The sequence below is a fragment of the Oreochromis niloticus genome, linkage group LG19, assembly GCF_001858045.2.
Source record: "Oreochromis niloticus isolate F11D_XX linkage group LG19, O_niloticus_UMD_NMBU, whole genome shotgun sequence".
In the NCBI taxonomy this organism is placed as follows: Eukaryota; Metazoa; Chordata; class Actinopteri; order Cichliformes; family Cichlidae; genus Oreochromis; species Oreochromis niloticus.
In genome coordinates, this window is record NC_031983.2 from 386,645 (window position 1) to 438,015 (window position 51,371).

The 51,371-nt window shown below is 39.6% G+C and overlaps 2 long non-coding RNA genes across 3 annotated transcripts; both read right to left on the bottom strand.

Moving 5' to 3' along the window:
• Window positions 1-10,297: 10,297 nt before the first annotated feature.
• On the bottom strand, window positions 10,298-13,921 carry LOC109195776 (uncharacterized). Of its 2 annotated transcripts, XR_003215382.1 has the most exons (4): window positions 13,070-13,921; window positions 11,684-11,800; window positions 11,464-11,567; window positions 10,298-11,367 (listed from the first exon to the last, which is right to left on the bottom strand). It is a non-coding gene; the product is annotated as an uncharacterized LOC109195776 (long non-coding RNA). The 2 variants fall into 2 exon arrangements; XR_003215381.1 differs by lacking the exon at window positions 13,070-13,921 and having other exon boundaries at window positions 10,299-11,367; window positions 11,684-12,490.
• A 6,950-nt stretch (window positions 13,922-20,871) lies between these two features.
• LOC109195915 (uncharacterized) lies at window positions 20,872-23,098 on the bottom strand. Its single transcript, XR_002057359.2, has 3 exons — window positions 22,682-23,098; window positions 21,769-21,797; window positions 20,872-21,373 (listed from the first exon to the last, which is right to left on the bottom strand). It is a non-coding gene; the product is annotated as an uncharacterized LOC109195915 (long non-coding RNA).
• Window positions 23,099-51,371: the final 28,273 nt, after the last annotated feature.

Genomic DNA, 51,371 nt, shown 5'->3' on the forward strand with positions numbered 1-51,371 from the left:
AGTAGTTCAGTGCCGAAAAACGTACGGAAGCAACTTGAAGATGAAGAAAAGATAAAGAATAAAGAGAAACAGGAACTCAATAGTGTGGAAGCCCTTGAGGGCATCCACACAAATAGAAGAACTAGAAAGTGCATTTTCTGAAGAAACTGCAGTGTGAATGCTTGAATCTGAATATATGCACTGAAAAGAATTAATTGCTGAATTTTAAGTTAAAAATGTTGAATGAGATGAAAAATACAGAAATTTTCACCTGAAAACAAAAGTGCTGAACTGCTAAAAGCTGACAAGCACAGAGAAGAAGTTGGAAAATAGCTGAAAATGTTTTAAATGTAAATTAGAAAAACCTGAGTAATGAGAAAAGACTATTTAGAGTCAGAAAACATCTGAATGAATATTAAAAGTTCATATTCTTTGAATCACTGAATGACTAAAATATGATCCCTCCATTTGGATCCACACAGTTTTAAAGGTTTACATCTCTGAGCTTTGAAAGACACGCTGTTGGAAAGAGAACAACGATGGCTTCGTTTTGAGGGTAAAATGATGGCTGTAGAGCAAACACTGTGGACACAGCAGCTGTTGAAAGAGAAGTGTTTAAGATGAATCTTGGCACAGTGAGAGACAGAGCTCGTTAGGCAGGCAGGTGTGAGCCTGGTTGCTATAGTGACTGAGCCAGGGGCTCCATACACACGCACAGAGACATGCACCTCACTTTTGCTGCTTAAAATGAACAGAAACGTCAGCCCCAAACAAATCCTTCCCAAATGAAAAGTACAGGTCCTATTGACGAAATTCTTTCACCGTGAGCGGCAGCAATGTCTAGTCTACCTAATTCTCAGTTTTCATGCCTGTGGAGTTTATTATATGGACGTGGTGACAGTATAAAAACACCATGCTCTTCTGATTTTCAAACGAACCTTCTGAGCCATTTTAACATTAGAGTCTATGGAGGAGTTGGAGGGAGGAGGCTGTGCTTTGGTGACATTTATGAAAGAACCATAACACCTAGGACAATAGTAAACACATTGGATGAAAGAGGACAGCGATGGCTACGTTTTGAGGGTAAAATCAGACCGGTAGAGCAAACGCTGCGGACACAGCAGCAGTTTTAAAAAATATTTTAAGATTAATTTTTTCGCTCCTCTCACTCTAGCAGTTGAAGCTCTCACTCTAACCTCCAACATTCCGTCCCATATACACCCATTATAAACTCTGAAATGGCTGAAAAAACATCATGAAACTTAAACTGGAACTGAAGAAAAAGTATAACAGATATTGAAAAGATAAATACAAGTTGAATAGTTGAATGTCTTGTCTTCGTTTTAAAGTTTGAATGGTGGATCTATGTCAACGTATGTGGAAGTAGTAGGAGTTTAAAAATGAGTAAGTTGAATGAGGATTTGAAGGGTCTCCCCATTGAAATACATGGGAAATTTTTGTTGAAAAAAGTTGAATAAAATTAAAAATATAAATGTTAAAAATGAGAAAAATAGAAGCAGTCATGTCCAAAAGAAGAGGAATCTAACGGTGTTTGAATGGTTTTTCTAAGTTGAACGGTTTTGAAGTAGTAGGACTACAAAAAACGTACGGAATAGATAATAATAATAATAACTAGAAAGTGCATTTTCTGAAGAAACTGCAGTGTGAATGCTTGAATCTGAATATATGCGCTGAAATGAATTAATTGCTGAATTTTAAGTTAAAAATGTTGAATGAGATGAAAAATACAGAAATTTGCACCTGAAAACAAAAAAGCTGAACTGCTAAAAGCTGACATCCACAGAGAAGAAGTTAGAAAACAGCTGAAAATGTTTTAAATGTAAATTAGAAAAACCTAAAAAATGAGAAAAGACTATTTAGAGTCAGAAAACATCTGAATGAATATTAAAAGTTCATATTCTTTGAATCACTGAATGACTGAAATGTGATCCCTCCACTTGGATCCACACAGTTTAAAAAGTTTACATCTCTGAGCTTTGAAAGACATGCTGTTGGAAAGAGAAGAACGATGGCGACGTTTTGAGGGTAAAATGATGGCTGTAGGGCAAACACTGTGGACACAGCAGCAGTTGAAAGAGAAGTGTTTAAGATGAATCTTGGCAGAGTGAGGGACAGAGCTCGTTAGGCAGGCAGGTGTGAGCCTGGTTGCTATAGTGACTGCACCCAATGGCCCCATACACACGCAGACATGCACCTCACTTTTGCTGCTTAAAATGAACAGAAAAGTCAGGCCGAAACAAATCGCTCCCAAATGAAAAGTATAAGTCGTATTGACAAAATTCTTTCACCGTGAGCGGCAGCAATGTCCAGTCTACCTAATTCTCAGTTTTCATGCCTGTGGAGTTTATTATATGGACGTGGTGACAGTGTAAAGACAGCCTGCTCTTCTGATTTTCAAACGAACTTTCTGAGCCATTTTAACATTGGAGTCTATGGAGGAGCTGGAGGGAGGAGGCTGTGCTTTGGTGACATTTATGAAAGAACCATAACACCTAGCACAATAGTAAACACATTGGATGAAAGAGGACAGCGATGGCTACGTTTTGAGGGTAAAATCATACCTGTAGACGAAACGCTGCGGACACAGCAGCAGTTTTAAAAAAGATTTTAAGATTAATTTTTTCGCTCCTCTCACTCTAGCAGTTCAGCTGTCTCACTCTAGCCCCAACATTCCGTCCCATACACACCCATTATAAACGCTGAAACGGCTGAAAAAACATCATGAAACTTAAACTGGAACTGAAGAAAAAGTATAACAGATATTGAAAAGATAAATACAAGTTGAATAGTTGAATGTCTTGTCTTCGTTTTAAAGTTTGAATGGTGGCTCTATGTCAACGTATGTTGAAGTAGATACAGTTTGAAAATGAGTAAGTTGAATGAGGATTTGAAGGGTCTCCCCATTGAAATACATGGGAAATTTTTGTTGAAAAAAGTTGAATAAAATTAAAAATATAAATGTTAAAAATGAGAAAAGTAGAAGCAGTCATGTCCAAAAGAAGAGGAATCTAACGGTGTTTGAATGGTTTTTCTAAGTTGAACGGTTTTGAAGGAGATAGAGTACAAAAAACGTACGGAATCTATAATAAAATATAACTAGAAAGTGCATTTTCTGAAGAAACTGCAGTGTGAATGCTTGAATCTGAATATATGCACTGAAAAGAATTAATTGCTGAATTTTAAGTTAAAAATGTTGAATGAGATGAAAAATACAGAAATTTTCACCTGAAAACAAAAGTGCTGAACTGCTAAAAGCTGACAAGCACAGAGAAGAAGTTGGAAAATAGCTAAAAATGTTTTAAATGTAAATTAGAAAAACCTAAAAAATGAGAAGACTATTTAGAGTCAGAAAACATCTGAATGAATATTAAAAGTTCATATTCTTTGAATCACTGAATGACTAAAATATGATCACTCCACTTGGATCCACACAGTTTTAAAGATTTACATCTCTGAGCTTTGAAAGACACGCTGTTGGAAAGAGAAGAACGATGGCTTCATTTTGAGGGTAAAATGATGGCTGTAGGGCAAATACTGTGGACACAGCAGCTGTTGAAAGAGAAGTGTTCAAGATGAATCTTGGCAGAGTGAGAGAGAGCTCGTTAGGCAGGCAGGTGTGAGCCTGGTTGCTATAGTGACTGAGCCAGGGGCTCCATACACACGCACACAGACATGCACCTCACTTTTGCTGCTTAAAATGAACTGAAAAGTTAGGCCGAAACAAATCGTTCCCAAATGAAAAGTACAGGTCCTATTGACGAAATTCCTTCACCGTGAGCAGCAGCAATGTCCAGTCTACCTAATTCTCAGTTTTCATGCCTGTGGAGTTTATTATATGGACGTGGTGACAGTGTCAAAACACCATGCTCTTCTGATTTTCAAACGAACCTTCTGAGCCATTTTAACATTAGAGTCTATGGAGGAGTTGGAGGGAGGAGGCTGTGCTTTGGTGACATTTATGACAGAACCATAACACCTAGTACAATAGTAAACACATTGGATGAAAGAGGACAGCGATGGCTACGTTTTGAGGGTAAAATCATACCTGTAGACCAAACACCGTGGACACAGCAGCAGTTTTAAAAAATATTTTCAGATTAATTTTTTTGCTCCTCTCACTCTAGCAGTTCAGCTGTCTCACTCTAGCCCCAACATTCCGTCCCATACACACCCATTATAAACTCTGAAACGGCTGAAAAAACATCATGAAACTTAAACTGGAACTGAAGAAAAAGTATAACAGATATTGAAAAGATAAATACAAGTTGAATAGTTGAATGTCTTGTCTTCGTTTTAAAGTTTGAATGGTGGCTCTATGTCAACCTATGTTGAAGTAGATACAGTTTGAAAATGAGTAAGTTGAATGAGGATTTGAAGGGTCTCCCCACTGAAATACATGGGAAATTTTTGTTGAAAAAAGTTGAATAATTTTAAAAATATAAATGTTAAAAATGAGAAAAATAGAAGCAGTCATGTCCTAATGAAGAGGAATCTAACGGTGTTTGAATGGTTTTCTAAGTTGAACGGTTTTGAAGGAGATAGAATACAAAAAACGTACAGAATCTATAATAAAATATAATAATAAAGATTAGAAGAACAATACTGTGAATGCTTTTACAAGCATTCACACTAATAAAGACTAGAAAGTGCATTTTCTGAAGAAACTGCAGTGTGAATGCTTGAATCTGAATGTATGCACTGAAATGAATTAATTGCTGAATTTAAGTTAAAAATGTTGAATGAGAGAAAAAAAAACTGAATTTTTAACCTGAAAACAAAAGTGCTAAACTGCTAAAAGCTGAAGTGCACAAAGAAGAAGTTGGAAAATAGCTGAAAATCTTTTAAATGTAAATTAGAAAAACCTAAGTAATGAGAAAAGAAAATTTAGCGTCAGAAAACATCTGAATAAATATAAAAAGTTCATATTCTTTGATTAACTGAATGACTAAAATGTGATCCCTCCACTTGGATCCACAGAGTTTAAAAAGTTTAAATGTCTGAGCTTTGAAAGACACGGTGCTGGAAAGAGAACAACGATGGCGACGTTTTGAGGGTAAAATGATGGCTGTAGAGCAAACACTGTGGACACAGCAGCAGTTGAAAGAGAAGTGTTTAAGATGAATCTTGGCACAGTGAGAGACAGAGCTCGTTAGGCAGGCAGGTGTGAGCCTGGTTGCTATAGTGACTGCACCCAATGGCTCCATACACACGGACACAGACATGCACCTCACTTTTGCTGCTTAAAATGAACAGAAAAGTCAAGCCGAAACAAATCGCTCCCAAATGAAAAGTATAAGTCGTATTGACAAAATTCTTTCACCGTGAGCGGCAGCAATGTCTAGTCTACCTAATTCTCAGTTTTCATGCCTGTGGAGTTTATTATATGGACGTGGTGACAGTGTAAAGACACCATGCTCTTCTGATTTTCAAACGAACCTTCTGAGCCATTTTAACATTAGAGTCTATGGAAGAGTTGGAGGGAGTAGGCTGTGCTTTGGTGACATTTATGAAAGAACCATAACACCTAGTACAATAGTAAACACATTGGATGAAAGAGGACAGCGATGGCTACGTTTTGAGGGTAAAATCATACCTGTAGACGAAACGCTGCGGACACAGCAGCAGTTTTAAGAAAATATTTTAAGATTAATTCCCCCCCTGCTCTCACTCTAGCAGTTGAGCTGTCTCACTCTAGCCCCAACATTCCGTCCCATACACACCCATTATAAACTCTGAAACGGGTGAAAAAAACATCATGAAACTTAAACTGGAACTGAAGAAAAAGTATAATACATATTGAAAAGATAAATACAAGTTGAATAGTTGAATGTCTTGTCTTCGTTTTAAAGTTTGAATGGTGGCTTTATGTCAACGTATGTGGAAGTAGATACAGTTTGAAAATGAGTAAGTTGAATGAGGATTTGAAGGGTCTCCCCATTGAAATACATGGGAAATGTTTGTTGAAAAAAGTTGAATAATTTTAAAAATATAAATGTTATAAATGAGAAAAGTAGAAGCAGTCATGTCCAAAAGAAGAGGAATCTAACGGTGTTTGAATGGTTTTTCTAAGTTGAACGGTTTTGAAGGAGAAAGATGCCAAAAAACGTACGGAATATATAATAATAATAAAGATTAGAAGAACAATACTGTGAATGCTTTTACAAGCATTCACACTAATAACAACTAGAAAGTGCATTTTCTGAAGAAACTGCAGTGTGAATGCTTGAATCTGAATGTATGCACTGAAATTAATTAATTGCTGAATATTAAGTTAAAAATGTTGAATGAGCTGGAAAATATAGAGATTTTAACCTGAAAACAAAAGTGCAGAACTTTTGAAAGCTGATGTTCACACAGAAGAAGTTGGGAAATAGCTGAAAAGTTTTTAAATTAAAATAAAAAAAACCCTAAGAAACGAGAAAAGAAAATTTAGAGCCAAAAAACATCTGAATGAATATTAAAAGTTCATATTCTTTGAATCACTGAATGACTAAAATGTGATCCCTCCACTTGGATGCACACAGATTAAAACATTTGTATCTATGAGCTTTGAAAGACACGCTGTTGTAAAGAGAACAACGATGGCTTCGTTTTGAGGGTAAAATGATGGCTGTAGAGCAAACACTGTGGACACAGCAGCAGTTGAAAGAGAAGTGTTTAAGATGAATCTTGGCACAGTGAGACAGAGAGAGCTCGTTAGGCAGGCAGGTGTGAGCCTGGTTGCTATAGTGACTGCACCCAATGGCTCCATACACACGCACAGACATGCACCTCACTTTAGCTGCTTAAAATGAACAGAAAAGTCAGGCCGAAACAAATCGCTCCCAAATGAAAAGTACAGGTCCTATTGACGAAATTCTTTCACCGTGAGTGGCAGCAATGTCCAGTCTACCTAATTCTCAGTTTTCATGCCTGTGGAGTTTATTATATGGACGTGGTGACAGTGTAAAAACACCATGCTCTTCTGATTTTCAAACGAACCTTCTGAGCCATTTTAACATTGGAGTCTATGGAGGAGTTGGAGGGAGGAGGCTGTGCTTTGGTGACATTTATGAAAGAACCATAACACCTAGTACAATAGTAAACACATTGGATGAAAGAGGACAGCGATGGCTACGTTTTGAGGGTAAAATCATACCTGTAGATCAAACACCGTGGACACAGCAGCAGTTTTAAAAAATATTTTAAGATTAATTTTTTTGCTCCTCTCACTCTAGCAGTTGAGCTGTCTCACTCTAGCCCCAACATTCCGTCCCATACACACCCATTATAAACTCTGAAACGGCTGAAAAAACATCATGAAACTTAAACTGGAACTGAAGAAAAAGTATAATAGATATTGAAAAGATAAATACAAGTTGAATAGTTGAATGTCTTGTCTTCGTTTTAAAGTTTGAATGGTGGCTCTATGTCAACGTATGTGGAAGTAGATACAGCTTAAAAATGAGTAAGTTGAATGAGGATTTGAAGGGTCTCTCCATTGAAATACATGGGAAATTTTTGTTGAAAAAAGTTGAATAAAATTAAAAATATAAATGTTAAAAATGAGAAAAGTAGAAGCAGTCATGTCCAAAAGAAGAGGAATCTAACGGTGTTTGAATGGTTTTTCTAAGTTGAACGGTTTTGAAGGAGATAGATGCCAAAAAACGTACGGAATATGATATAATAATAAAGATTAGAAGAACAATACTGTGAATGCTTTTACAAGCATTCACACTAACTAGAAAGTGCATTTTCTGAAGAAACTGCAGTGTGAATGCTTCAGTCTGAATGTATGCACTGAAATGAATTAATTGCTGAATTTTAAGTTAAAAATGTTGAATGAGATGAAAAATACAGAAATTTGCACCTGAAAACAAAAGTGCTGAACTGCTAAAAGCTGACAACCACAGAGAAGAAGTTGGAAAATAGCTGAAAATGTTTTAATTGTAAATTAGAAAAACCTAAGAAATGAGAAAAGAAAATTTAGAGTCAGAAAACATCTGAATGAATATTAAAAGTTCATAATCTTTGAATCACCGAATGACTAAAATGTGATCGCCTCCACTTGGATCCAAACAGTTTTAAAGGTTTACATCTCTGAGCTTTGAAAGACACGCTGTTGGAAAGAGAAGAACGATGGCGACGTTTTGAGGGTAAAATGATGGCTGTAGAGCAAACACTGTGGACACAGCACCAGTTGAAAGAGAAGTGTTTAAGATGAATCTTGGCAGAGTGAGACAGAGCTCGTTAGGCAGGCAGGTGTGAGCCTGGTTGCTATAGTGACTGCACCCAATGGCTCCATACACACGCTCACAGACATGCACCTCACTTTTGCTGCTTAAAATGAACAGAAAAGTCAGGCCGAAACAAATCGCTCCCAAATGAAAAGTACAGGTCGTATTGACGAAATTCTTTCACCGTGAGTGGCAGCAATGTCCAGTCTACCTAATTCTCAGTTTTCATGCCTGTGGAGTTTATTATATGGACGTGGTGACAGTGTAAAAACACCATGCTCTTCTGATTTTCAAACGAACCTTCTGAGCCATTTTAACATTAGAGTCTATGGAGGAGTTGGAGGGAGGAGGCTGTGCTTTGGTGACATTTATGAAAGAACCATAACACCTAGCACAATAGTAAACACATTGGATGAAAGAGGACAGCGATGGCTACGTTTTGAGGGTAAAATCAGACCTGTAGAGCAAACGCTGCGGACACAGCAGCAGTTTTAAAAAATATTTTAAGATTAATTTTTTTGCTCCTCTCACTCTAGCAGTTGAGCTGTCTCACTCTAGCCCCAACATTCCGTCCCATACACACCCATTATAAACTCTGAAACGGCTGAAAAATCATCATGAAACTTAAACTGGAACTGAAGAAAAAGTATAATAGATATTGAAAAGATAAATACAAGTTGAATAGTTGAATGTCTTGTCTTCGTTTTAAAGTTTGAATGGTGGCTCTATGTCAACGTATGTGGAAGTAGTAGGAGTTTAAAAATGAGTAAGTTGAATGAGGATCTGAAGGGTGTCTCCATTGAAATACATGGGAAATTTTTGTTGAAAAAAGTTGAATAATTTTAAAAATATAAATGTTAAAAATGAGAAAAATACAAGCAGTCGTGTCCAAAAGAAGAGGAATCTAACGGTGTTTGAATGGTTTTTCTAAGTTGAACAGTTTTGAAGTAGTAGGAGTACAAGAAACATACGGAATAGATAATAATAATAAAAAAGAATAATAAAGATTACAACAACTATACTGTGAATGCTTTTACAAGCATTCACACTAATAAAGATTACAACAACAATACTGTGAATGCTTTTACAAGCATTCACACTAATAAAGATTAGAAGAACAATACTGTGAATGCTTTTACAAGCATTCACACTAATAATAAAATAGAATAAAGATTACAACAACAATACTGTGAATGCTTTTATAAGCATTCACACTAACTAGAAAGTGCATTTTCTGAAGAAACTGCAGTGTGAATGCTTGAATCTGAATGTATGCACTGAAATGAAATCATTACTTAATATTAAGCTAAAAATGCTGAATTAGCTAGAAAATACAGAATTTTTAACCTGAAAACAAAAGTGCAGAACTTTTGAAAGCTGATTTTCACACAGAAGAAGTTGGAAAATAGCTGAACATGTTTAAAATATAAATTAGAAAAAGATGAGTAATGACAAAAGAAAATTTAGTCAGAAAACCTCTGAATGAATAACAAAAGTTCATATTCTTCTAATCACTTAAAGAGTGGAATTATGTATTATAAATCTCTAATTCATAAAAAAATAATAAAAATAAATGTAAAAACAAATTTGTTGAATTGAACTGAAAAGATGAACAAACATGCTGGAGAAAATACAAGCTTTAATATACAGCATAATGTTTTTCAGACACATACATATGTGTATATCATGTTTAATGGTATTCCATACATCAATTTGTTTTGTATATCATAGAAAATAACATAAAAATCTTAAGTCATATTGTACAGCTTCTTTCTGAAAAGGACTTAAATTAATTCAACAAATGTTTTTTTTTTCGAAATAGAATAAAAATAAAAATCATTTTAAAAAGAGACGCAATGTTTTAAGGTGTTAATAATCTGATCCTGTCATGTGTCTGTTCAACTTTAGTTTTTGGCACAGACTCGATTCTTAAAGAACAAATTACCAAATAATAAACAAATAAAATTGAAATTAAAGTAGCTTTTTTTGCTAAACACTTCACAGGAGAATAAATAAAAATAACTAAATTAAATAACCAAATAAAAATAATAAGCAACATATGAAATACATGAAAATTCAACTTTTAAAATCACAATCCTGAACCTTTAAATTGTGTTTGTTTCGTAGAACATGGCTGAACAGCTGTTAATATTGGTCTACTGAATCCACTGATCTGTCTACACATCTTTTTATTACTCATTCTTTTTTATGTTTTATTGTAAACAGTGTCCACACAGTGGTAAAAGAGAACTGTATAGAGATTTTTGAGTGAACTCAAACGAAAGCCTAAGGTGGTGACACAGTTTAACACATACAAATAATCAAATGAACACATTAGTCCTTTTTGTGAACATGGATAAATAAGTATCATTAGTTTACAGCATTGTTCAGCCATGCCACTAAATGCTTTTTAACACTGTGTTTTAACCTGGGCTCAGACACGAAGTCCCAAATTTAGTTAGTCCCTGACTTTGAGTTGTGGTTATGACTAATTATTATACACAAGGCTTTATCTATCTGAACTCTAAGGACACAAATATGAAAAAACCTATACTTACCAGCTGATACCCCACACTACACACTAGGTGTGCCATGTGACCTGAAACTTTGGTACAAACTCATCATAATTATTCTGTTAACACTGTTTCTTTAACACTGTTTGTGTTGCTGTTCAGCAGTTTAAAATGTTTTAGATTGGATTACATGGAACGAATTTGAGTTCTCTTGGGGTTTTTTGTGTGTGTTATGTTCTTAGCAGATTCTTTCTTTACATACTGTTGAATTCCAGTTACCACATTTCTGGTCATATGACATCCCGAGTGCCCACTTAAAAAAATCCCCACAGTTAATTCAACATTAAAACAAAATAAAAATATGTTAAATAAATAAAGGTTTGCTCTGTGATGAAATATTAAATAAGCATACACTGTACAGAGCACTAACAATGAAAACAATCCTTTAGCCTGTCAGATCAGAGAGAGGCAGTCATTATGTCCATTTAAAACCTGTAATCAAAGAGCACAACATTTCTGTGAAACTATAAAGTCCCATATGATCCTCATCATGTCCAGTGACTTCAGAGTGGATCCTCCCTGTCATCCGGCCAGTGTTTGATGTGTGGCAAGCAGCACAGAAGCAGGATAGCTGAGGACTTTAAAAGAAGAGCAGAAAACAGGAACATATGTAGTTGTAAATGTAAATATCAGTGATACTTGTCTTGTCATAGGGAATAAAATAATGAACTTACACACTCATTTAGGGAGGATCTTGACACTGCACAGAGGAGGCACAGTCAGTCTGACAATGATGGTGATCTGCAGGGATGTTTTCCTGCAGCAACATTCCTGCCGACTGGCCATATGATCCAGAGTAGTTGGTTTGTAATGAACAGAAAGGTGTATATGTTAGGTAGTGTGCACTTAGAGCTGGTCCTAAGAAACAAACACATCCTGTAATAAACTGAATACCTTTAGTAGTGCTGCTGCAAATATAAAGCCCTTCTATCATGTGTGGTTTCAAAGAAGATGTTTTGGAGGCTCAGTCACAGAAACTGTGCAGTCTGTTCAGTCCTGAGTGTCTCAGCTCTGAAGGGGATGGATCACAGAGGGAAACACCTGAGTACAGATATTAAAATACACTCAAAATAACACTCCTAAGGTCAAGTGAAAACACAATTTAAACACTTTACAAAGAATTAATACATGTTTTCATGAAAATAATGTCATTAACCCTTTTTGTTGTGAGTAAATCTCACCGACTGCTTGTGGGACAAGCTAGAAGGAGGACTTATCACAGAATCTCTCCTGTGCTCCAGATGTGAAGTCTCATGCTCTGATCGTACGGCGAAGATGGTGATGATGAAGCCTCTCTGATCTGTGGCATTACAGTTTCTGGCTGCTATGTGCTTCACACTGTTGGATTTACCATGTGAAGCTTGGAGAAGACACAGGAGGACTGTGTCTCTCTTAACAAAAAAAAAAAAAAAAAAAAAGAAACCTAACAACCTCCCACCGTACCCCCCCACATTCAACTCCCACCTACCCACTCCACTCAACTCCCCAGCCTCACACCACCCAATGTCTATACAAATGTAGGGTATCAACTGGTAACAAAAAGCAAGTTTAACATATGTAGTGCATATGTAACACTGCTGAAACATTTCTGGCCAGAAATGTGCAGTTATCAGCCAGTGCATTTATCATCCCAGACCCAGACCCACCCTGATAAATGCACTGGCTGAAACATGATAAAAGCTCATAAAAATGTATGTTTCATTGAAAGATTTGTCCAAAAATATAATAATATACTTTTGAAAAAGTTTAAAGATTATAACAAACTGAAATCAATAACATTTTTGTAAATATTATTTCAAAATAGAGGCACAGATAAACTGGCTTAACTGTCATTATTGCTGTAATTAGATTTTTATTTTTTTTATTTTTTTTAAAAGCAACCTTTAGTCTGTGTTGTTCTCTCAGAAACAATGAAGAAGCTGTTGAACATTTATTTGTTGTGTGGGCAATCCTCTGGTCCACCCTCCCTCCCTCCCAGCCACAGTGAGACTGGGGCAGCCTGGCAGGATTTTGAAGCCTGGCTGCAGAGAGGATATGCCTACACTGTTTGTTTTAAACTGCTATATTTGATTTTTCTGACATTCATAGATTTCTGATTTTTAGATTTTCTGTAATACATAAAATTGTCATCTTTTACTGATATCATTACTTAATTCATTTAATTGTATTTTATGTAGACAATTGAAACATTATATTGCAATGCAGGGCGCTTTTTCTTAAGTCAACTTTTAAATATCGCTCTACTTTCTTAAGTCATTCAAAAATATAGAAATTACTTACTGTAGTCAAAGATCTAGATCATGAATCATCACAGGACAATACACAGTATACAGGGTCATGGTAACTATAGTAGGTCTTCATGACTCCAGAATGGAGACATCGCTCTGGCTGAGAAATGAAAATTAGGTCAAGCAGTGTGTTCTTCTCTGTGGTAGGGGCAGTGATGACCTGTGCGTATCCCCTAGACTCAAACAGCTCCAGGATTGGTTTGTTTGCAATGGATAAAACATTCTCATTAAAATCACCACACACTATGATGGGATGACAGTCCATGATCTCTAATGAGTCTAATAGGCTTACCAGGTTTTTCAGGAATGGCCTCAGAGTGTAGTCTGGAGGTCTGTATACAACTGCAATCAGAGCACTGACTGGTGCTTCAACCTTTAAAGCCAGAAATTCAAGGTCAGTTACATTATGGATGTACTGTTTTTCATGCACTTGAATGTCACTTTTCACATAAACAGCAACTCCACCACCACTTCTGTTTGTCATCTGGGGAAAGTTTGTGTAGGACAGGTGTCTGTTGCGTTTGAACAAATTGTAATTTTCCAAGTGGAGACTCTCTGCGACAAAAGAGCCCCGCAGGTGTGTTTCTGTTAGGCACAAAACATCTGCTAGACACAATTCATGGTGACTCTTGATGTCATTAATGTGAGCTGGCAGTCCCTCTGTATTATGATGAACAATGGTGAAAAGCTCTGACCTGCTCAGTGTTTGTCTCACATGTAGAAGAGGCATCATGTCATCAAGGTTGGCTTGTCTCATGTTCTCAAGTGCTGCAGTGATTTCTGGATTGGTGAATATTTTTTTCTCCTCCATATCAAGAAGATAGAGTCCATTGAGAGACGTCACTCTACTGCAGGGGTGGGCAATTCCAGGCCCCGAGGGCCGGTGTCCCTGCAGGTTTTAGATCTCACCTTGGGTCAACACACCTGAATCAAATGATTAGTTCGTTACCAGGCCTCTGGAGAACATCAGGACATGTTGAGGAGATAATTTAGCCATTTAAATCAGCTGTGTTGGTTCAAGGACACATGTAAAACCTGCAGGGACACCGGCCCTCGGTGCCCACCCCTGCTCTACTGACAGCTACGTAGGCCATGCCGGGCTCAAAAATGCTCTTAAGAGAGACAACAGCTGATGTGGTTGTCATACCCTGTACCTTATGTATTGTACATGCAAAGGCCAGCTTCACTGGGAACTGTCTTCGTACCACTCCTTTCTGCTTCAGATTCTCCTCTGCTCTCTCAATGTACACCATGTCGTCTGCTGGTGTTCGGTTATTCTTTCCAGATGTCTCATTATCCATTTTAAGTCCAAGCTTGATGATGTGTTGGTCATTTTCAGAGTAAACTACTCTAAGTAGTTTTCCAAAAGCTCCATTAACCAAACCATTTTGTATGTCAATGTTTCTGGTGAGCATGACACGAGCTCCTTCTGCAACTTTCAGTGTGTCTGGTAACTCGTTTTTACCTCCTTTGAATGGTCTGTCTTGTAGTGCCATTCTGCCAGTTCTAGGATCCTTTCTATAATCATCTGCATGGATGTCAATGATATGAGTATGGAGCAGACCCAGTGTTGCAGAGTTGTGTGCATCCACTTCTTTGTTAGTTGCAAAAATGTGCAACGCATCAGTCGGACAATGGGCTGGTTCAGTTATGGCCTGTGACAACAAATTTCTATCTGCTTCACAAAGCACATCCAACTTTCCTTTCACACGGATTCTGTTCAGCATCTCAGCAAAGACAACATCATCTTTCTGACGCATAATCTCAGTCAGAGTGATGATCTGAAAATGCTCCCGCCACAGGTCGATCTCGGACGAGTCGTGCACACAGAGAGGTTTTGACTGTCGCACTGGGGGTAGCTGATAGAAGTCTCCAACAGCAATGACTGACATGCCTCCAAAGGGTCTCCGAGTCCCTTTGATCTGTTTGAGTCTTGCATCTACATATGCAAAGAAATGTCTTGACACCATAGACACTTCGTCAATGACGATTATTTCAGCATTCAAAAGTTCTGATCTGACTTCATCCAGCTGATTGCCAAGTCCCTGAATGGGAGGTTTTAAGCTTCTAGGGAGCTTGAGTAGAGAATGCAGTGTTGTTCCAGAAATGTTAAATGCTGCAGTCCCAGTGAAAGCAGTTAACAGGACAGTGGGTTTTGATATGTCAACGTCGTCTGCATATCTGGGCACTTTGCTCAGTATCTTAGATGCTTCTGAGTAGATGCATTTGATAAGATGTGATTTTCCTGTTCCAGCACCACCATTAATATAAAAGAAAAACTGCTCTGGATTTAGAGAACAGACCCTTTTAATGCACCAGTCTCTAACTGCATAAAATATGCAGGCTTGCTTCTTATTCAGATTCTGAAACATCTGACGTAACAATGTGGGATCAATAGCAGGGGGTTCCCTGATGGCTCTAAATTCTGTAGAAGCATCAGCCTGACGGCTGTAGTCGGGCACATCTTCCTGTTCATTTTCATTGTCTCGCTCTCTTTCTTGTTCAACAAGTGGCAACCTTACAAGATCTGATTCAGGTGCCAGATTACACCATTCGTCAGTCACACCTCTGTTCTGCTCATATTCCTCAACAGCGCTCTCGATCTCCTCACTGTTTTTCTCATATTTTTCTCTGTTTCTTTTGACAATGTGTTGCACGTACTCAAGACGGTCAGTACCTGGTAGCTGTACACAGCCAGCACCATAGAAAGCCTGATAGGTTGGCAACGATGGCGTTTTCAGTTCGTTGTCTGAACGATGAGGAAGGTACAGTTTAAGCAGTCTTCCATAATATTGCTCTGGATTTTTTTCTTGTGAGCATCGGTGAAATCTGATGATAGCAGGCTTATCGTTTTTGCGCCTTTGCACAAATCCCATCTCATTGAGAAGGGGCAAAACCTCTTTACCTTTTTTCTTTTGGCCATAGACAATCCTGCAAGTAGCAGCAAAGTCTGCCATGCACATCTCCTCATACTCTGGTGTTTCAGGTCTGGCTTTGTATTTGTCATTCAAAGATGTCATCCAAACATTGGAAGACTCAGGTGTTGTGTTGTCCAGAACTGACAGGGGACGACTCATTTTCACAGGATTATCATCAGTTGGAATGAATATTACAGCACGTGAACATTGCTTCATGTGAAGACCACATGCACGAGCAACACACTCCTGTGCACTGATCTCTCGCTTCTTTGAATATGCCTGCATGACGGCTCTCATTTCATCACACTCATTTACACTGTCTTTATGGGAGTTCTCAATGACAGTTTTCAGGTACTCAGAAAGCCCGCCCTCTTTTTTTGATATATATTTCATTAAATAATTTGCAGCGCCGAAAGCATCTAAAACAAAGCTTATGTCGATATTACTGTTCCAGGCTTCAAGCAGATGCGGATTATAGCCGTTTATCCAAGAGTCTTTTGGATCACACTTTAGTATGATTGTACTCCTTGTGTTCATTTTATTCAGGTATCTCTCATATTCTGCATGCGTCAACTTGCATCTTGCCAAGAGCTGCTCTAAACTCATGGAAGCAGTTTCAGGCTCATTCAGTAGCTGGTTCAGTGGTCTGAGCTTGTTCTTTGCTGTTTCTACCGCCAGTTCATCATCCTCACTTGGTCTTGTGATCATTGTCTCATTGCAGGGAGGTTTGGGAAATCCAAAACGGCACCCGGAGCTTAAACTCCTAAAGCACGTCTTTGTGTGGTTCTTACTATGTTTTTGCACTTCTGTTACTTTCTTGTACAGTTCAGGTTGTTTATGTGGATCAGGCAGCTGAGCTGTGATGTATTTGTTTATAAAATCCACAACAGTTTGCTCATCATCCTCCTCAAACACAGGAGCACCTTCTACCCACAGGAGACAGTGTATGTGTGGGCTTCCTCTGTGCTGAAACTCGACTCTGTAAAAGTAGTCAATAACTTTGCCAAGTGGCTCTGCAGGAGATAAGAGTAAATCTCTGAATAATGCTTCAACTCTCTTGTCAAACATGTGCATTGTTGTGACAGGATTGCTTCTCAGGATGTTACACTTTGCTGACCAGTCGAGTCCTTCAAAATTGACTTGTTCACCTTGCTGCCTTGTTATTGCCTCAATAACTTCAGGCCAGCGCATTTCAGCTGCTGAGAATGTGCAAAAGAACCTGGGAGTTCCCAACTGTCTGATCATGGCAAAAAGATCTCTTGTGGTTTTCTCCCAATAGGCTGGGGTTCCTCTCAGAGGCTGCATGAATCTCACTGCATCTTTATTTCGCACCAGTTTCTCCACCTCATGTTTATCTTGTAACATGCCTGAGGTTATTTTTCTCCCATCTCTGGTCAAAGGCTTTGCCTTCCTTAACTGGATTGTCATGCTGGAAGTAGCCAAATGTATTTCAGTCACAAACTGTGCAAAGAACAAATAGTTTGTGTCTTTGGCAAAACGATCATCAATGCAGAAAAGTCTTGATTTGAAATACCCACTGGGGGATACTTTGATCAGCCTTTTTTCATCAAGTGTGTTTTGACCTGTAGGAAACTGCACAGGGAAGGCCATGGCCTCCAGTTTAGGTGTTTTGAAAAACTTATTGGATTGTTTCTCTCTGCAGGAGCAACAGAGTAGATTCCTTCACTGAAACATAATATCTCCTCAGCCACATCAGGGGGCTGCAAACAGGACTCGAGTGCAAAACCACCATTAGTCAGTCCATCTTCTTGCTCTGACTCATCGCTGATCTGTTCACATGGTTGTTCACCATCACAGGGTAACATGTCGATATTCTGTTCATTTTTATTTTGTGCTTCACTCAGTGCATTTTTCTCACAGCTGTCAATTTCCATTAAATCAGCCTCATCGTAATCGTCCTCATTCATGTTTTCATCATCATCATCCTCATCTTCATCAGGAAGTGTTGGATCACACAGCTCAGCATCATCTCTGATGCTCACATCCTTATACTGTGGATGAATCTGCTTGAGTTTATGCAGTGCTTGCACAAGTTTAGACCAGCTTACAGTCTGAAACAGCTGATGACCTTTGTAAGACAAGCGTCTCTTCAGTTTAACTCTCATCACCTGAGAATTAATTCTCAATCGAGGCAATGCTTCAACAGTTTCCTGTACCTCTGATGGGACACAGACCACATTTCCTCTAATTGCTCTCTGTCTGCCTTTGGGAAGAGGAATAATCTTGGCAAATGGTATGCACTTGGCTATGAGATGTCTCTCCAGTATGTTGAGATCAGACAGTTCAGGTGGAATATCAGCAAGCTCCAGTTTATTGGCAACAGCAAGCGCTGGCATGGATCCATTTTTAAGATGATCGTGGCAGGTGTGACAAATCCACTCTCTCTTTCTCTCATCAGGCACATTGCACTGCTCATTTCTGCAGTTTTCATCACAAAGATGACATACTTTGACCTTGTGCAGGGTCGCACTTGGTTTGGAAATGAAGCCTTGAAACAGACAGTACATGGGTATGATGGTCCAACTTTGATTTGTGATTTGAACACAGATATGGCCTCATTGATCACACTGTTGTCACTCTCTTGGGTTTGTCTGTTCACCCATCTGTATTTCCTTTTTATTTTCATGGCACATCTCATGTTGTGGATAATCCTGAATGCAAGATTACTTTGATACCTGTCTTGCATTAGTTGTTTCATCAGTTCTTTGTGTCTTGCTCTGAATGTGTTGTCATGTGCATAACGCTGAGTCACTCGAGATCTCTGTCTCTCTCTGAATTCTGGGCTTTCTCGATACCTTTTAGTGATATAGCTTTTTTTCTCCTCTCTGAAATCAGTATTCTCATAGTAACGTCTTTTAATATATTGTTTTTGTTTCTGTCTAACTTTAGCATTCTCACAGTAACGTCTTTTAACATACTGTTGTTGTTTCTGTCTGAATTCTGCATTCTCACAGTAACGTCTTTTAACATACTGTTGTTGTTTCTGTCTGAATTCTGCATTCTCACAGTAACGTCTTTTAACATACTGTTGTTGTTTCTGTCTGAATTCTCCATTCTCACAGTAACGTTTTTTAACATACTGTTGTTGTTTTTGTCTAACTTCAGGATTGTTTTTATATGCCTCGCTTGTGCAAGATTTTTTCTTTTCTTTGTAATCTTTATTTGAAGCATATTTTTGTCGTTCTTTCCTTTTTTGGTTTTCTTTTCTCTGATTTCTGGGTTTCTCTGATGCCATTAATCTTCTTTTCATTTTGTGCCTTTGTTGTTTATTAACTTTTTTCAGTTTTTGTAAAACTATATCAGAAAGATCACAGGGAGCAACATTTGTTATTGCAGCATTTGATTGACATGAAAAAGCATCATTTGATGGAAGGAAACTTAATTCACTGCATAGTTCTTCAGTTGGTATATTAGGAGGTTCATTCTGATCTTCATATGATGTGAACTGAGTCATGTGGACTTCTTTTTGTTTCACCAGTGGTGCACAAACAGACATTTTAGAGATCTCAGTAAGATCAGTGGTTGTGTTTCTCCTTGGAGTAGAGGGGTTTGCTTCATCAATAGTTGTATCAGAGTGAGTAGGTGCCACAGCAGTGGCAGCTGTTGGTCTGCAGACTGTGTCTGTGATAGTATCACTCAGGTTGACTGTGCTCATACTGTAAAACTGCACAGGCTTCAGCTCATAGTTACAAGAAGGTGATATCTCCATCATTTCATAAGAATCTTGTAGCCTCTTAATCATGTCACTGAGGAGTGTAAAATTCAGCATCACAGCTGTACCACGATTACGTGACTGTAGTAGTAGAGAAAGACCACTGGGTGTTCTGGAGTGTGGATCAAAGAAACCATATTTGCCTGATGTGGATCTGAACACTGCGATACACAATCCACTCATAATCAGTAAGGCATACTGCACATCTGACAACAGGCAGCTCAGTCCTGCTTCTAAGCTGAGAAAGGTATCTACTGCTTCCTCTGGAGGTTCTTCAAATGTCCCATACCGGGAAGGCTGTGTCATGTCAACATGATACATAGACCTGCGAGCATCAACTTTGTCTGGCAGCTCATCGGTTGCCAAATGAATACTCTTGGGGAATCTTTTCTTGGCATCTTTGTACATCACATCACCTTTATCCAAGACCAGATTAAGGTCAGCTGTAGTCATGTTTTCATTCTCATGAAGGAATGCAAGAAATGTGAGTGAGTTACATGTGCACTGCTTGTTTCTGGAGTCTCCATATTTGGGATGTGCCTGGCTGTGAGATGCACAGACATGTGTTACAGAGGGCTGGTTTTCAAGGTTCACTCTTTCTGCATGAGATGGTCTTGCCACATCACTGTGATGGCCTCTTTTCACAATATCAGCATAACCCACCTGTGGGGCACTTGACACCTCAGGTTGGTCTCTATGGTTTACCTGATGTTCATTAAATTCATGCTGCAATCCAGTCTTTACAGCATCAGCATAGGATACCTGTTGTACATGTGCAGGAACATGTTGACCTGTCTGTTTGACACCATCAGCATTGGTCTTTGCAGACACACTGTCTTCTGCAGAGCCCTTAGGAAAATCACACTCAGCTTGTTCACATGTTGGCCCACTGTGAAACTCATGGAACTTCTTCCAGCGTTGTTTTGCAGCTTGTGACTTTTTCTGCTTTCTTGGCATTTTTACACAAGTGTTTCTTAGTCTTTAGAAAATATGTTCATAAAATAAGAGTGGCACACAGCAGGAGATGTTTTCTTTGTCTTTATATTTCAGTTTTTATTTCTCAGAAACAGATGTCTTTGTTTATTTGACAGTTTGTCAGTTGAGAGAATAATATGCACTCTCTTTATTGGCTTGGCACAACTTAGCAGCAAGCCCAGAATGAAAAACAGGTAGAGAGAAAATTTAGAAGAGAGAATAGACAGAGCAGGAGAGACACGGCTGGGAAATCACAATCAAACCGTGAATTAGAGTTTTCTTTATTTGTTCAGTTTGTTCTCAGGTAGAGGCAATATGCACTCTTTATTGCTTTAATGGCTTGGCATTATTCAGCAGCAAGCCAGGAGTGAAAAACAGGTAGAGAGAAAATTTAGCAGAGAGAACAGACAGAGCAGGAAAGACACGGCTGGGAAATCCCAATTAAACCGTGAATTAGAGTTCCTTCGAACTCTAAAATTAGAGACGCGGCTTTGAAATCAAACCGCAATAAGATTCTTGGTTTGGCAAAATTTCTCACAAACCACAGGGTGAAATACAGATGGAAAGAAGGCAGAAACAACAGGTGGAGTAGGACAGAGGATAGAGGGGTTGGGGGGTTGGGATGTGAGAGAGAAGACTGGAGATCTGGTCCTTGTTCTTCTTCTGCACACTGTGAACAAAAAACAAGAAAAAAATAATAATTTTAATAAAACCATATCACATGGTAATTGTATGAACTAATTGAGACTACTGAAAAAGGACAAAACAAATATTCAAGCTAAACTGTTGTCGGCTGCCATGTGCAAAACGTTGCATAACTTGGCACTTTTTAAAAGAATAAATATTTAATAAAATTCAGCAATAATATTTTTAAACACAAATCTGACTACATAAATGTACGAAAAAATATTTTAGCCCAATTGTTAAGCTGCACTTATGTGTATTTATTATAAAATTGTGTTTAAAAGGTCTAGCACAAAGTTTGAACCCATCACTTTATAGCTTATATTAGTCAGATTATTTTTTTATTTTGGTCTACTTCTCTTACAGTATGTGCACACCTACCAGGCAAAGCACAGATGTGAGTCAAGTTCCTGAAAGTGTAAGACGAGAAATAATATGTTAGTTGTCTGTACAGTGTTATCAGACTAACAGAAATACAAAACCCACACGACATGATACACTGAACTTATAGTCAGCAGGGTAATTATAGAGTAATATACCAGCTGATACAGCAGCCATTTTATAATTCAAACTAATTAACTGAAGTATTTCCACTTATGTAAGGCTACTGTTACTAGCCTTAGCATTGCTGCTAGCGCTAGCATTCCTGCTAACGTTAGCACTTCAGTTAGTGTTAGCACTGCTGCTAGCGCTAACACCCTTATTGTTAAAACTGAGCCACAATGGCAATAATAAAACTCATTTGTTACTTTTGTCTCACTGACTGCCAATAAATATCACAGGAATATCACAGTAATATTCTTATTTTTAGTTAACAACTGCTAAGGCTAGTGTTAGCACTATAGCTAGCGTTAGCATTGTTGCTAGCATTAGCATTGAAGCTAGCGTTAGCACGGCTGCTAACAGCAAAAGTCATAAAGCACTCTTACTGTTAAAACTAAGCCACAATGGCAATAATAAAGCTCATTTGTTACTTTTGTCTCACTGACAGGAATATTCGTTTTGTCAGTTAACAACTGCTAACGCTAGTGTTAGCACTATAGCTAACGTTAGGATTGCTGCTAGCGTTAGCATCGCTGCTAGCATTAGCATTGAAGCTAGCCTTAGCACTGCTGCTAACAGCAAAACGTCATAAACAAAAATAAATGATAGTGAAGGTTATTCTTTATTTTCTTTCTTTATTCTTTGAACTCTTTTAAACTCTGTTGGACTTGATATGTGAGTTTAAATGTCAAACATGTATTTTTACCATCATAAAAATAAAACAGTGCAGTACTGAGTGTACTGTACTTACCACAGCAGAGAGCAAAGCGGAATGACGACAGTTGGTTCAGTGATGGGTTGAAAACAGATGAGGCATTCAGGTGGTGCTTGGAAATTTGACCATCAGTTTGAACATCAATAATGAGTATATACATGTCTGTGTGTTAGTCTCTGTGTGTGAGAGACATAGAGAGATAGAGGGAACAAATACACTAGACTAGTGTACAAATTGGTACTTTTTGTATAAGCGAATGAGTGACATACAGAAAAATATGGCAACTGGTATTACATAAGCAAATAAAAAGTATTTCATCTTGAACTGTTTTGTGGGTTTTATTTTAAGACTACTTTAAGTTTGTTAGTGGGGAGATAAACTATACAGACTATAAACAGAGACATTAAATGAGATTAGATTAGTTAAACATTAGTTAAAATGTGGTAAAATCAACTACAGACAGGTAGATGCTGTAAGCTTTAATTATCCAGTCAGAAATGGATGATTTTAAAGTCATCAACTGTACCTATTATTGTACCTTATTGTACCTATTGAAAAAGTTAATCTTACTACAACTGCTTAGATGCAGCAGACATTTTTAGGTTTAACCTTGGCAGAGTGAGAGAGAGCTCGTTAAGCAGGCAGGTGTGAGCCTGGTTGCTATAGTGACTGCACCCAATGGCTCCATACACACACACACAGACATGCACCTCACTTTTGCTGCTTAAAATGAACAGAAAAGTCAGCCCCAAACAAATCGTTCCCAAATGAAAAGTATACATTGTATTGACAAAATTCTTTCACTGTGAGCGGCAGCAATGTCGAGTCTATCAATTTCTCAGTTTTCATGCCTGTGGAGTTTATTATATGGACGTGGTGACAGTGGAAAGACACCATGCTCTTCTGATTTTGAAACAAACCTTCTGAGCCATTTTAACATTAGAGTCTATGGAAGAGTAGGAGGGAGGAGGCTTTGCTTTGGTGACATTTATGAAAGAACCATAACACCTAGTACAATAGTAAACACACTGGATGAAAGAGGACAGCAATGGCTATGTTTTGAGGGTAAAATCATACCTGTAAAGCAAACGCTGCAGACACAGCAGCAGTTTTAAAAAAGATATTAGGATTAATTTTTTCGCTCCTCTCACTCTACCAGTTGAGGCGTCTCACTCTAGCAGCAACATTCCGTCCCATACACACCCATTATAAACTCTGAAACGGCTGAAAAAACATCATGAAACTTAAACTAGAACTGAAGAAAAAGTATAACAGATATTGAAAAGATAAATACAAGTTGAATAGTTGAATGTCTTGTCTTCGTTTTAAAGATTGAATGGTGGCTCTATGTCAACGTATGTGGAAGTAGTAGGAGTTTAAAAATGAGTAAGTTGAATGAGGATTTGAAGGGTCTCCCAATTGAAATACATGGGAAATTTTTGTTGAAAAGAGTTGAATAAAATTAAAAATATAAATGTTAAAAATGAGAAAAATAGAAGCAGTCATGTCCAAAAGAAGAGGAATCTAACGGTGTTTGAATGGTTTTTCTAAGTTGAACGGTTTTGAAGTAGTGGGACTATAAAAAACGTACGGAATAGATAACAATAATAATAATAAAATAGAATAATAAAGATTAGAAGAACAATACTGTGAATGCTTTTACAAGCATTGACACTAATAATAAAATAGAATAATAAAGATTAGAAGAACAACACTGTGAATGCTTTTACAAGCATTCACACTAGCTAGAAAGTGCATTTTCTGAAGAAACTGCAGTTTGAATGCTTGAATCTGAATGTATGCACTGAAATAAATTAATTGCTGAATTCAAGTTAAAAATGTTGAATAAAATGAAAAATACAGAAATTTTCGCCTGAAAACAAAAGTGCTGAACTGCTAAAAGCTAAAATCCACAGAGAAGAAGTTGGAAAATAGTTGAAAATGTTTTTAATTGTAAATTAGAAAAACCTAAGAAATGAGAAAAGAAAATTTTGACTCAGAAAACATCTGAATGAATATTAAAAGTTCATATTCTTTGAATCACTGAATGACTAAAATGTGATCCCTCTTCTTGGATCCACACAGTTTACAAGGTTTACTCTGAGCTCTGAAAGACACGCTGTTGGAAAGAGAAGAACGATGCCTACGTTTTGAGGGTAAAATGATGGCTGTAGAGCAAACACTGTGGACACAGCAGCAGTTGAAAGAGAAGTGTTTAAGATGAATCTTGGCACAGTGAGAGAGAGAGCTCGTTAGGCAGGCAGGTGTGAGCCTGGTTGCTATAGTGACTGCACCCAATGGCTCCATACACACGCGCACAGACATGCACCTCACTTTTGCTGCTTAAAATGAACTGAAAAGTCAGGCCAAAACAAATCGCTCCCAAATGAAAAGTACAGGTCCTATTGACGAAATTCTTTCACCGTGAGCGACAGCCACATCTAGTCTACTGAATTCTCAGTTTTCATGGCTGTGGAGCTTATTATATGGACGTGGTGACAGTGGAAAGACACCATGCTCTTCTGATTTTCAAACGAACCTTCTGAGCCATTTTAACATTAGAGTCTATGGAAGAGTTGGAGGGAGGAGGCTGTGCTTTGGTGACATTTATGAAAGAACCATAACACCTAGTACAATAGTAAACACATTGGATGAAAGAGGACAGCGATGGCTACGTTTTGAGGGTAAAATCATACCTGTAGAGCAAATGCTGTGGACACAGCAGCAGTTTTAAAAAAGATTTTAGGATTAATTTTCTTGCTCTTCTCACTCTAGCAGTTGAGCTGTCTCACTCTAGCCCCAACATTCCATCCCATACACACCCATTATAAACTCTGAAACGGCTGAAAAAACATCATGAAACTTAAACTGGAACTGAAGAAAAAGTATAATAGATATTGAAAAGATAAATACAAGTTGAATAGTTGAATGTCTTGTCTTCGTTTTAAAGTTTGAATGCAGGCTCTATGTCAACGTATGTGGAAGTAATAAGAGTTTAAAAATGAGTAAGTTGAATGAGTATTTGAAGGGTCTCCCCATTGAAATACATGGGAAATTTTTGTTGAAAAAAGTTGAATAATTTTAAAAATATAAATGTTATAAATGAGAAAAATACAAGCAGTCATGTCCAAAAGAAGAGGAATCTAATGGTGTTTGAATGGTTTTTCTAAGTTGAACGGTTTTGAAGGAATTAGATGCCAAAAAACGTACGGAATATATAATAATAATAAAGATTAGACGAACAATACTGTGAATGCTTTTACAAGCATTCACACTAACTAGAAAGTGCATTTTCTGAAGAAACTGCAGTGTGAATGCTTGAATCTGAATGTATGCATTGAAATAAATTAATTGCTGAATTTTGACTTAAAAATTTTGAATGAGATGAAAAATACAGAAATTTTCGCCTGAAAACAAAAGTGCTGAACTGCTAAAAGCTAAAATCCACAGAGAAGAAGTTGGAAAATAGTTGAAAATGTTTTAATTGTAAATTAGAAAAACCTAAGAAATGAGAAAAGAAAATTTAGAGTCAGGAAACAACTGAATGAATATTAAAAGTTCATATTCTTTGAATCACTGAATGACTAAAATGTGATCCCTCCACTTGGATCCACACAGTTTACAAGGTTTACATCTCTGAGCTCTGAAAGACACACTGTTGGAAAGAGAAGAACGATGGCGACGTTTTGAGGGTAAAATGATGGCTGTAGAGCAAACACTGTGGACACAGCAGCAGTTGAAAGAGAAGTGTTTAAGATTAATCTTGGCACAGTGAGAGACAGAGCTCGTTAGGCAGGCAGGTGTGAGCCTGGTTGCTATAGTGACTGCACCCAATGGCTCCATACACACGCACACAGACATGCACCTCACTTTTGCTGCTTAAAATGAACAGAAAAGTCAGGTCGAAACAAATCGTTCCCAAATGAAAAGTACAGGTCGTATTGACATAATTCTTTCACCGTGAGCGGCAGCAATGTCCAGTCTACCTAATTCTCAGTTTTCATGCCTGTGGAGTTTATTATATGGACGTGGTTACAGTGTAAAGACAGCCTGTACTTCTGGTTTTCAAACGAACCTTCTGAGCCATTTTAACATTAGAGTCTATGGAGGAGTTGGAGGGAGGAGGCTGTGCATTGGTGACATTTATGACAGAACCATAACACCTAGTACAATAGTAAACACACTGGATGAAAGAGGACAGCGATGGCTACGTTTTGAGGGTAAAATCATCCCTGTAGATCAAACGCTGCGGACACAGCAGCAGTTTTAAAAAATATTTTAAGATTAATTTTTTCGCTCCTCTCACTCTGGGAGTTGAGCTGTCTCACTCTAGCCCCAACATTCCGTCCCATACACACCCATTATAAACTCTGAAAGGGCTGAAAAATCATCATGAAACTTAAACTGGAACTGAAGAAAAAGTATAATAGATATTGAAAAGATAAATACAAGTTGAATAGTTGAATGTCTTGTCTTCGTTTTAAAGTTTGAATGGTGGATCTACATCAACGTATGTGGAAGTAGATACAGTTTAAAGAGGAGTAAGTTGAAGGAGAATTTGAAGGGTCTCCCCATTGAAATACATGGGAAATTTTTGTTGAAAAAAGTTGAATAATTTTAAAAATATAAATGTTATAAATGAGAAAAATACAAGCAGTCATGTCCAAAAGAAGAGGAATCTAATGGTGTTTGAATGGTTTTTCTAAGTTGAACGGTTTTGAAGGAGATAGAGTACAAAAAACGTACGGAATATATAAAAATAATAATAAAATAGAAGAATAAAGATTAGAAGAACAATACTGTGAATGCTTTTACAAGCATTCACACTAATAAAGATTACAACAACAATACTGTGAATGCTTTTACAAGCATTCACACTAATAAAGATTAGAAGAACAATACTGTGAATGCTTTTACAAGCATTCACACTAATAATAATAATAAAGATTACAACAACAATACTGTGAATGCTTTTACAAGCATTCACACTAACTAGAAAGTGCATTTTCTGAAGAAACTGCAGTGTGAATGCTTGAATCTGAATGTATGCACTGAAATGAATGAATTGCTGAATTTTAAGTTAAAAATGTTGAATGAGATGAAAACTACAGAAATTTTCACCTGAAAACAAAAGTGCTGAACTGCTAAAAGCTGACAAGCACAGAGAAGAAGTTGGAAAATAGCTGAAAATGTTATAAATGTAAATTAGAAAAAGATGAGTAATGAGAAAAGAAAATTTAGAGTCAGAAAACATCTGAATGAATATTAAAAGTTCAAATTCTTTGAATCACTGAATGACTAAAATGTGATCCCTCCACTTGGATCCAAACAGTTTAAAAACTTTACATCTCTGAGCTTTGAAAGACACGGTGTTGGAAAGAGAAGAACGATGGCGACGTTTTGAGGGTAAAATGATGGCTGTAGAGCAAACACTGTGGACACAGCAGCAGTTGAAAGAGAAGTGTTTAAGATGAATCTTGGCACAGTGAGAGAGAGAGCTCGTTAAGCAGGCAGGTGTGAGCCTGGTTGCTATAGTGACTGCACCCAATGGCTCCATACACACGCACAGACATGCACCTCACTTTAGCTGCTTAAAATGAACAGAAAAGTCAGGTCGAAACAAATCGCTCCCAAATGAAAAGTACAGGTCCCATTGACAAAATTCTTTCACCGTGAGCGACAGCAATGTCCAGTCTACCTAATTCTCAGTTTTCATGCTTGTGGAGTTTATTATATGGACGTGGTGACAGTGTAAAGACAGCCTGTACTTCTGGTTTTCAAACGAACCTTCTGAGCCATTTTAACATTAGAGTCTATGGAGGAGTTGGAGGGAGGAGGCTGTGCATTGGTGACATTTATGAAAGAACCATAACACCTAGTACAATAGTAAACACATTGGATGAAAGAGGACAGCGATGGCTACGTTTTGAGGGTAAAATCAGACCTGTAGAGCAAACGCTGCGGACACAGCAGCAGTTTTAAAAAATATTTTAAGATGAATTTTTTTGCTCCTCTCACTCTAGCAGTTCAGCTGTCTCACTCTAGCCCCAACATTCCGTCCCATACACACCCATTAGTGGCATTTGATTAGAACATTTATTCAACATATTACATGTATGGTTTCAGTTAGGTTATTGCACACATGAAGAGTTGGCCTCTGTCCTTATAGACAGAGTGAATGCTGAGGTCGAGGCACACACGCACACACACAAGCAGTAGTTAAACTCATGTGTAGGGGAGAGTTCAAATATTTAAATAACAATCTGCAAAGCCTTGTAGCTGTTTGATTATGCTTGCAGGAGAGACTGTTTGTTCCAGGGGATAAGCAGAGTTAGAAGATTACTGGGAAGGATCTGGCCTCGGGAAGAAGACGATGTTCTTTTAATGTGTTAAAAGTTGTCAACATTGATTGTATTGTACTTACTTTACGCATGAGGGGGCATTCTAATACCCTGATTTTCATAAAAACTATTGTTGTGTGGTTTTCGGTGAGAGATCTGGTGCTGTTTGTGTACAGTGTCCCATCTCCCACACGTGTGTTCATTAAAATCATCGTTTGACTTGACGCGGCTGGACCAGTGTTGTTATTCTGGTTTTCCTCTTGTATCCATCCCCAATATTTTGAACCCGTAACACAACTATGAGCAATTCATGTACAAATGAAACCTCTACAGGGGGTACATCCATGCCCAGATAAGTTTATGATGACCCATAAGTAAGGCTTGCTGAATAGAAACTAAAGTGTGCGTTGATGATAGTTGATATGTTTCGAAATGGTTAGAAGTTTTCCCTTCTAACAAAGGAGGAGAAGCTTTTTGCAGATAACTAGTGGGATGCAGAGACTATTCAAGTCGCATCAAACAGGTGGGAGAGAAAAACACAGCTTGTTCAAGGAAACACATTGCCAGAAGCACAGTGGGTACATCTGGAGGGGAACCTGTGGTCATAAGAGGTGGCACTCAGTGTTTTGAGGGTCAAAAGCTTCGTTCGGCGTGACTGTCTGGACTGATATATTGTAGGAAATGACTTAGAGGACAGAGGGGTAATTGCAAACACGCGTACACACATAGATAATTAGAATAATTCTCTAGGTCAGAGTCCCAAATATGATATTCTAAACAAACGTTGAATCACTAAAAGAACAATGGATAATAACATTAGATTATCAAAGCTAGGCAGAGAGGTGTTTCGCTTTTCTGTCTCTTACAATAGAAAAGAGCAGACATCAGATGAGGTCATGGAGATACAAGGATCCTTCGCAGCAGACACCGAGACTGCCAAGACAGCAATTGGGGTCAAGGGTCATGTCGTTTGGGGTCCTGCTAGTCACCTCAAGAGGATCCCAGAACCATAGCAATAACCACGAAGGGGGTTGGCGGAGATCCAGAAGCACCAGAGCAACAGAGACTGCGAACCACCTGTGTCCCTCAGTATTGTTACAGGCTGGTCGTCAACAGTATCATCTGTTAAAGAAACACAAGCCTGTGTGATAAAAGGTTTGAAACAAGGACCTATTTCACCCTGAGATGTTTGGGTTCTGGGAGACCACACATTTTTAATCAAACCCACGCTCTTGGGTTGCAGCGGTGTAGTCCTGTTTTTTAGTGCAACGCAATCAGCAGTGACATGACCTTTTTTTATGGCAATAGAAGCATTCCCGTACCTCACGGGAAAGAAATGATTGCTTAACTGTGGCTTCAGGCTGACCAAGATCAGGCTTTGGTGAGCGTGTGATCACAACTTTATCTGAATGAGGGGATGATGCAAACACATTTTTATGGGTTAAAATGAACTCATCATTTTGACAGTTGGGGGAGTTGCTATAGCAAGAACCTCCTCCTTTAAAAGTGGGACACCTAGCTCAACAGAAGGAATGTCATCATCACAAACATCAGAACCCATCAGGATTTTCAACTTACCTCAACCTGTGTTGAGTTTGCACATTAGACCTCTTGTGATTCCTGAACTTTTGTCGGTAGGCCTCAGGTATAAGGTCATAAGCACAAAAGATGGACTCTTTCAGTAGATGATATCTCATACTATCTTAGATGGAGAGAGATGACACAACCTCCTGAGCTTTGCCCACTAACTTGTAGCACTAGCAGTAGCACAGCCCACATTTCTTTTGGCCATTCTAGTGCTGTTGCAATCCTTTCAAAAGCATTAAAGTAGGAATCAACTTCTGTCTCTCTAAATGTTGCTATTTTTGCTTACATCAAAACTACAGGTGTTGCCAGATAAATGTGAAGGATCTGAATTAACCCGTGAGCTGGGTAAAGACTGACTTCGTGAAAGCCTCATAGCTTCCACCTCTAGCTGTTTTAACTTTACCTTCTTCTCAGCTTCAATCTCCAGCTGACGTGTCTGAAGTTTGAGGTTGAACTCGGCTTTACGTGCTGTCTCCCTTTCCTGCACTTTCAGCCGAAGGCGAGCTAGACGCACCCTAAGTCTAGCATGTCATTTAGACCTACTGAAGTCTGGGGACACAGGATTGAAACAAGGTAGAGTGGGAGGCTCCTTAGGTTCCACCAAGACTTTTGGGGGAGTTGCTATAGCAAGAACCTCCTCCTTTAAAGGTGGGACACCTAGCTCAACAGAAGGAATGTCATCATCACAAACATCAGAACCCATCAGGATTTTCAACTTACCTAATCGTTGTAAGATATAACTCTTAATTGCTTTTTTCACACTATATTTCTTTACTGGAATATGAAAGTGTGCCGCAATACTCACCAAGTCATCTTTACAACTGATAGGTTTGTAGCTTAAACCTATTCGCTGGAACGTTGAAGACAATTTAATTACACAGCGAAGCAAGACACGAGTAGGCAAAGTTCTTTATGTTTCATGTCTGTGAAGGTTCTCAGTCATCCAGGTCATCGTAGTCAAAGGAGTTTGCAAAGAAAAAGCGTCTGGACTTCTTTAAGTTGCTTGAAGACGTTTCACCTCTCATCCGAGAAGCTTCTTCAGTTCTAAGGTCAAATGGCCGAGAGTCCCAGATTTTAAACCCAGTGGGAGTATCCCCCCAAGGAGGGACAAAGGACCCCCTGGTGATCCTCTAATCACATGCGCCCAGGTGTGAAAGCGGGTGTGGGACCTAATCAGCCAGGGTTTCGGGTGAGCCCATTGTGAAACCTGGCCCCACCTTGTCATGTGAATTCCTGAGGTCAGATGGCCCAGGATGTGAGTGGGCATTAAGGCGTCTGGGGAGGGAACTCAAAACTGGATTATAGATGGCAGACAGATGGTGTCGTAAACCACCGCCTCTGTTCAAAGATGGTCGCTCACAGTGGACATAGATGGCCTCTTTCACTCCTCTTTCAAACCATCTGTCCTCTCTGTCCAAAATGTGAACATTGGCATCCTCGATAAAGGACACTCTTTCGAGGATGCCACCTCGAAAGAGTGACCATCTTTGGCTTCTCGGATGAGAGGTGAAACGTCTTCAAGCAACTTAAAGAAGTCCAGACGCTTTTTCTTTGCAAACTCCTTTGACTTCTTTATGTTTCCGTGCACGGGAGAGAACCGGACAGACGCCGTTCCTTCGCTTGACCCCAGTTGCTCTCGTCCGCTCCCCCGAACACTGCTCTTTTATTGAGGTTACATGAATATGCATAGGGTCATTAACATATGACGTCTACATACACACAAAGAGTACCTTGCCTGTGCGTTGTGTAAGTGTGTGTGTGTGTGTGGGGGGGGGCAGAGTGTGACCCCATAAATGACTTCCCTAAACCTGCTGGTCTGGAAGTCCAGCAGTTCATCTAAACAAAAGGCACCTAGACTAAAACAGATATAGATACGTTTATCCTACCATAAAACAATAAGAGAAGGCATGCCCTCTCCCATGCTCCCAAGATGTGGGTGTGAATGCCAGAACACTCTGGAATGCACACAACGTGTCTCTGCAGACTACTAAGGATTAAACCCTACAACTAATTATAAAACTCTAAGCATATATGAGTAGATATTTCTAAGCATAAATGACAATCAACAATACAAATCTAACAACAACATAAGTCAAACTTCTTAGAACTTGGAGCATGAATGAAATCTTGTTAGTTTAAATCTTAAATACAAGGCTGTAACATTGTACCAAACATCAGAGTTGTCTATAGCTCTGGAAAATAGATCCCGGACGAGCCCCCACTTGTGTTACGGTTCCTCAAGGGCAGGAGGGGGTAACACAACAACTCCAGAAACTCAGTACAAGTGTTATACCCTGTGACAAGTTTAATGGCAGCTTTCTCACAAAAACAATGACCCAGAAAAATGTGGAGGAGAAAGGGACAGTTAAGTTGTGCCAAAAAAACAACAAAAAAAAACCACACACCAAAAAGACAAAACCAAAACTTAGCTCTTACCCTTGAAAAACAAGGAGGGAAAAAAAAAGTCCTAATCCTCAACTCAAAACAAGCTCAAAAATTACATGGGGGGCACCAACCTACTTACCCTAATCTTTGTAACAGAAAAGATTCTACATGAGTAAGTGTATGGGGTCCCCCAGACTTACCCAGTCCTCTTTACTCCCACCAAAAACTTCTAACAAAAGAAATGCACCAGCGGAGCTCAACACATGTGCAAAACAATTCAAACCAAGGAAGAGAGATGCTTCCAGCCACAGGTGAGTTTCCTTATCAGGGTGTGCACTCCCGGTTTGTCCAATCAAAGCCTCCTTCCTCTAATTAGCTGGAGATCCCCAAATTGACACCAGCCTCCAGTCTGTGTACCTGGAGAAATCGTGAGCAAAGGGAGAGGGAAAGAAAACATGCAGCCTGCAGACATGTAACAGCCATGTACTATACACAAGTTCCACAGACCACTGTGCTGTTACCTTGTACATGTCAGACTTTCAGGACATCTTCAGGTCATGCAATCTACAGGAATACTCCGATGACTCTGCAGTCGCTGGATGTATTAGTAATAGGCATGAGAAGTAGAGAGCACTAGTGGATAATTTTATGAAGTGGGCAAGGAGAAACCATCTGCTTCTGAATGTGAATAAGACGAGAGAGATGATAATTGAAAAAGACAGTTACACGTCAGGGTAATACCCTTGGACAGGATGTTGATGTGATGGAGATGTAAAAGGAAAATTTTAAGCTTAACCTTGAGAGTAGAGAGGGTGGCTGTTTCCTGAATCCAAACTGAGTGCATAAATAAAACATATAACCAAATAAGAGCACCTCCAACGCAAATATAGTGCCAGAGCTCAGCAACAGTTGCCTCAACTGGCTGTTGGGCAGAGACACACTAGTGACCTTCTGGAGGTAATTTTGTTGGGCTCTGGCAGCTCTCATCCTCTTCTTACTCGAACAAAGAACTTGACACCAGGCAGAAAGATGTCAACTGTTACTATGAAAAGTGTCATAGTAACAGTTGATGAGACGTCACACAGTGCTGATTAATACGTTAATTTGAACATAAAATAACCCAATGACAACAAACCGACATGAAGGTAGTTACAGTTTGCATTAACAATGGAACAGCAGAAAACAATAACATTATCTCCAACGCCTGTTTATAGAACCACAAGTTGAACAAAACATACAATCAGAAAAAGCAAATGTTAAGCAGTTCAAATATCTTCAACACAAAGTTATTTCCATGATTTTTAAAAATTATTTTTTCTCCAGAGTTTTCAGCTCCGGGTCCACTCTTGTCTACTGTAGATGACTTTATTCATGCAGTTTGTTTTTGAGGACATGGGTAGCATATTTCCATCCAATCCAATTATTGTACCCATTATTGACTTTCTAAAATTCAAATGTTTATCAAAAGTTGTTAGGATAGCTCAAAGTAGATCAAGCCAAACACGCCTGCACACCCATTTGCCACATTTCTCAGGTCCTGCAGCAAAGTGCATCCTCCAATGATGACACCAATCGATATGCTTAAAAAAAACAGAAAGACAGAGTACACACATAAATAAGTATATTATTTTCACATTTTTTCATTTATATTTCCAATTTAGTTTTGTAAGTATGAGGCTGGCAATTGTCTATATTTTCATTCTTTTCAGTAAACCCGATGAGAATCCCAGAATCTAGATATTGTAGTAGATTACTTAGATTTACTGCATATTTAAACATCCATAATTTGTTTGTACTTCTCTGTTATTGTACTGTGGTTTATGGAGAAATATCAGAATCAGAATATTTAGGATACCTACAGTAATACTAAGGAAATTATGTAGTTACAGCTGCTCTAAGACAATAAGAACAGAAACAGACTAAACTAAATTAAATAATACAATATATTACACTTACAAAATATAAGAAATAGCTCTAATATATACAAATAGATCAATATAAATATCCAGAATATTACAGATTTTAATATATATGATTGACATTGTACTCTAAACCTTTTTACTGTATTTTGATATTTTCACTGTAGATGATGTGCAAATTTTAAGGGTGTAACTATTTCACTGTCTACTGTCCATTAGATGGAGTAGTTATACAGGGAAATGGCCACAGGCAGGAATAATTCCTGGTGTCATTTAGTGGTGCATTTGGGGTATCTCAGACTGAAAAAAAGGGATTGGCCATCTCTTGGATTTATGTAAGCATCTTGCGTCTATTCAACACAATTGCCTCATGCTTTAAAGTTAAGTGTAACTAAATAGTTTAGAAACTATGTGATATGCAGAGAGGGTATATTAAATTGTTCATATGATGTTCGAATGAAGTAAGTCAATAATATAGCAATGTTATATCTCGTGACACCGCATGTGATTTCATCTTGCACGCTTTGGATCATGGTTTGAGGAAGGCATTCATCTCAGTCAAGTCGAGCAACCGTCTCTGTTATATTCTGGTCTCATTCATGACAGACTCCAGAATATCTATTTCCTACCCAACGGGGTAGTAAGGTTTATTAACAAGTCATGCGACTCAGATTGGCCCTCTGCCATGTGCAACAATATCATACAGCCTAACAATCTGGCCCAACACGCCTTACTTGTGTCACACTCTAAAACGTCCGTGCAGCAACACAATCCATTGTGGAACAAATCATCTTGCAAACAATAATTCACATTATTACATCCCTTCTCTTTTTTTTTGTTGTTTTGGAAAAAAACGGAAGTCCTTTTTTGTTTTGATTTGTCCTTCTTCTTACTGAGGGAGAAAACAATATGAAACACTCAAAGAATACAAAAGCATTCCACTATTCAAACGTACATGTCTGCGAACTGTAGTGAACATCAATTTCCACAGACTACACAACTCTTCCCCTCAAACAATACAAGCTGTCAAGTCCTCATTATGTAACATAGTCCTTGTACCGAAGTGGTGGAACCACTTTGCGGCCTGACCTTGTCCTGACACCACCCAAAACCTTGTCAGTCTTGATCTGCTGCTCATGAGTTTCTGACTGAGCTGTCACTGAGCTGCTCAGTGCCCCAGTGTCTGTCATGGCATTTTCGTGATCTATCACGCCTGCATGTCTCAGGTGCCTCCGATTCCTCCTCAGGACACTTCCAGAGTCCAACTGCACCTCATAGGACCTCGGGTCAACAGTCCCAAACACCACTCCCCTGCTCCAAGTGGAATGGTGGTCAAAAGGCTGAACTCTGACACTGTCCCCTAGCTTCAAAGAGTCCATGTCTCTTGCTGATCGGTCATAGCACACTTTTTGGCGCTTCTGTTTCATCTCCAACTCAGGGCTGGAATGACTTTTGGCCTTAGCAGACTCGTCCTGGTTGGCAAAAGCGTCTGTGTCCTCCTGCTGAGCAGCCTCTGAGCTGGGCTGGTCTCCAGGCCTTGTGATGGTGTGTTGTGATGGTCCAGAATCGCAAGATACGGGTCCTGCCCCGCCATTTTTGCCTTGAGCAGCAGCCTCTTTGCCATCTTCACTGCCAATTCAGCCTTCCCATTACTCTGAGGGTAACCTGGTGAAGATGTTTTGGGCTGGAAATCCCACAGTCGACTAAATCTCACAAACTCACCGGACGTATACTGTGGTCCATTATCTGAAACAACAATGTCCGGGATGCCCTGTCTGGCAAAGTGAGCCTTTAACTTTCTAATCACTGTGGTGGACTTAGTGTCCGGGAGATTTCCCAGAAGTATGGTCTGATGTCACTGTCAGTGTCTCTTTTGTCAGTCGGCCAACCTCTGTGCATTGTATCAATGAGGATCTGTAGTGCTTTGTCCTCTTGTGTAGCAGTCCTTATGCTGTTTAGTCTGTCAGGTAAGATGGGTGCATGAGTGACCATGTTAATGCTCTCTATTTCCTCCTCTATGGAACCCTGTGGTGAGCACTCTGGAAGATATGCCCTACTCAACGTGTCTGCTTATAACATGTCTTTGCCTGGCACATACACCACATCTAAGTCATATTTCTGAATGCGCATAAGCATCCTTTGCAACCGTTTGTGTGTCTGCCTCTGTAACCCAGAGAACGTCCTCATACTCATCACTCTCACATGCTGTCACGTTGTGTACATTCGTCCTTCTTTTCTGCTCTGAATGTGCCGTGCATTTAACTGCAAAGTGGTTTTCTCTGCCACACTTTTTACATTTCTTCCTGTATGCTGGACATTTTTCTTTCTTTTTTTCATGTGTTCTGCCACAAAACTTACAGTCCACTGCGTCGCCGATCCGTTTCTGGCGCGCAGCTCCACGCACAGCATGCACCTCCTCCACTGCAGCTCCCGAAATGGTTTTGCTGTTTTCCCGCAACAGCTCCGCGGCTCTGCAGTGTGGTGCATGCATCCAGCGTCATGTTTTTCTCACGCAGCAGTCTTTCCCTCAAACTCGGGTTGTTAAGTCCACATACATTCCTGTCACGAATCAGTGAGTCCCTTATTACTCCGAAATTGCACGTTTTGGTCAGCAGCTTTAACTCCATCACATAGCTGTCGATTGTCTCACTGGCGCCTTGGTTTCTCGTGAAGAACTGATAACCCTCCACAGTTTCATTAACTACAGGATTGCAGTGATTGTCAAACTTCTCAATAATGTCCTTAACTGTTGTAGAAATGTTTAGCTTATTTTAGAGTTTAGACATGTAGGAATGTTTAGTTTGTTTTACAGTTTAAAAGAAATGTGTTAAGATAGAATGTAGAATTATGGTAGAGACACTGACACTGCTCTGGATATAAATAAAGGCCTGACTATGTCATGACTAGGGATGGGTATCGTTTAGGTTTTATCCGATACCGGTGCCAAACCGGTACTTTTGAAACGGCGCCGGTGCTTAAACGGTGCTCAAACCGGTGCTTAAAGAATGGAGAACACAACATTGGTCAAAAAACCTCTCATGTTCAGCTGTTATTTTTGTAAAAAGATAACAATGTTAACCTTTTCTGCAGCTATAGGGCATATATGGTATCACTCTTGGCTGGAAGCAGTGCTTAAACAATGGAAAAAACAGAAACTTTGTCCAAAAACCTCTCATGTTTAGCTGTTTTTTTGTAAAAAGATAACAATGTTAGCCTTTTCTGCAGCTATAGGGCATATATGGTCTCACTCTTGGCTGGAAGCAGTGCTTAAACAATGGAAAAAACACAAACTTTGTCCAAAAACCTCTCATATTTAACTGTTTTCCACTTTTTCTTTGGTCATTTTAGCCTTTTTGGCCAGGGTGAAGGGAGTATCTGCCATCAAACAAGAAGACAGCCGCATGTAACTACGACGGTGTTTGCTAGTTCACCTTACATGCATTAATGTAATAATGTGGTTAGCGTACTCAACGTTAATTACACACGAACAACATGAAGCTACTCACGCAGAGGAGAACGGCTGCTGCTGCCATCATCATCCTCATCATTTCTGCTACGCTGACAGGGCTAGGGGCCAGGACTCTACTCTTCGGGTTTTTGGGGGATGTTGCTAACTCCGGGTCCGATAACAGGCACCACACCTGCAGTAGATGTGCACGGTGTGAGGTCTCGCAGCAAGCTACCAAACACGGCGCATTTCTCGGCTTTAAAAAAAACGCTATGCGTCGCCAGGTGTTTCATCAGATTTGAGGTGTTACCTCCTTTGACAGTATCACAGTATCAGCTTAAAGCACTTGTTGCAGGCTGCTGAGTTTGCATCTTTTGCTGTGAAGTACAGCCAGACTTTTGATCGCTTCGCCTTGGGCATTTTTAATCTGTAGCTCTGCTCTAAAAGAACGTACGTACCTGGCCCCGCCTACTATCCTCGGAAACGTAAAATGATTGGCTAGAATTGGCTCAGGAAAAAAAAAGCACCGAAATAAAGCACCGAAATGTGCGCTGCTTTTCGGTCTGGTTACTACCGTTTATGTCAGAACCGGACACCGGTACCCATCCCTAGTCATGAACTTAGGAGTAGATCTTAGGAGACCCTCCCCAGTTGAACTGTGAAAGTAAGACAAAGAGGAGTTAATGCTGAGTGGAAATTCCTCAGAGGATACCTGTGTGGGGGTCTCAACATTGTAATTTGATAACTGTGGTCTGGAAGGGAGATGGTTTTTATGGCCCCTAGGAAGAGACACACACCCACAGTGTTTTAACTGTTACACTCACACATCCACATGCACACTCACTCACGTGCACTCACATAGACACGCGGGTACGCGCACACACAGGCACTCGTGCTCGTGCATACACACACAGACATACAGAGTTTCCAGCACACCATGGGGGATTTATGATGGGGTCGCCTCTATAAAGCTGGCTGTGACTAACAAAGGGGTGAAGATCTTTACAGAGGGACACCGGCCTCGTCTTCCCTTCTAGGAGTGCATGCTTAAATGAAGATGAATAAAGATGAATAAAGATTTTGTAAAAATGACTACTGGGTCCAGTGCCATCTCTGGAGGTCCGAGGAATAAAAAAGAACCGGGGTAAAACTGATTTCCCAACACTGTCCACTGATCTCTCGCCGTGTCGCCCATTAGCGTGTCTAGCAGCTCCCTGCCACTCTCACCAACGAGATAACTGAACAGGCTTACTTTTTTCTGTTCGCAGTCTGAGTCCATGGTCAGCTCCACATAGAGCATAAACTCGTCCCTCCAGGTCTTCCATGTCCGCGACACGTTACTGGAGTCCAATACCAGCGTTGGCGGCGCTTTAAGGCCCTCCATGCCTCGCGGCGGTGCTAACTCGATTAGCCGCTAGCTGCTCACTGCTCTGACAGGTGTCTCCCGGGGGTCCACTCCGGCCGTGCAGCTTACTCCGCTGTCCGCTCCGCTGCCATCATGTTATATTCTGGTCTCATTCACAACAGACTCCAGAATATCTATTTCCTACCCAACGGGGTAGTAAGGTTTATTAACAAGTCATGCGACTCAGATTGGCCCTCTGCCATGTACAACAATAACATACAGCCTAACAATCTGGCCCAATACTCCTTACTTGTGTCACACTCTAAAACGTCCGTGCAGCAACACAATCCATTGTGGAACAAATCATCTTGCAAACAATAATTCACATTATTACAGTCTCTACTTTTTTCGATATACCGAGAAAAGGACACTGGGCTGTTGTTACATTTACAACAGTCTAACTTGTAATTTGCAGAAAAAAAAATCATGTTTCTATGGTGAACGTAATTAAATCATGTAGGATCTGTGAGAAATTCAACAACTTAATTTGTTCTTGTTGAGATGACATGATACAATCTAGTAAGAGTGATTAGTTGCTGGACTCATTTGCAAGCTCACATGAGATTTGAAACTGCAGGAAAATCAGTGGAGTTATAAGAGGCAGACAACTACACACACACCATGTGTATGCTATCGCTATTTATTGTGGTTTAACCTGTCAAGGACAAAAACGTACCGAAATCGTAGCTTTCCTACTTTTGTTAAGCCTCGATTGGTGGCATGGTGGATAGTGCTGTTGCCTCAAAGCAAGAAAATCCTCTGTTCAAATCCACAATCTGGTTAGTTTGCAGTGGGTTCCCTTTGGGTATTCTGGTTTCCTCCCACAGTTAAAAGTCATGCAGTTAGAATTAGGTTTATTGGTGGTCCCAAATTGCCCATGAACGTGAGTGCAAATGGTTGTTTGTCTCTATGTGATTGTGAAGAGATTTTTTAGGATTTGGGGATTTTTATTATGTTATGCTTAAAAGTACGTTTCATTATCTAAATGTGTTTGCTCTTTTCAGTATTCAGCTTAAACTCTGCAACTCTGTGCAGACTCCTAAATGGGGAAGTTACACAGGAAGCCTGCAGTTCTATTTTCTCTCTTCCTGTATGTGCTCTCTGAATAAAGACTCTTTCTTTTTATTGCACAGTGCGAGTCTCCCTGAGTCTCGACCGTGTACACGTTAAACCTGTCCAAGCGTTTTTATTCCGACCTGAGTTGCAATACAGGAAAACTCCTGACATTTCTTGGTCCTTCGAGCCGGATGAGACACAGCATTTTTGTGTGACCCCACAGGAAAACCTCATCGAGCCCTGACGTCGTGAGAAGCCCGCGCTGAAGTCTGTCGACAGCTCCTGTCTAGGTACAGGATAGAGTCCAGAGACGTGAATTCGGGTTCTGGCCGGCGTTCTTATAAGTGGTCCACGGCGGTGGGGGTCAATGAGGTAGACCTGAGAGACCGGCAGCAACCAGGTGAATATTAACACTCTGAGACACCTCGCGTAAAATAAAATAGAGCTCATCTGGGACTGGTAGCTCCCCCATAGTGGGTAAAGTAGGCTCGCCCAGAGGGGCTGGTAGCGTTTTAAAATAAAGATAGAGCTGGTCAGGGACTGGTAGCTCCCCCGTAGTGGGTAAAGGTAGCGCACGTGAGTAGACACACGGTGTCCGTGTTTTGTTTTTGTATTGTTTTATTTTTGTTGGTGGAATAAGTTGATTTTACAGCACAATAAGGAGGCTGAACTATTCCACTGTTTTGTTTGCTGTTGGCCACCCAAGTACTGGTGAAAAGAGAGAAACAGGTCGTGTTGACACCGCTTTCAAGAATAGCTTGAGAGTAGAAGGCCGTGTCAACTACCTCTCTCGATTCTCGTGCCAGAGAAGGTGCCGCAGTTGTGTAGTTGTAAAGTGTTAAAATTAAAAGGATTAAAATGGGTAATGAAGCTTCAAAACTCACTGCTGACGAGCAGTGGTTAGAAAAGAAATGTCCAGGTGCAGGACAAATTAGTGCATATAGATGGAGAAATCCAAAGAAAACTAAATGTCCCACATGGGAGGGAAAATGCATTAACTAAATTATAAGAAACCCTCCAAGCAGAAATAAATACTGAAAAGGAAGCTAAAAAGAAATCAAAGCATACACAAGAGTTGTAATATTTTAAAGCATGGAAAGAAGAATGAAGTGGAATAAACAAAAGGTTAAATTAAGGTTAACTTAAATTAAAGCAGAGCTTATCTAGTGATAAGCATGATAATAGGAGATAATAGGAAGGTTAACAACCTGTAAACTGGTATTAACAATGAAACAAAATTGGGAAGACAACCAAGATGAATGAATAGAATGCGTGAAACCAGATAATTCACACAAAATATATCAAATAAAAAAGAGAGCTGCATAAGGCATATTAAGGCTGTGTCATTGTTCAGCCAGGGAAAATGTCTCCAGGTTGGGAAGGTGTGAAGCTGCAGATTCACACAGACCCGTGATGGATACATAATAAAATATAAACTAATATACTATTGTATATTAGTAGTAAAGTAGTGAAGTAGTGTATATACTATTGCTGTTATAAAAAAGGAAAAACAATACAATGATTACATTAATAATGACATAAGAAGAGGCACCTCAGTCAGTTATGATGTGAGGTGGAAGATTGTTAAAAGTAGTCTAAATCAAGCTTAAGGTTTGCTCAAACTCAGTACAATGATATATGAAGAAAATAAGGAAATAACTACACTAATCAGGTGCATAGAGACACTTGACCTGCTTGTAAACCTGTCATCTTAGATGAGACTTTGTTAAGATGAAGACCTATACTAACAACTAATGAGCCAAACCCTGTATACAACAGCTACAAGATTGAGAAGCTGAATTAATATGTGGACACTACCAAGCTAATGAGGAGCGGTGACGCGCATGGAGATGCTGGTTTTGCTCACTACAATTGTATAAATAGAGTTTGAATTCAGTACTGTGGATGTACAGTGAGTGACCTCTATAGATCTGGAAAAGCATGTCTGAAATACTCGTATGAAAGCATATTTTGAGTGATTGGGTGTGATTTGTACAAAAATAATAAAACATAAGTAATAATAGCACCACAAAGGTTCATAGTAGAGTGAGTGAACAAGTGGAAGTTTGAGAGAAAAGGCAGTGTGTGTGATGATTCCTGATGTCTGAAAGAGCTCAATTTAAAAGTGTGTGTGAAATAAAGGTGTATCGTTTTTAGATCAAGAATTAGTAGAATTAAAGAGGTTTTATAGACTATGAATACAAAGAGAAACAAAAGAGTTCGATTAGTCTGCAGAAACAGGAAATGTGTGCCTGTCGGTGACAGGAAACCGTGTGTGTCTGAGGAGATAATTTGAACTTAGAACTCAGTGATATGATGCATGAATTAAACCTTATGGCAATACACACTTGCAATGAAGAAAGCAGCTTACACTCAATTAATATGAACGCAAAGCCTTGATGCCATAGGCAATTTGTTTTTGTTTTTGTTTGTTTGTTTTGTAAGTTTGGAAAACAAATTTGTGATCATACTGTGGATCACAGTGACATATAATGATTAGGCACATGATTTAACAATGACGAGTTTTAGAGCTGTGAGCTATGAGCTATAAGCAATGCAAAGTTTTTCCTAACTTAAAAGTTTGAAATATGTAAGATGTATGAATTCTTTGAGAAATAGGAATTGCCTAAAATGCCTTAAGTCAAAATGTAGTGTTGCATCTACAAAGAAGAAAGCGGAAGAAGCATTCAGTAACTTGAAGCTGGTTTCAGTGATGTTCAGACGGTTCAGCGTCTAAGAATAGCCTAGGACAAAACTGTGTAGGCTATGCAGTAACCACAGCAGATAGAGTTGTAGAAGCGAAACCGTTGACATCCTCACACACGCAGGCCAAGATATAAATATATACACTGACAGACAGTATGTTTTTTCAGCTGTGCAACACTTTGATAGAGCTGGGCGATATAAGATTTTTTCATATCACGATATGTTTTTTTCATTTCAGGCGATAACGATATATATCACGATATAAGCCAAATAACTATATTTGTAAGATTTAAATGTGCCGTTGCTCACAAGTAAAATGTGAAATAATTAGCAGCTTGTTTTAATTAAAATATTTATTTCCCATAATAAGTTCAACAGGGTAGATGTACTTAAGGAACATGAGACTTCAGTTTCAGATAAAGGCAAATATTGTAAACTACACAAAAGGCAGCCGCTAAAGCGTTTAAGTTTCAAAATAGAACAAACAAAACAGACCACTAAATTGTCAATTCCACTTAGAAACAAAATTTTAATTCTAAAAATAAATCTTAGGTCGTTTTACAGAAGAACAGACAAAATTGACTAACTTTTGTCAATATCAAATAAACTGAGAACTAAAAGGAAATTCTCAGGCTACGTCCACACGTACACGGGTATTTTTGAAAACGGAGATTTTCCGTTTTCGTTTTAAAAAATAATCCCGTCCACACGTAAACGCAGAAATGAAGGAAAACGCTGCTAGGAACATGCCAAAGCAACAGGTGGCGATATATTCCTAACCGTGTAGAAATGTTGGCCAATCAGAAGTCTAGAAGCCTCGGTAGGAAATAGTAAACAAAGATGGGGCATAGAAACAGAACCGAGTCGTATGTGTGGAGGGACAGTAACTATGTGTGTATATGTAAGCATTTAAACACTGCAGAGAGTACAATTAACAGTAACAGTATTGTAGAAATTCATTTCACCGAAACAATAACGTGGCGCACAGTGTGACGTCAAAAAAGGCGCACACCTTTGACGCTGCGTTTTCTCCGTTTTTCTTGTCCACACGTAAATGCAAAAACGAAGTTTTCGAAAATATCCACCCTGGCAGGCGTTTTTAGAAATCTCCGTTTTCAGTGACTGAAAACGCCGTTTACGTGTGGACGAAAGGTGCAAACGCATAGAAAAATCTGCGTTTTCAAAAATACCCGGGTACGTGTGGACGTAGCATCAATCTCTCCTTGTTGTATAGCTTAGCTTTTCAAACACTTTTAACAGTTACTTTAGTCTGACAAAAGCCGAATGACGAATTAGCGCTTTCAGTCAGAGATTGAGCATGCACCGCTTTATTGTATATCCAGACTTGCTTTCGGCACAATTTACAGTGCGCGCTACTCTGTTTTTTGTCAGACTTGAAATAGCCGAAATACCTTCACACTACGGAACTTCTGTGGCCCTTCCGTTTGACAATCTCTCCAGCATTGGAACCATCATCTGTTTTTTCTTCGGTAACCTTCGCTCACGCTCTCGGTTGATTTTTCTGTAGTCGGCAAACTCATTTCCTTCATTACCTGGGCGGCCCGGCTGCAAAAACAAATACACATGTGCGCCTTGGCGCTTGTGCTGTACGTAACAAGTCATGTGACGTGACGCTGCGGCTGTGATTGGTTCGACTCTGCGCTACTTAATTTGGATTGGCTGTTCTTTTTTTTTTTTTTTTAAGAGGACAAGAGAGATGAGGTCTATCGCAATAGTTTAATTTTTCTATCGAGAAAAAGTTATTTCGCAATACATATCGTTATCGTTTTAACGCCCAGCTCTACACTTTGAGATCTTCTAAAGACACTATTAGAAGTAATTATATTGCCAAAACAGTTAGCATTTTGTAAATGTGCTGCACACCAGAAAGGCTGCTCAGAGGTCACTAAAGGCAATAACTTTGCAGACCAAAGCCGCAAAAGCAGCAGCACAACAAACTGTAGACACATTAATGTCTGACTCCTCAATGCAAATACCACTTGATGTGCTTATATACGAACAGAAAGCCGCACCAACTAGAGAACAAAAGAGGTGGTTAAAAGGTGGAGCACAGCCAGAAAATGATTTGATGACTTGTAATAGCAAACCAATACTACCAAAGTCCCTACACATATCAGCAGCATCATTGTCAACAGGAGGGGGGGTAAGAGTGGTAGATAATATTTCGGAAATTTGTCGGAACATGCATGATTTGCCAAAAACATAATGCACATAATGCACACCACCTCATCCTTTTCATACAATCCACATGAGTTTTATTGAGCTAAATGAATGCCAAGGCTCAGAATACGCTCTAGTGATCATAGACGTGATCTCAAAATGGCCAGAAATCTATCCAGTAAAAAAGCAGACGCCATCTCAGTAGCAAAATGTTTGTGCAACCATTTTATTTCAATATATGGCATCCCCACTCTGATAAGATCAGACAATGGGACACATATTGTTAATGAAGTAATCAGTAAGGTCTCTGAAGCACTAGGAAATAAATTAGAGACTGAGAAAATGCATGGAAGAAACAGGGAGACCATGGCCTGAGTGTATAGGCCTGGTAAAAATGTGGATGAGACTGACACAAAGTTCTCAGAAACTCACACCTTTTGAAATCATTCACGGTAGACTATTTCCACTAGCAATCACAAGTGAACCTATAGATAAACCTATAGATAAGTCAATAAGAGAAACTACACTAGCCGAATGGATGACTAAATTACTTGAAAATAAAGAGATTGTTCTAAACAACTCTCCAGTATCTTGCAGGTTGAAACCAGGTGATCGGATCCTGATCAAAGTACTCCAAAGGAAAAATTGGAGTTCACCAAGGTGGGAAGGTCCACCTACTGCCTGCAAAATAGCAGAAAGACCGTCCTGGATCCATCAAAGCCACTGCAAAAAAGTGAGTGACGACCTAACACGTCTAGACGCCGACACCCCTAACTCCTGTGTGGTGATCTATTGGTGGAGGGAGGGCTGATCGGGTATACCCCTCCTTCTTCTTCTTGCCAGTAGTCTACTCATCAGAGGTCACAGGTGTGTCTGGTCATCATGAAGACACTCGTCCTCCTAGTGGCTACTGTTGCACTCCTGGTGAGTTTATTAACACTCACCCGAAAGAAAAAAGATGAACAACACCACCTGCAGACAAGATGGACACATGACAACTCACATCTCCGTGACATGACACAAGACCACATTCATCCATGGATGAACAACGCATGGTATCGATATATACATGACAGCACACCCAGAAAAGACTGCTATGTTTGCTCCTATATGCCCCCAACGACACAGTACGCCACCTTGTACGCGAAGGCAATGGACATAATTCAAGCAAAGTGTGCCGCGAGCTACGCCAGCCTTGGGTATCAATTCTAGGGAATCGTGGTCAACCATGAGGAACCTCTCCAGATAGGACTGCGAAATGGCACTTGTGACGAATGGTTCTGGGTTGACCTGAAAGTGAAGCACAGAAGTAAGGCTAAATCATTCCCAGTCTTTCTTGGAAACAATGGGAATTTGAGCCACAGCCTATGCTACCGCCAAGAGAATGGATCCACGCCAATGGGAAACATCACCACCAACTGCAAAGCAGTACAGACACACGCTCCTGGAGGGCCCGTGAAGAGCAGCAACATCTCAAACGGCACCTTCTGGGTGCAAGGGATGGCCTGGGATATCTTTCCTGGGAATTGGACAGGTCAGTGCGCTCCCATTTTCATATCTGACCACACTTTCAAGATAACCATGGACGCCACGTCAACATCAACGTCAACAACAAGGAAAGGACGAAGCACCCCAGACCTCAAGCAGCATGATTCCATATGGGGTTCCGATGTCCCAGAGGAATTTAAACTTTGGACTGAAAGACAAAAGGTTCTGAATGCTTCATGTAAATTCAACGACGAATGGGATCAGGAGATTGATGCTCTGTGTATTGCAGTAATGCAACACAGGGTAGCATTGGACGAGAAAGGAGAATTCTCTTTAGCAACACATGTTGCACATACATTCCAGATAATATGCACTCACCGAACATGACTGGTGCTCTGAAAACACTCAGACAACTTCGGGATGCACAACAACGAGACTATGCCGCAAACACAGAAGACTGGCTTACGTGGCTTTTAAGCGGCTCTTGGAAGTCCCTGCTGATTAAAGGACTTGTTTTTGTTGGTGTTATAATACTGTTGTTGTGTCTTTACACTTCATGTGTCATACCTTGTTTGTCAATTCATGCTTGCATCACCCTGTCACAGGATGAAGAAGGACACTTGGATATAACATACTCACGAAACCCACTGTTTTATGATGTCTTGGTTAAATTGTTACCATAGACTGATACAATAAGCTATAAACTGTACATATACATATGTACAACAGGAGGGAATGTGAAGAGATTTTTTAGGATTTTGGGATTTTTATTATGTTATGCTTAAAATTATCATTATCTAAATGTGTTTGCTCTTTTCAGTATTCAGCTTAAACTCTGCAACTCTGTGCAGACTCCTAAATGGGGAAGTTACACTTTTTATTGCACAGTGCGAGTCTCCCTGAGTCTCGACCGTGTACATGTTAAACCTGTCCAAGCGTTTTTATTCCGACCTGAGTTGCAATACAGGAAAACTCCTGACAGTGATAGACTGGTAAGGGTGTACCCTGCCTCTTAACCTATCACTTTGGGGTTATTCCCCAGCCCCCCTGCAACCTCAATAAAGACAGGAGGATGGTACCATCCTCCTACCATCCTCCTACCAACTACCATCCTCCTGTCTTTATTGAGGTTGCAGGGGGGCTCCATTCAATTTTTATGTTAACCAGACTCTAGACTTTGGTGAACATTATGTAATATGAAGACAACATGTAGTATTTAAAATTGTGAAGGATTAAAATATTCCAAGAGCTCAACTTACTTCATCTAAACATGTTTCAATCATGAACATCAACTCAAAATGCACAGGTTTATTGAATATGAATAAGTTGTGTTGATTTAGCTAACTTGTTCAAGTTTCTGCCAAAGCAACACAATTGTGTGCAACCAATGTCCACTATTGAATTACATAAATCCAACATGCTCTTTTTTTCTGTGCAGTTTCTCACTGAACACGCTCCTGTGACTGGCCAGCATGTCATTGTTTGGTGGAATTTATAGTCCAGCAGTCCTTATCTTGTACAACATCGCCTCTCGGACACCACCTTAAGGGAGTCCAGCTCCATCCCCACAACATTACTGGCCTTGTGGATCAGTTTATTGAGTCTGTTGGCATCTGCAACCCTTACAGCATAGAGGACAGCACTGGCCACAACATACTCATAGAAAATCCTGAGCACTGTCCGACAGATGTTTAAAAGACCCCAGCTGCCTCAGAAAACAGAGGCGACTCTGGCCCTTCCTATAAACTGCAGTGATGTCTTGAACTCAATTATCAGTGTGTACTCCAACGTATTTATAGTCCTCCACAATGTCCATATTGACCCCCTGGATTAAAACTGAGTTTGCAGCTTTCCTGGTCCTCCTAAAGTCCACAATCAATTCTTTGGTCTTCACCACAGTGAGCTGCAGATAATTCTGCTTACACCACGTGACAAAGAAGTCCACCACAGCCCTATACTCAGTCTCATCACTGATGCGTCCAACCAACAGAGAGTCATCAGAAAATTTCTGAAGATATCCACTAGTGGATATGACATTAACAAACATATTCTAATCACAAGAGCCAAGGTGTGAATAAATATAAAAGCTGTATCTCTCTGGAGATATTATATCTCTGGCTGGCCTGGGAACGCCTTGGTGTTCCCCTGGATAAGCTAGAGGAGGTGGCTGGGGAGAGGGAGGTCTGGGCTTCTCTGCTTAGGCTGCTGCCCCCGCGACCCGGCCCCGGATAAAGCGGAAGAAGATGGATGGATGGGTTTTGTCTTTGGTCTTTTCGTATTTTTATCAGAGTTCTTTCTTAACGAAACATACAGTTATGACAACAACAAAAAAACACATAAAAAATGGCAATACATAGTTTTACATAAATAGACAAGCAGTTCAACATACCAGGCAGAAAAACAAAATCGCTTTAAAAATTTAATGTCCACCGTGGCTGCTGGGTGACCCTGCTGTCTGTGGCTCCCCCCTAGCTCTTTTCTAAGAGGGTGGCGCGGCTACCCCTCCTTGGTGATCCTCCTTGGGCTCTCATGCTCTAGGGGGCCTCTAGATGTCTGGGGCCTGGATCTCCTCCATGCCTGCTTCATGTACTGGAGGGCAGGGCGATGGCTCCCCACACCTGCTATTAGACAGTTACATTGAGAAACCTTTAAATACGAGCGCGCTCATGCACACAGGTGTGCACACGGTGTTAGAGGCCAGGATGAATAGTTGTGTTTCTTTGTAGTTGTAAATAGTTCAAGTTTTGGCAATAAATTGTGAAAAGAAACCTTAAGTTGACTGCCTGTAACTGGTTCACAGACAGACACTATCAAAGCATATCGTGTGTTGTCGGTCTTGTGTGCTGCTCAGTAACATTCAATATTTATTATTTACAGTTATTTATACTAATCTAGGTTGTTGCTGTGGTTTCCCTGAAGCTTCTTCATTTCTAAGAAAATTTGGTGGAGAATCCCAGAATTTAAGCTCTATGGGAGTGTCCCCAAGAGGGTCATGGACCCGCTATTGATCCTCTACCTAATCACACGAGCCAAGGTGAATTCATTGTGAAACCTAGCCCCAACCTGTCATGTGATTTACTGAGGTCAAATGGCCCAGGATGTGATTGGGCGTTAAGGCGGCTGGGAGGGGATCTCAAAACTGGATGGCCGACAGTTGGTCACACGTCTTTCTCTTAGTATTTAGGTATGAACACAAAGTCAAGAACACAAAGCAAAGATGAAAACCAGCACAAAGACACTTTAAAGTGATTTTACTGTAGAAACATGAACAGGTAGACACAGAGGCTGCAGCCTGACTGCTCATCAGTTTGTTACCTGTTGAAGTTAAGCAGCGACTGGCTTCACCGCAAATGGCGTCTCACTTTATCACAGTGCTGGGCTAGGACCAGCATTTATTCAGCTTTATCATTATTATGTTCTTGGCTAGCCTAGCGTTCGCATGCTAAGTACAGGTGCTTGCGAAGAGCCGAAGTTGTATTACCAGCATAATGCAGTTGTTTCTTTCCTAGAGCAGGCTCCACTTTATCATCCTGCTCTCATCTTTTTGTACACTTTTTTTTTCTTTTTTTTACAAATAAAAGTAATGTCCCCATCCATGCTGTAAACAGCTGATTTCATGCGAACTGAAATCAGCTGATCACAGCAAGAGTGCAAGAATCGATAAGCGAGATTGATACAGAGGCAGACTAACAATTCCAAGGAATTGTTTTGTTGGGAACCAGTTCTCTACAAGAACGGTTTCTCAATCCTGAACGCTAATTGTAGGGCGCTGGCAATTGTGGTCATAAGCCACAGGTTGCAGGTTAATGATCGATTTTGTAATTATATCACTGGATCTGTGGCTGTAGATGAGGGGAGAGGGAAGAAAGAGACACCAACACTTTTTCAAAGCACTATATGTGTTACATTTGTCTTCTTTTTTTACATGAACCAGAGCAGGGGTACAATATAAAGCGCCTTGAGGCGACTTTTGTTGTGATTTGGCGCTATATAAATAAAATTGAATTGAATTGAATTGAATTCAAACATGAGGCTTGGGGGCTAGAATTGCCCCAGTAAAGACTCCTATCCACTCCAGTCCCACTGCATTGTTATGAAAAAGGTAAAGGAGGACATACATTTATTTGGTAAAAATAAATAAATTGTTGTAAATTTACAATAACGTTCTGTTTTCTAATTAATAAGCAGCTTTCACTGCTAATTACAAGCC